The sequence below is a fragment of the Hakea prostrata genome, chromosome 11 (genome assembly GCF_041222555.1).
Source record: "Hakea prostrata isolate BN-2017 chromosome 11, UWA_Hpros_2, whole genome shotgun sequence".
Taxonomy (NCBI): domain Eukaryota; kingdom Viridiplantae; phylum Streptophyta; class Magnoliopsida; order Proteales; family Proteaceae; genus Hakea; species Hakea prostrata.
The window spans coordinates 23,370,841-23,442,929 of record NC_142610.1 but is presented as its reverse complement, the minus strand read 5'-3'; the positions used below and the strand labels follow the sequence as shown (position 1 = coordinate 23,442,929).

Sequence of the window (72,089 nt, the reverse complement as noted above, 5' to 3'; positions counted from 1 at the left end):
TAGGTAGGGCAGTCACCTTCCTTGGACCTTCTTTGTCTTTTAAATAGGCAACGTAACATTGTCGAGAGATCCTCTGGTCCGAGGAAACTTGACCAATTCCCATGTCAGTCAGGAATTTTATCTTCAGGTGTTTCGTCGAAACAATAGCATTAGGAAAACATCCAATACATAAGTCCAACTGGACAGATCCTTCCGCCACTGCAGATGATCCTGCAAAACCATATAAATGCGTGGATGAAGGCTCCATCAAGTCCTCATCCACCTTTAGCTTTTGATAAACTTCATAAGAAATTAGGTCAGCTGCAGATCAACCAAAACTCTATGTACTTCTCGGCATGCAATCTCTACTTTGATGACTATGGCATCATCATGAGGTAGACAAACGCCTCTTTCATCCTCCTCGCCAAAGGTGATAAAATCTTCACCGTTTGGCTTCTTCTGCTTCTGCGTCTCTCCGGTTCCGATAAATTTGGATTTTGTCTTTAAACTCCGGAGTGATTCGGCTCTCGGTCCTCCGAAAATTGTAAGGATCGGTGATCGAGTAGCATCAATCACCTCCTTGCCTTTCTTAGACTTCGGAGCCTCCTTTGATCGTTCTGAACTAACCGAACGATCCCTTTTAGGGGCAGCCCGCGTGGCTCACGTGGCTCACGTGGCTCCTCCCTTCTTCTGCTAACAAAATTGGACAAGTGTCCCTGAGATATTAATCTCTCAATATCTGCTTTTAGATGACGACAGTCATTTGTATAATGACCATAGTCCTTGTGGAATCGGCAATATTTTTCTCGATCCTGCTGCTCTCCAGGCTTCAAAGGAATTTTAGGTGGCCACTTCAAAATATTTCGCCTTTTGATGATATTTAGAATATCCGCCCGAGGAGCATTCAATGGAGTATACTCACTTTTATCGGGAGACCTTTGGCGCCAAACCTGAGATTTTCCAACCCTATCGCGAACATTCTTCTTCGGCTTCTGCTTTTGTTCAGGAGCCTTCTGTTCCTTAGTGGAGGCTTTATTGTCTCCTTGGCGCACATCTAAGATCTCCATGACTTCGGCCTGCTTCTGGCATCGCTGTACCAACTCAGCATAAGTTGCAGGCATATCCTGTAGTAATAGCTCCAGGAGTTTTCAGTTAGTGAGTCCAGTGAATAGAGCAGTTTTGGCTACTTGCTCATCCAAATTTTCTATCTCCATCGTTACTTTGTTGAATCTTTTCAGAAACTCTCTGATCGATTCGCTCTTTCCTTGTCTGATGGTAAACAAGGTTTCTTCCGTTTTCTTGACCTGTATTCCACTCTGGAATCGCCCTATGAATTTGCGCGCTAACTCATCAAAGTTTACGATCCTTCCAGATGGGAGGTTCGAAAACCACTTTTGTGCTGCTCCAGTTAAAGATGAACCAAAAACCCTGAATAGAATTTCATCAGAATTACCTGAAACTGCCATGGTCTGTTGGTAATAGCCAATATGGGCCGTTGGATCTCTGAAGCCATCGAATATAGAAAAGGTAGGCAAGCGAAAGTTGTGGGGAAACTGATATCCCGCAATTGGCTCAGCAAAGGGGGTCTTCCGAATAACTGAGTAAATATCCTCAGTTATCCTTCCTTTAGCCAACTGCCCTAATTTTTTATTAATGTTGGCCAATTCCTGACCAATCTGAGTCGGGTGATCTTCAGCAATATGATCACGACCTCAAAAAACACAATCTTCACGAGCTATTCGATCATCACGAACGGTTCGTCTGACAGTCGGTGAGTGAGTCCTCACCCCCGTATCCAACCTTGTATTTGAATCAGTTGTACTTTCCTGTGGTCTGTCGAACCGATCGTCCCGCCTAGGTTGAGCGTCAATTCTCCTAGGCCCTCGGTCACCTTCACTAAAGTTCTGACTGATATTCCGATCTTCAGCCAAACTTTGATCACGTGGCAATGCACGCCTCCCTGAATCTCGATGATCAGGTTCTTGTGGTAATACCACTCGTCTGGTGAGCACGCGGAGTGCTTGACTCACCTCCAAGAGTTGAATCTTTACTTGATTCAATTGATCTTGGAATGTATCTGGAGGATTATGTCCTCCCTGACCACCATCTACTTCAAGAGGATGTTGGCTTCCTTGGGGAATGTCTGGATTATTCACTCTAGGGATTTGAACATCGGAATCGCGTTGTGCAGCGGCTGCTGCGGCTGCTGCTGATCTAGTCACCATGGCTTTACAAGTCTTTCCCACAGACGGCGCCAAATGATGCGTCCAAAATCTGCTAAGCCCTTAGATCTCCTCGTGATGACCTGCAAAACGAAAGCGTCAGACGTGGCCCAACCGCTGGGGTCGGGAGTCCACCTCCAAAGGCTAAGTTAGTTGATGAACTTAATCACAAACGGCTCTGCTAGAAGCACAAAGCTAAGGAATGAAAAACTGGGAAAGGTGATCTAGATCGTAAGCCTCTGATAGTTTACGTCTACCAGTGTGTATGTGAATCTGAGTCCCTCACCTCGTAGGCCAGTGAGGTTTATATAGAGTGTACCTTCGAATCTCCTTCGTTGGATGTACTTGAGCCTTCTTCGGGTAGTCGTTGGATCTTAACAGTAGATCCGTTGAGCGATAGACTTCTACTAGTTTGGACTAGTAGAGGACTCCTGAGATAACCTTTAGGTTATCTGATGATTATCCCCGTGATAATGATAAGCAACAGCCGTCAATTTGTGCCTGCCATCATTAGGTTAATTAACCTAATCCATAAGTTGGATTAGGGCGTGCTTGTAGCTGAATTAGTTTTCTTCCTCAGCAAGCTATCTTCTGGATCCGGTTCGCTCGGGAGCAAGTCGATTCCCTCTGTCTCGACCAGGGTCGATGATCAAACCAAGTATGAACCCGGTTCGATCATATTTTCTCCATATCAGTATGAAAAAACATGGTCTGTTATTTGTTTTTTCATTTTTTTATATTCTTTTTGTTGAATATCTTGAATTGTTATGATTCTCTTTATTTATCATATAAGTGGAATTATCTAATTTTTATTTGTTACTTGTGCTAAATAAAAAGGTTATATTGAACAAAGAACACCGGAACTCTTTGTTTTCCGTGGTTAATACCTTACAGCGGCCTTATGTTCAACTGGAAGATCCTTAAATGCCATGGTCACCTCACTGCATTGATAACTATGGTTGGAAGTGTATTAGCTAACAATAAATATCAAACAATTAGCCCATAGGATTGAAGAGTAGGTCAGAGAATCTATCTTCTTATCTTACATAGGGATTAATGGAATTTTGACACATTAGTGATTTGCAAGAGTAAGATTATTTTTTTCCTGCAAAAGATGTGGCTTCTGGGGAGAATATCCTGGAACAATGGAACAACTGAAAACTATAACAGGTTGTACATGGAACACAAAAACAGTGTAAAGCTGTGTTGCAACAATCGTTAAGGGTGGTTGGTGAGATATTTTCTGAATGTTCTCTGCACCAAGAGAAGTCGCATCTGAGCAAGTAGCATATGATGATAGCAAGAGTGACAGCCCACCTCCAACCATGTATAGATGTGGTCTCATTTTTCCATATGGATTGTAATCTTTATATTAGTCCAAAGGGCTGTTCTGTATCCTGAATATTTTGCTTCATCCTGGAAACTAGTGAAAGCAAACAGAGCCTAGTGGAGCATTATTGTAGAAGTATCTGAATCTTTGTTTCAACTCATGCATTGAATCTACTGCAACAAAAAAATTTCAGGTTTTCAACTTGGACCTGTCCTACATTCCATCTCCAATGCTGGATTGACAATTGATACACAACCACTCTGATTGTTCAAGAATCAAATCAAAACCAAACCAGATTGGATTTCAATCTAATCCCAATACCCAACCTGCCTCATTAGTTTACATTTTTTGACCAATCTGACTTAACAGATCTGAAAGGTGATCCAAAATGCATCAACATAAGAATCCCATTGCATGACATATATTTTGTTAATTAATTGGTACAGCATGAGTTGCTCTATTTGGAAATTACCTGTGTTGTTTTGTTACTGTTGTATGTCTTGTCGTTGATAGGAGTGCAAAATTTGCAACCATGCTTGAGATCACTTATGAATGCAAAATTTGAAATGTTGCTGAGTATCCATTACAAGTAATGTGAAACTGTTGATCATGCTTATGGTGCAATATGATGAATGGTTGACGTGTGATAATTGTCCATGCATGATAGATGCTGAAGATATAATTTTTTTTGGCTTGCGTTGGCTTTGGAGTGGAATCTATTAAGAATGACAGGTGGCTCTCTGTAATAGATGCATGACGATCATGAAGTTTGTGGTTCTCTGTTTTGAGATGGAATATATGAATGTTGACGTTTTGGGAAGATAAAAATAGAAGCATCAAAGCTATTATTGTCCTCAGTGAGCACTACTGTGATTCAGGCTGACTAATATGCTTTACTGTTGTGCTTTCTTGGTTCTTTTGTATTAGCCTTTCATGTTATCTGGTTCTTCTCTATGCTGTATCTTTGAGCCCCAATTAGCTATCCAAAATGTGCCCTGGCTTACTAATTTCTTGATAGAATATGTTACCATGACCTGTATCTTGGAATCTGAAAGTGGGTGGTAATTTGTTGCCCCATGTTCATGCTATCCATATTGCTAACTTCTTCTTCTTCTTTTTTTTTTTTTTTTCTTTTTCTTTCTGGGGGGGGGGTGGTGGTTGAAGTGGTAGAATGCTGACCCGAAGTCAGCTCAGGTTCTAAGTGTAGAGAAATCTGGCGTTGGAAGGAATAGGCCTCCGTGATGAATGTTTTGTGTGTGCTTTTCTTTTGTTTTATTTTTAAAATTAACTTTAGCGTGGTGGAATGTTGAGCACCTGTAGCACAAACTGCATGCTGTCTTAGCCATTTTTGTACTTTGCAAGAACATGGTTCCTCCAAGCCTCCAGGCATTGGCATGGCCAACAAGCATTAATTTATTAATAATGGTGTGGATTAGAGGATAGATTTCTGCTCTGGGCAACAATGCACCCCCGCCCCCTTGGCTTCCAAGGCTATTAGCTGCCTTATTTGCCAAGGCCCCAGTCCCAAAACCTGATGAACTTGCTCTCTGTTGTCACTTAATTTCAATTATTTCTCATTTCTAGCCCTAGATGTTTATATAGTCACACTTTTACCCTTTATCTTTAATGTTTGGACCTTTACTACCCTATGATATGCCTATTTTCATGCTTAAATAGGACTATTATGTGGAAAATATGGCATGGGCTGCAACAAATGGCATTCATCTTGGCATTGAGGCAGCTTGGCACTGCCCTGGTTCACTTTGGCTCCATCATCCTTGCTATATATAATTTTGGCTCTTCTCAGCTGCGAAGGTGTAGATTTATTACCTGGGAAAATTTTAGGTCTTTAGCTTAATTGTTGTGATCAAGGTCATTGGAAGGTATTTGTAGGCAGGAGTAGACCAATCCAGAGGTTTATGCTGATGTTTGAATTAAGTCTTCCACTGTCTTCTCGTCCTTAGAACATCAGGTTGCAACTAAGGAGATAGATCCTGGTAGATGACAATACATACATGGTATTATTGTTTTTGTTCTGTTGAGCTCATATATTGGGTAGAAATTCCTTGTGTGAATCAGAAATTAGCAAGTTAATATGCTAATGAAATTATTTCTTGATTAAAAGGTATGCCTGATATTCTATTGACTATTGATCTGTGACAAGTACGGTAGCATTAGGCTTCTTTGGTTCTTCTCTTATATCCATTGCAGAAGTGAGAGAATAATGAAATTTCTCTAATTTTTCATGGTGCCATATACTAGGGGATTGAAAGATTACAACAGTACGTTTGTTTTGACCTCTTCTGATTGTTCAGACCCATGGTTGTGGCCTAGTGATGCTTTCCCAGGTCCCCTTAATACAGGAAGGTATAATTGACACCTAACCGTGCAAAGTGTGAAAATGTGCTACACCCAACCAGGAAGGGAGGAAAAACTAGGTCATGTGTGTTCATATATACTTGTACAGACCACAAGAAATTAAATTCTTATACCATGAGATGTTTATGTGTGTATATGTGTTTTCATCTGATACCCACAAAAAATAAAATGCTTCCATCCATATATGGTGCTTTTTGGTTTTTCTTTCTTTCTTTCTTTTATTCACTGTTAATGATATAATGGATTCTCGTTATGCCATTGATGTTGAGATATACAGTGGATGTAATATTGCCCCAAGCTATGCAATCTTGGATTGGATTCTGAAAGCAACTTTTGTGAGAGGCAATCTACTCTGATGACATTGCAAATTTTTGTTGGGGGATCATCTAATAAGGCAGCCTCAGCATGAACATAGATGGGGACCAAGGCAGAAATTATATAAAAAAGACAAGGCCATTATTCACAAGAACGGTGTCTGGGGATCTGATATGGACAGCCGGTACGAAGATTAGCTGCTGGATGTTGGTGGTATATTCTATTAGTTCCTGTTTTCAGTTATTAGCAATCTATTTTTAGATATGGAAGATAGGCTTAGCAAGCTTTTCCTCAGAAAGTTTCTATTTTTCAGACTTTCTATTTTGTAAAGCTTTGGCCAAACTACAAATATTAAATAGGCCACATCAGTTCTTGAATGAAGACTTGATTAATGGATTTCTATTGCTTCCCAGCAATTTTTTTTTCTAATAAAAGAATTGTTTCAACAGCTGAGATAGTTTACTGTTGTTCTCTCCTTTCCTTCTTATCCTTTTTGTTGTTGTTTCATATGTAAAAAGTAAAGTTAAATTAAAAGTCTCAGTTGCTCATGTTTTCCATCTTTGTGCTATAGTTCTTGGCTGCAATTGATCTCCTGCACTGGTTTCCTCCATTTCAAATTTGGGTTTTCCATTGTTAAGTACTTACTGCTCTTGTCCATTGTTTCCTCCCCAGCCCCAAAAACTGTTGTTATTATTGATTAGACTGCATTGTTGGTTCAATGTTGACTTCATAAAAACCCTGAGCAGTTACAGATGTTTCAAGTTTTAACAGCTTGATTGTTATGGCATGTTGCACATTTTAAGCCTTCAAATCATTTGGTGAAAGAGTACTGATTAAAATTCATCTGAAAGTCATCATCTATAAATAACATATTCCCCTGCACAACCACATCCAATTAAACATCTAATAAAATTTTTCTTGCAAGTTAATTCAAAGCCATGGACAAGGCTTCAATCAAGTTGGTCATTTTGCTCGTTTTCTCTCTTACTATTTCAGGTATGTTCTCATGTGTGTATAAAGCAGGTCGAATATTAGTGGATCTATTCATAGATATCTGTGATATGAAATAGCAACAAAGGAGTTTCTAGGGGCACCATTGTATGTAGCTATACGATTTGTTGTTTTATTTGTTGCAAATCACCATTTGAATCATCAAAATCTGCTTCCATGGTTTGAATTGTGGAAAAATGAATGTGTTTTATCTTTAATAAATAAAAAGAATTGTATCCATTTGTGTAAAAGGAAAAATTGGATTCAATCGTTAGAAAACATACTTAACCTAAGCAATAATGCCTTGTGTCTAGGACCTTTTTCAAGGGCTAGTTAGTTAGTTACCTTATTGCAAGGTGCCTTACACTATTTATATTGGTGCCAGATTAGTTGATACATGTTGTTGGCAAAGACATTGAATTGAAGGTAGTAAGTTAATGAAGATTCCCAACAAGTGCTAGTAAGGATAAACTTCTAAATCATTTGGTAAAAGAGTAATAACTAAATTTCATTTTCATGTGTTAAGGTTGAAATACATCACCTATAAATAGCATGCCGCCTTGCACAACCAGATTGGATTAAATATTTATTAAATTTTTTTCTTGCAAGTTAATTCAAGATTGTGGACAGGACTAATCAAGTTGGTCATTTTGCTCTTTTTCTTTCTTAATGTTTTGGGTCTGTTCTCATGTGTTCATGGAGCAAGTCGAGTACCAACAGATCTATTTTTAGATGTCTGAAGAGATAAAATAACAAAGAAACTATCACCAAGAATTTCTTACTCAGACTGCTTGCCATCTTGGGTTCTCCATTTTATTGCTATACGATTTTGTTTCCCCAAATCACCCTTTGAATCGTTTAAATCCACCACCGGGGTTTGAATTAGGGTCAAACAAATGTGCATTTGGCTTAAATAAGTAAAAAGAATTGTATCCATTTATAGTGGTTTTATCTTATTAAGGATCTTTCATAGTGGAAAATTTACATACACTATTTTGGTCAAGTACTAAGAATGTGATATTTAGGTTTATGTGAAAGGAAAAATGGATTAAATTATTGAAAAACATACTTATCAAGGCAATGATGCCTTGTGTCTAAGCTTTTTTTGGAGTGTTGGTCATCTTATTGTAAGGTGCCTTACACTATTTATAGTGGTGTCAAATATGGTATTGGCTGATCAATTATTTTTGTTGCACCAGGGTATTTGGTGACAACCATTAATTATTACTTATTTGTGCAAATCTACCAATAAATATAATATACTTTCTTGCACAATCACATCTAAAGTGAAATATATATTAAATATCTATTAAAATTTCTCTTGCAAATTAATTCAAAGTCATGGACAAGGGTTCAATCAAGTTGGTCATCTTGCCCTTCTTTTTTTTTTTTCTTATTGTTTCAAGTATGTTCTCACATATGCATGTAATAGGTCAAGTGCTATCAGATATATTCACAGATGTCCATGAACATAAAATAACAACAAATGAGCTATCACTAGGACATTGTTACTTGAACTACCATCCTAAGTATACTATTGTATATAACTTCTCATGGCTGTTAATAGTGTTATAGCAGTGTTTGTAGTTCTATTTTACCATTTCTTTATGGAGATTCGAGGTGATCATATGCAATTATAGAAGCCACCTGCACATTTCTCAAGATGGAAGTGGAGATTTTCTGCATATCATGGATGCAGTTAATGCTGCTCCTAATCATGCACCGCACCAATACATAATTTATATAAAGAGAGGGAGGTATTTTGACTACACTAAATCTAATCTTATGTTCATCAGTGATTGAATGGATGCTACGATCATATCAGGCAATCGTAGCAACGGTATCGGCTGGAGTACCTTTAAATCAGCTACTGTCAGTAAGTAAACTATCATATTTATCATATTTTTAATGAGTTTAGAATTTTTTTTTGATTAATATACTTGTTGTGTGTATATAAATAATTTTTTTTAATAATTATTAAGATAACTAGCCAATGAGTTTTTGATTAGTTTGCTTGGAATGTTACATCCACCTTAACAAACTCACTAGAACAGAAAAACAATAAGATTCTCATGTTTAAAACCTCTTCTATATGTATCTTTGCTTGTATTGTTGAAAGTTGACATGACCAGTTGCTTGTGCATGCTCCACGACTTATTCTTTTCATACAAGAGACTCCCATTAACACTAGTCCCAAGGGTTTAAAGTAGAGGCAAAATGCATTTGTGTTTTATCTTAAATAAATAACAAGGATTTTAACCATTTACAATGACTTTATCTTATTAAAGATCTTTCATATTAAAAAAATTTAACTACACTTAAATAAAAATGTTTCCACTGTTCGCTATTGCTGAAGACTCCTTTGAAGAAATATAATAAAATAATAATGGATTGGTGTGCTATTCTTTCCCTAAGTTGTATCAAAAGAATTTTGTAGAACTATGCATGTGATGGTAATTTAATAGATCTATAGATTCATTTTCTTGTGTTTGATGCTGCTTTTGGATCAGTTATTAAAGTCTATATTTGCATCAATATTTGTGACTTACTATAAATAAATTTTTTTTTTTTTTTATCAACAATGAGAGATTGCAAGTTTGCAGTTGATATAGTGAACATTCAAATTGTAGCCATTAAAATTGCAGGTTGCATCCAATCATCTCCAAGGATTTTAAGAGTACAAAGAAAATTTTTTCTTAAGAGGAAAACTATATCAATGTGAGAATAGTTTCAATTCTAAGCAAGATAAGCAAACCATTGGATTAGTATGTGCAACGTTCTTAAATGAATATTTGGGGCGTGGGGGTCATATAAGGATAATTGATTGTGGACAGAGAGAATGTAGCTTGTATTATTTTTGTAATCAACGTTATTTTTTTCTTTAACTTTTACTTCAATTTTACATGGGTATAGTTCTTCTATAAAGATGCACCATTTGTGTCTTTTAGACCTCCAATAAGAGAGTTCGGATCTGCGACGCACGGCGCTTCCTGACCACAAAAACCTGTGGGGCCCACGATGAAAAACACTTTTTGAAAAAAAAAAAAAAAAAAAAAAACTTTTTCACCAGTGGGACCCACTAGTTTTTGTAGTCAGGAAGCCATGGGGGAGCACTCTCCCGACGGGAGAGATGATCCGGATTCCCAATAAGATGGTTAAAGTGTGCAAGTGAATTCTTATATTGAATGTGAAAATATCTACAAATTTTATATTTGTTTCTTTAGTTTTATTTTATTTTTTAAATTCATTTCATGTCTAGATAAGGTAGGTTTTAACAATGTTGTAGCCATTGTGGTGAAAAAGGGGTGGCATTGGTATGATAATCGGTGGACCACAATTGTAGTTTGAGATTAAGGTATATAAATAGGCTCTCAACAAATTTTCTAGGAGACTACGTGGGAAATTTTGCCCACCCCTTTGTGCAAAAGACTTCGGCAACGAGTTTGCCTATATATATATATTGATGGATCATATCCAGTTATGATGGTTTCATCATATTAATGATCTTTCATAGTTGTAAAATTTAGAAGCATTTTACACATTTTATGCACAAATAAAAGCTCAATTCTTTCAAGATTTATGGTTGAATAGTGCACTATGTTGAATTTCATTCCCCCCCTTTTATCGTGGGTATAATATTGTTTATCACATATTTTTGTTTCTTGGCAAGTGAAACTTAGTGCAATGGAAAAAAATTTCTTCATTGTGATTTCAAGTTGTCATATTTTTAAGTTTTGAAAATAATTTTCCTAAGAAAATAAGGATTATGTTAAGTACAATAGGATCTCCCTAAAACAGTAGTAGGAGCCTTGTGTACCTAGTAGAACATTTTACCTCTTATTTTTTACTTGGAATTGATAACTTTATATTAAGGGTGGAGAGTATTATATATACTGCATGAAGCATCGAACTCGTGATCTCTTCACTAAAAGGTGTCGGTCATTATCAATTAAACAACCCTTTGTGTTGGGTTTGACCATCCTTAAGTTTAGCACATAAGGTGGCATTTATTAGGTGAAGAGCTCACTTTCTTGTATAATGGTAGGGAGAAGTAAATTCTCATGTGAAGAAACTAACTGACAAAAAAAGAAAAGAAAAAAAGGCTTGTTGAGTACTTTTCTAGGAGAGATAAAAGTATTTTGAAAGTGATTTTCCACCTATACCTTTTGAAGAGTGAATATCGAGTAGAAGTCATTTTGGAGAAACGTTTTGACTTTTCTTTAATGTTTATCTTTTGAAGTCATTTTCTTGCAGTCTTTCATGCTCTTGTTATCTACAGTTTGGAGGAAATATCTAAGTTTTTGGTATTTTATTTTGAGTTCAAGAGGTGAGAAATAACCATTTTTGTTGTGTTCTTGTTGGTTTCTCCAAGTGTTGTGTTCTCACTTTGATGATTGGGTTATCTTTAAGATTTGATAGAAAGATTAAGAATAAGTGTTGTTTATATAAACCTATTATTTACCATCTAGTGGAACATTTATCTGGAGCTAGGCCCCATGGTTTTTACCTTAATTTTGAATGGTTTTCCACATAAAAAAAATATGGTATTCATGTGGTTGTTTGTCTGATTGTTTGTTTGTGTTTTAGTTGTTTCCATATTGCAAGTCATTCATATATTGTCTTTGATTCATACATAAACGGAAAATATTTGATTCCCAAAACATGGTATCAGAGTTAGGTTGTGTGTATTCATGTGTGAATTAAAAATGGATTCCGGTATCCTCTAAGATGATAAGTGATGAACACATTTATGTGTGAAATCTTAGGGCATAAACATAGTTTTTACTCTATTATCACCTATTTTGAGAATATTGGAAAGAGAAAGAAGACATTCAATAAGATATCCATGATCATCGGAGTTTATTATACTTACCCAAAGTGGTGAACCATAAAACTTCAAGGAAGCAATAATACATGAGAAAAGGAACCAATGGAAGAAAGCTATACAAGAAGAGCTTAAATCCTTGCATAAGAATAAAATTTTTGAGTTTTTGTGCTACCTAAGAGTAAAAAAGAGTTGAAAAACAAGTGGGTATACAAGCTAAAAATGAAGAAGACAAGAAGAAAGTGAGTTACAAGGCAAAACTAGTTGTAAAAGGATTTGAGCAAAAAAAGGGAATTGATTTTGATGACATTTTCTCTCCCATTGTGAAGATGACTTCAATTTGAACTATCCTTGATCTAGCTGCAAGTCAAGACTTAAACAAATTGAGTAGTTAGATGTAAAACAGTTTTCCTACATGGTGATTTAAAGGAATAAATCGACATAGAATAACCAGAAGATTTTGTTGTGAAAGGGAATGAACATGTGATTTGTAAGTTAAAGAAGAGTTTGTATCGGCTGAAGCAAGCGCCTCGACAATGGTACGAGAAGTTTGACACTTTTATGATACGTCATGATTTCACAAGAACCAATTCAAATCATTGTGTTTACTTTAAAAAAAATTAGATTCTTCATTTATTATTCTCTTTTTATATAAACCCCTTTGATCTATATAATAGAATAGATAGTCAATTCTGACGCGTGGATATATGTTCATTGTAGGGAAATATATTACTTTAATTGACAGGTTGAAGAAAAATTTGAATAAAGCCTTTAATTTGAAAAACCTTGGACCTACAAGACAGATTTTGGGCATGACAATTAAGTATGATAGAAATAATAAGCTATGGCTATCATAAGAAAAATATATTTAGAAACTACTTGAAAAGTTCAACATGAAGAATGCCAAGCCTATGAGTGTAGACCATTGGCAAATCATTTCAAATTGAGTATCAAATTGTCTCCGACAAATGACAAAGAGAAGAAAAAGATGGAGAAGATCCCCTATGCATCTACCGTAGGGAATTTGATGTATGCTATAGTTTGTATGAGACTCGATATAATACATGCATGTGGAGTTGTTAGCAGATACCTTGCAAATCCAGTTAAGAAAAATTGGGAAACTGTTAAATGGATTTGTAGGAATCTAAGAAGAACGTCTAAAGTGTGTCTATCTTTTGGAGGTTTATCGTCCATGGTAGAAGGCTATACAAATTCAAATATAGTAGGTGATTTGGATAAGAGGAAGTCCATTTTGAACTACTTATTCACTTTTGCAAGGGGGGCTATCTCATGGCAGTTAAAACTACAAAATTGTGTTGCATTTTCAACTACAGAAACTGAATATATTGTTGCAACTAAAGCTTGTAAAGAAATGTCTTGGTTAAAACATTTTCTTATGGAGTTGGGTTTGGAGCAGAAGGAGTATGTGGTGAAGTGTGGCAATCAAAGTGCCATTGATCTGAGCAAGAATGCTATGTTCCACTCTAGGATGAAGCATATAAATGTAAGATATCATTGGATAAGAGATGTTCTTGAGAATTGTTGACGATAAACAAGATTCATACTAATAGGAATTTATCAGATATAATGATGAAGTCAGTGCCAAAGGAGAAACAATGAGCTTTGTAGATCCTTGGTAGGAATGCACAGCTTATGAGTTTTCAACATGGGAGAGCCTCTTCATGTGAATGGAGGGGGAGTTTGTTGGGTTTTATCCATCTTGGGTCCAACCACATGAGATGACATTTATTGAGTGGAAGAACCTATTTTCCTGTAAAGTGGAAGGGAGAAGTAAATTCTCATGTAAATAAACCAACTAACAAAAAGAAAAAGAGGATTGTTGAGTACTTTTCTAGGAGAAAGAAAAGTATTTTTGCAAACGACTTTTCCTATACCTTTTGGAGAGAGAATATCGAGTAGAAGACATTTTGGAGAAACATTTTGACTTTTGGAGAAGAAGAGCAAAAAAAATATTTCAGCAAACATTCTCTTCTTTATTACTTATTTTTTTGGGTCATTTTCTTGCAATCTCTTATGCTCTTGTTATCTACAGCTTAGAGGTAATTCTAAGTTTTTTAGTATTTTATTTTGAGTTTTTAAGATGTGAAAAAGAACTATTTTTTTTGTATTCTTGTTAGTTTCTCCAAGTGTTTTGTTCTCTCTTTGATGGTTGTGTTACCCTTAAGATTTGGTAGAAAACTAGTGTTGCTTGTAAACTCATTATTTACCATATAATAACATTTGTCTAGATTAGGTCCTGTTGTTTTTACCTTCATTTTGAAGGGTTTTCCACGTAAAAAATTTCTAGTGTTCATATGGTTGTTTGTTTGATTGATTGTCTTTGTTTTATTTATTTATTTTTTGTATTTATTTTTTATGTCTTGCTTGTCTTGCGGAAGAATTCGATTCCACATTTCGGTACCTTTGACCTTATTTTAATACTCTTCTCATCTCTTATGTTTGGAATTAAATCACCTTCATTTTATTGTGTTTTTTCAATTGCCTTTGTTTTCTTTATCCTTTGATGTTTTATAATGTAAAATTAAGTTCATTTTGAGTCAAATGGATCTATCATGGAAGTGATGCTGTTTAGAAGGCATTTTTTGGGTGCAGGATCTCCACGCAATTTGCCCCCTACACTTATTTAGTACCCTTGATAGAAAGGTCCATTGTTCCATTTCTCTTGCGGGTCCATAAAGAAGGTTGACCCAAAAACAACTGGTCATTCAATTGAAGGATGGATTTGAGTGCAATGGAAAATATAAAAAAACCCCTAATTTGGCAACATTTTTTTTTTTTTTCTTTTTATTTTCTTGCCAATGTTTGAGGATATAAAATAAAAAACTTGACATAGAGCTGAATCATAAGCTCCAAAAAATGGATGGAAAATGATCACATTTATGTTTGGGACACAGTATTTCTTGACATTATATTTTCTACACAAAAATAAATAATGGGAAATCTATCCTGCTTTGAATTCCCCCCAAACAATATTAAAACGTTGTATGCACCAAGAACACACTCATGGGATTCACAGTGACACTTCACTTCTCGTTCTCGTCTGTTTACTTCTCTCAAGCAACTTCCTGACTTGGAACTCTCCAACTGTTACAGATGATGATGATTCTAAGCCAATCACTGAGCAGCAAGATGTCTTATTTGACATTTCCTTTCATATCCCATTATGGAACTATAATCTGCACGTATCACCCTGCTTGATTGAAGTCCAGGCACAGGGTTTTGGTTCTATTGTTCAAAAGTGAGAAATAAATGAGATATTATGATTGTGCAATGGATCAAGACTAGTCAAGAGCAGCTTTGTTTCTTCTTCCAGTTATTGGCTTTGGCAAGCCATCAAATATAGGCCTGGCAATAGTGGCAGCTGAGAAAGCCTGCAAGTCTGACTTCAAATTCCACTTCGAAGTTGGCCAGATGGAAGAGGAGTTGCTGTTATTGTTGTTGTCCTGGTCCTGCAAACTGGGAGTGCTTGATGATTTATGCACTCCAGACATCCCATCAGCTACAACAGAGTCCCCCAGACCCACAGGAACTGGGTACAACCAACCTGCTTCAGCGTCAGCTGCAAGATTTGTTCGACTACCAGATTTTGGCCTCAGAGCTATACCCCTTCCAGCTGTTGTCGAGAAACTGCTGCCACCACTAGTATCCTTCTTCAACAACATTTCTGGGGTGCAAGAAGCAGAGTCATTTTCGGATTTCTGCCGCCTGCGGACAGATTTATCATTTGACCTCTCCTCATCAAGATCCCCAGCTTCCGTAGCAGGCAGATCCAGCACTTCACCATTCTGGGACAAGAAACCATTAATACTCCTGGACTTCCGATTGAAGCCAGAAGACAAGTCAAGAAATGGTGAGGACTTGGGCAATTCATCTTCCAAGTAATGAGCACTGTCTTTGTAAACTGTCATCTCTGTTTCTGCTACCCCATTGTTACTAGACTGCTTAAGCCCATAGTACCCCTGCAAAGAGTTCATGGCTGGAGAAACCTTCTGTTGAGATGATTTCAACCTTAGTGACTGAAGCGATTCCAACACATCAGAATGCCTGCGAGATGGACTTTGTCCACTAATCTTCTCACTGCAGAGATAGGTACACAAAATGCCACAATAAAGCCTTTGAAATACGCTAATTCCTAGCATTCCAAAAGCAAGATTACAAGAAATAGCACCTTTAAACACTGTTTTGCAGTTAACAGAAGACTCTGCTAAAAGATGTCGCATTTGGGATTATGTTAGCTCAATATCTGTTCTACCTTAAGATTGAACATCATCCCAAGGTATTAAACATTAAACTCGACATGATCTCATATTAAAAAATAAGGATCTTTCCGAAACAAGACTTGAGAATGTGCAGTTCAAACATCGGTGGAAATGATTATTTTGCTTTGAACATTATACTCCTAATATAAAGACCGAATAACCAATTTAGAACCCAATAAAGGTGTGATCAGATCAACCAACGAAAGGAAGATCAGAGTTCAATAAATAAGACTCAGTTTCCACCATGTTGAACCTCAGACGAACTGCCGTGTTAGATACACACTGCGTTTATTTAGGGTAACTTAATTTACCCCCCCCCCCCCCAAAAAAAAAAAAAGTTCTTGCTATTATTAATAGGAAAACCTTTTTGTGTCCAACTTAATTACATCAGATTTTGTGCACATCCACCATCAAATACAAAGTTTTAATTAGGATAGAATATTACAGGCCCAGATCCAGTTCACCAGCCAGTGCACCAGATGGCGCATCAGATGTGTTTCTGACCTTTACCATACAAAATGCATAGATGCACTGTTCAATCCACCACGTGGATGCATCGGCCTGTGTGTTGGACTCAGAAAAATCCTTTAGGGCCAAAGCAGTAGGGAAAGATATTCCATGTCAATGCCCCATTAGTTTTACTCTACCATCACATGTTAATAAACAAGCTACAGTTAGTTTTCATGAACTTCAATTCCCGAGCATATGGATCTAAGAATTGACTTCATAAGCTCTCATGGTTCTTCATAAGTTTCTTGCAGCATCTATACTGTAAGTATTGTTAGCTTTGAAAGAACAACAACCAACTTGATTCTTACATAATCAAATTTGCATGGTCAAAATCCCTAACTTAGATTATAGCATCAAAATGATCATTTAGATCCTCCTATGTTTCATGCTTGTGAAAAGGATTAAACAATAGCACAAGAACTCCATCAAAGCAATAGTAATTAAGCAAAAGTTAAATCTTGGTTCAAGTTCTCCTACTTATCTCCTTATGAAATACTTCTGTGAACAAAGAGCAATTACATGGACACCTAATAATTTTCCTTAAAATGGAAATTTGAAGAAAGAAAGTAAAATATCCCCCAAGATATACATGAATTATTACTGAATAACAAAAAGTTATGAACTTCATTAAAGGTGAAGCCATAATGATCAATAAAATTAAGACATGACAAATAACGTTAATAAATACCACCGTAATATGATAAGCATACACATGTTTCAGACAGAAAACAAGAATTCACAAAAGAGACTAAGGGCCTATTTGGTTACGCGAATCCAGAGATTTCAAATCTCTGAATTCACAAATGGGAGATTTTTACCTGTTTGGTTGTGTGAATCTCTAGATTTATGAAATCTAGAGATTCACATTTTTACACTAAAAACATGAATCTGTAGATTTATGGGTATGAGATGAAATCCAAAGATTTCACCCATACTATCAAAGTGCTAAAGATTTGAACCATAATTCAATAAATATTTTTTTGGGATAAATCTAGAAATTTCATTCCAAAAATTCAAACTAACCAAACAGTTAATTTTACGAACCATGACTCTAGAGATTTGAAGTCTGTACATTTGAAATCTCTAAATTTTTTAAATCTACAAACTCAAGTAACCAAACAGGCCCTAAAAGCATTGACATGCCCACAAGTTACAAGTGGGAAACTCACTATGTTTTTATGGTCAGTATAATTGCTGATGTAAATCAACTGCATGACTGTCAACATTCTTTAATCCATCTTATGATTTTGTTAGTCTTTTTTTTTTTTTTTTTTGGATGAATGTAATATGACTTTGTTAGTCTTGAAAAGCCAATAGAAAGGATTATCAATTAAGGTCCTCTAAACACTCAGATTGTTGCTTATGTTCTCTCACTAACTGAACCAGTTTTACCTGTCAAAAAATAAATAAATAAAGCTAAAAGACGACCATCTTCTTTTATTTAACTCTAAACTGTGTTTCCAAAATCTCCAGAACCAAAAGCTTTCAAGATTAGATACTTCAACTTCTCAAAAGTGATGACACCATTAAATATCCCAAAAGCCCCTTTTCTACAATGTGCTTGATACAATTTTTTATTAGGAGATACAGACTCATTTTTAGTGCATACTGAGTTTCTAGATCGATATTTTCCATTATTTTCTTTAAGTTAGTTATGCTAAAGCCTCTTGTTTAGAAAGCAAGGACAAACGTTGGCTTTCAGAATTGTGAACGGCCCTTTTCCTCACAACTTTCACACTCTTGTTAGCAGAAAAAAAGTGAACGGTTGAAGAACATAACATTCACCAGGATTTGTAGTTTGAGATAGGAAGGAGAAGCTTACTCTCTTCTGAAATTAGTATGAAAATATTCAATGCATTTGCCAAGTCAGAAACTTTTCCCATATCCACAAGAGAAAGAAGAAAAAAAAAGCATGAAAGTTGGATAAGAAAGCTCACAGGGAAGCCTTAATGGTTAAGGTTTTCAGGTAGACATTCATGAAGAAATCATTAATATGAATAGGTTAGAGAACAAGAGTAACGAGTTTTTTGCAAGAAAAAAGTAAGAGCAGGGTAGTACCCTGGGGTAGCTGATCCATTTGCTACAATCGGAGATGGTGGATGCCTTCCTGGTAATGGTATTTGCAAGGACTTGAGAGCAAACATTTGAAGATCCGTAACCAAGTTATTCATCCTTTTAATGTCTGCCACCTAGAACATCACAAGCCAATTATATCAAGGGGGAAAGAGAATGAAAGAACAAAATAAACCATCAAAATATCTTAGAAGGCCTGACTTAAAATGTTTTCAGCCTCAATTACTGCAAAAAAGAATGCATGGTTTTGTATAAAGATAAACCTTAACAATGACTTAATCAAAAGCAACAAAGACCTGTGCTGCCTCATAACCAGAACATATACTTGTTGGATGAAACGTAAACCGAAGCTAATGATGCTCTTCCCCAGACTAGCTTTTCCCGTTGGCTTTATCAACAATACTTGTTGCTAGTAACTTATCAAATATCTAGAAACTACTTAATCAGTGACATGCCTTGTTATGTGGATTCAAATGAATGCCTTTCTGAAAACTGAAGGGAAAAGAAGAAAAAAAATCTTCTTGCATAACTATCTGAAATTATAGAACTGCATTCAACTGGGAATGACAAACATCAACATTAAAACCAGACATGAGCTACACGAACTTGAAATCGTTAAAGAAATTTCTCAAAAAAGTATTATGAATTTCTAGATGCCCATTCTGTTTGAGTAATTACTCTGGCTTAAATCAAAAGCTTAGATGAGTCACAAGGACAAGAACCCAGAAAACAAAACGGCTTAAAAATCAGAGAACACCAATTGGGTTATTAATAATTATACCTCGACACCATACTTAATCGCCACGCCTGCAAGAGTATCCAACTTCGACACAGGATGTTCGATATAATTATGGCCACCGATGGAAGTCGACGGCGTTGACGGAGAAGGAGAAGAAGCAGATGCAGAGAACAGAAGCAAATTAGTGGACATTGGCGACTGATCGTTTTCTCTGGTTTCACGAACTTGATCTATCCCAAACAGGTGATTGCCATTTCCATATCCATGAACTTTCTCGAGCTGCATCTCAAAACAACTCCTCTAATCAAATACCCCAAACAAAAATTAGTGGGGAACACCCTAATTCTGCCAGCCCAAAACAACTCTGGTCAAAATCCTCATTAATAATCCTTGAAAACCAACGAATATCAAAAGGGTATTAAAATTCTCCCTCTTTTCGCATAGATCCGGCAATGCCACACCAAAATCCCAGAAGAACTTCACGGAAAAACCCACCGTGATTAGCGCAGGAAAAGCAGCAGCATTTGCGTGAATTTCATGACAAGAGATTAAATGAATAAGAAAAAAATACAAAACCCAGATTGCATTAGAGATGGAAGTGAAGGTTTCTTCAGATCTCTACCTCCTGGTATCGGATTTGATTTTATTTTGTTGTAATAATGGTGGAATTCTAGTCTGAAAAATGGTTCTTCTGTTCAAACATCTATCTATGGCCACGAAAAGAAAATTCTTTAGAAAACAAAAACACAAAAGAGATTATAAAAATTTTAATATTTTTAGTTTACGCGTTTTATGGGCTACCGTGTCGTTTGTTAAATGACTGCCAATCCCATCCGCGTTGCTGTTAAGTAAACAAAAGCAAGCAAAAATAAATAATTCAATCAAATTTAAAATTCTCTGAAAGAAAAAAAAAATCATCTTCTCGTCTGGTGAAGATGATTTTTTTATTTAATTTTTAGAAATATTTTTTAGGATCAAAATTCTTGTTGAGGTTCCTTGGATGTGAAAGAGTAAAGAAAACACATATTATTCTCACAGAGATATCATTTTTGCAAACATAACTCAATAAAATCACAAAAATATCTACAGAATATGTAATTATATTTTAAATATAATAATTTCACTCATTCAATTCTTGTTGTCACGTACCCATCAGATACACCCGTATAGGATTATAAGAAATTCATTCATTTTTGTTTTTTAATCTAATCTCAAAAAGCTTTCGATACAGGTGTATAGGTGTATGGGGACTGTCATGTTTGTCACATTTGTCACTTTAATAGAACTTTGCATCCAACAAAGAACTTAAAATTTAGCTGTTTAAAAATATAATATCATATATATATAAAGAAATTTACCAAAATTAAAATGAATAAATACACTTTTTTTTTTTTTGGTCATTTCTAGTCACCGACAATTTCCAGCTGTATGTATTGAGACATTGTTTCGCAACTTCTATGCTTTTGTCATTTGTATTGTCTAGTCTTTCAAGGATAAAAATATAATAAAAAAAATAATCATATGATGCATTAAAATGACTTCTAATGAAAAGAATCCAAATAATAGCAAGTGGTCACAAGCTTATTTTGTCACTATTCCTCACTGCCGACACTGTCTTCTACTACTTAGAAATCTCTTACAATTATTTATATTGTTTGACTTTGAGTTACAAAAAAATAAAAAATAAGCATGTGGTTCAAATCAATTTCCCTTGGTTTGAGTTTTTTATTTTTATTTTGGTCAAAAGTAAATCCATGTTGTTTGGAAAAATTAACTCTAGAGGCACAAAGAGATACAATGAAATTTAGTGGAGCATTCCACTATATATGAGAGATATTTAGCTGTTTGGAACACTTAGTAAGAAAATCTATAAAAATATTTACGGTCCGAAGAATTTAACTGAAAAGAAAACTCAAAACATGATATGTATGTAAAGATGATTTCAACTAATTTGTTACTCCTGATCTAAGCTTTGGAATTGCCTATTAAGGTGAATACAACCGGTTTGCAGCCCTAAACAGATACATTTTGGTAAGATTAAGGAAAATAGCCATAATGGCAATAACAAAAGAGTCTTTAATGGCTTCTAGCTCTAAAGAAGCGGCAGATATACTAAGGCAGCTATTGGCTTTCATTCCTGTAATTTTGAACATAGAAGAGAATCATCTCCTGATCCATTTATCTACTGTTATTTTATCTTTAAGAAGGATTTACCTCGTCAGTGTTTAGAGGTATACCTCCGTCTCAAATGTTTGATGGAAATGCATTAAAAGAAGGTTATCCTCTATCCCTGAAAGTAAAGGATCTCGATTCTTGTTTGTTCTTGTAGTGTATTATAATGTCTTTTCATAAACAAGTTTGATTATAAATAATTTCTATCAATTCACTCGTAAATCTACTTCTCCAGGATGAAAGCCTCTTGACTGGGCATTGGTATACATTGGTTTAAGAAATTTTATTAGTTTCAATTAGGCTTTTTCTTGATCATTTAATATTATCTTCTTATAACATTGTTCTTCTATAATTTTTCTCCCATTCTCTCAAATGATTTCGAGAAAAGCTGTTGAAAGATTGATTCTACACTGCATTGTGGTATTATTTTAGTAAATAAATTATTTTTATTAGGATTTGTAGTTGGTGGAGATTCTTGAGGTTTCACTAATCATTAAAAGAAATTTAATTAATGGTTTTCTAATCTTAGATTAGTCAAATTAATAATGCTTAAAGTTCTTTAAGATTATATGAATTCCCAACTGTTAGTTGTTGACCATTAGTCATAGTAAAGTATATTGCTTATCTGGCGACATATTATTTATTTTATTTTCATAGTTTTCTTTTAATTATTTAATGGAACTTTCCATTGACTACTCAAGACCTTTCTTATTTTAATATAAAATAAAGACATTATAATTTCTTTACCATCAATTATCGAGCTTTTGTGAGTGTCAAAGAATCAGTAAACCGTATTTTGGACTTTTCACATATCAAGAAGAATAATAATAATCTTACATCTGTGAAGGAAAGAAGGTAAAAAAAATATTATTTTTTAGAAAGAAAATTGTTTGAGTTATAGAGCATTTTGCCGAATCTTTGTTTGTTGTCTACGCATCTCTTAGAAGGTGACATGTGAATCTTTTAGGATTTAACCGAGGATCACATCATCTGTTGTGCATAAGTCTCTGCAGTGTACAGCAGTGCACATATAATAACAAATAATTAGCTGAGAAAACAAAGTAAATACAAGACTGTTAAGGATTTTTAAAATTTAAAATAAAACTTTTAATCTTAGCCAATCATTTGGTACAAAAATGCACTACTTTACACAGCAGAAAATTGTGCACAACAGATGATTTTTTTCCTGATTAACAGATATTTGGTCTCAAAAAATGATTGATGGATCATTTAAAATCTAAAAATTGTGATTAATTATAAAGGATAGAAATGATCTCTGTGTCACCTTTTGAGTTTTCAGAGCCACAAAGGAGATACCCATGCCACAGTAAACAAATATTTCTATTTTACTATAATTTTTTTTTTTAGTAAACCATTTTACTATTGTTCAAAAAGAGAGGAGAGGTCGAGAGGTACAATGACTAGCAAATTCTCTTGTAATCCTATCCTGATGATACTAACGCAATTGTTTTCATTTGCTCTCAAATGCGTGTGAGGTCGTGCTCTCCTCATATAGAATGACAAGTAGCTTATAAATTGTAGACCTGAAGTTCTCATGCTTACATGTAAAACTGTAGGTTGTATAACTCTAGCTAAGTAGCAAAATTGAAATTTTAGATTAATTTACCATTGAAGTATTTATCAAAAAAAAAAAAATTTGATTTACCCTTGAAGTTTGAATATTTATGCATTTAATCCCTACCCTTCAATATTAATTTCAAAAAGTTAGAATTAGAATATATTATATATTGATTATCCTAGTATTATTTCTCTCCTTCATCAAATAAAAAAAAAAGGAGTGGAATTAAATCAAGAGGAAGGTGGTTCATGAAGACATGGAATGGAATTTAATCACTTTATTTCACATACAAGTGACAGTACCTTCAGAACCAAGATATCTTCACCTCAAAATCCATAATAAAAAAACATGCTAATTTAAAAAATTATTTCAAAGCACGTAAAATTTGGCTTATATCATTAGGAAACCTATTGACTTTGAAGTAATTAATGGTGTTAATGGTTTGGGTTAATTCCCAACAATGGCTTTTAATTTTGTTTTCTTTTCTTGTAACCAAGTGGCTAGCTTTTAATCACTATATACAAAATCATACAGTATATTAATTACTTCTTATGCAAACAAAGAAGATTGTCCAGCGAATCAATTCACAAACAAGAATAAACCCACTCTACTTATACTGATTAATTTGTAATCTATATATGTTTCTTTAAAAGAGAAATCTTCATTAAGTAAAATCAAGTTGATGAGACAAAGATATGACAATCAAATAACTTGTTATTTAATATTTAGAAAACCAAATCTATACAATGATGGATTCGTTGGATTCAATATGAGACAATAAGTATGTTGAAAAAATATTTGAAGAAAAAAAAGGTGGTTTATAAATTCTTTTATTTAGTAATAGATTTTTTTTCAGTTGATGTTTTCCTGATTTTTTGTTTGTAATCCATCATAAATTTTCTTTTGTGGTAGTTTGTTGAAAACCCGAGAAGCTCATTGCACATGCTTCAACCTTGGAAAGACTTCGTTGACATGCTGTTCACTAGCTTGTGATCCTTGAGTCCGGATCGTCTCCATTGATGGCTGTTGACTACGAATTACAGGGGAACCTACAAGGTTAGATCGTTGGAGTTTATTTTTTAAAAATAATTTTATCTTTTAAAATATTTGTGTTGTAACACTGTCAAGGGAACACAGAGAGTGCTTCATGTCAGGGAGATGATCCACACTCGCGATCCCCAATGTGGCTTTCCTCACTTAGGTAAATTAAAAAGATGAATGCAAATAGCAAGGTGTTGTGCTAAGTGAAGTGAGACTAGCTGCGCCTTAAGTGAGAGTCCGGATCAGTGACCTCGACGGGGGGCACAAAGTGCTCATCCCACGCTTCCTGACCATAAAAAACAGTGGGGCCCACGATGAAAAATACTTTTTGGAAAAAATTAAAAAAAAAAACTTTTTCACCAGTGGGACCCACTGGTTTTTGTAGTCAGTAAGCCATGGGAGAGCACAGAGTGCTCCCCCGACGGGGAGAAGATCCGGATTCCTTAAGTGAAGGGATTCACATCCTTTGGGGCCCAAAGTTCAGCTGCCACCTGGCAGCACTCAAATACGAGTGCCACGTGTATTCTCTGTTTTACAACCTTAGATTATTAGAATATATAAATCGGCAAACTAATGGCTACCAAACCATGGTGTCTCATTCTCTTAACTTTCTTCTCTCTTTGCTCTGCAACTCAGTTTTTCTCCCAATTGATAACGAGTTGTGAAGATCCAAGATAACAAAGTTCTCAAACTGAAAAAGGAAACCAGTTGTCTAATTGGTTATGGCTTCTACCCTCGTCTCTTCCGGTTCAAGAACTCCACCGAAGGAACATCCTTCTTCTTCTCCAATTCATATACTTCTATATGATTAAGACTTCACAAACCAGATCTTAATTTCCATAGTGGGAAAATGTTTGTGATTATGATTTTGCAACTGTAAGTCGTCTTCTCAACATTAGCCTTCTCCTACTTCAAAACCCACTCTATCACTCATCTCTTGCTCCATAGATCTCTCCCAAATCCTCCATGGTTCTATGTATGTTGGATTCTCTTCTTCGACGAGTCTGCTTGCGATCTCTGATTACTGTTCAGATGGAACTTCAAGGTGCATGAATAGCTCAACTCTTAGACGAAGAAGAAGACAGAAGGGACAGATGGTTTGGTTTAATAGTTTGGTTAAATCTGAAATATAACGATAAAGTTTTTTTTTTTTTTTTTTTTTACAAAACAACACAATACAACTACCTTGGTACATTACACGTTAAATTCTTCCAGTCGCATGAGGTTGCCTCATCTAGTGCTGTACAAGCGAGCAAAGTCGCCGACTTTAAGATTTCATGATCCTCATTGGTAATAATCAAAACTCCTTCTATTTTAGATGCAAGAACCAGTAGATTTTCAATTCCTTCTAAAGGCCATCTAATCTTTGGATTAGGTATGGTTTCCTTGATCTGACCCCAATTTGTTATGATTTCGTCCGGCTGCAATTGTTGATTTTGAGCAATTCTCATTCCTGAAGCTAACCCTCTAGCCATAGTAGCAACATAGGATTTTCCTTTCTCTTTGCAGATCCAGCAGTAGACAATATTCCCTTGTTGCGTTAGGCCCCAACAAAATCCTATTTCCTTTGTCTCGTGATTCACAGCTCCTGCACAGAATAATGTAGTGAGGTCGTTGGCCACTGATTCATCGTTCTTCAATCCGTTCCGATTCACTGCGGTTTTGAAATACCTCCATTGGTGTTCTCTATACAAGCATCTTTTTCCGCCATTGAAATCTGGAGAAACTAAAAAAATACTTTGGTCTCCCCCAATGTTTCATGTGACACGTTTGTATATGATCTTTAAAAGACCTAAATAAAGCCTCCAATCTCAACATCTGCAAAAGAGAATGCATGGATTTGTGGAAAGGGTAACCCTTAACCACTGTGCTAACCAAAGCAACAAAGAGTTGTGCTACCTCACACCAAAAATATACTTTATTGAATAAAACCTAAACTGAAGCAAGATGTTCTTCCCTAGACTCCCTTTTCCATGGTCTTATCAACAATACTGTTGCACAGTATCTTCTCAAATATCTAAAACTACTTAATAGGGGTCTCAAATTAATGTCTTTCTGAAATAAAATTCTTCTTGTGTGACTGTTTGAATTCACTCATTAATGGTGTGAAGGGTATGAGGGTATTCATAAGCTTTCGATTTTGGAGGGTGTGCACTAAATTTCATTTCAAAATCAAAGTACATGTAAAATAATCAAATTTTAAAAATTTTAACTGATGTGCCTTATGTTGGCAATAGGCAAATATTGTATGTCAACTACCTCCAACCCGTCTGCATTACTGTTAAGACTTAAAGTAAACTTCTAGGCAAAATTAATATATATAAATAAGTAACTAGAAGTAAAAATTTCTTGAAAAAAAATCACATTCTTGTCTTTTGAGGAATATTATACTAATTGTATTGAAAATTTTTTTGGGGCAAAGGAATTGTTAAGGTTCTTCGTAGAAGGAGTGTATCTTCAACATGTGTGTGAAGACTAAAGAAAGCGCACATTAGTATTATAGAAATAGTATTTTCACAGTTTTTGGTGACAAATTCTTCCCGTTATCGTAGAAGTATTCGATATGAAAACCGTGACAGTATAAAAACGCAAAAGCGTCTACAGAGTAGGCATATGTACTAAAAATGTAATGAAATCACCCTTTTTATGTGTTAGCATTAGGGTCATGTTTCTTCTACTTATAGTCGATTTAGTTACTTCTCCCCTTTTATTTTTTCAAGTAAATTAAAAACTTAAGACAATGATACTATTATGTCATCAATCTTCCTATCCCTAATAAACCATGCAAAGCAAACTATGCAAAGCAAACTCTACTTTAGTAGAAACTTACGTCTAACAAGAACTTCTAAATTCGCTAATTTATCTAAAAAAATAATAATAATTTCATTCAAATTATAGCATCACATATATTAAAGAAAATTTTAAAAAAATTTGGTAGAAGACAAAAGAAAATAAAGGCAAGCGAACACAACTTTGTTTTCTCACCATTGCCGACACTTCACACTGATCGTCTTCCAAACACAACCTTAACAGTTTGTCGGTTCGAGCAACACCTGGTTCGAAATGGCTCACCATGGTAGTGATTACTTGCCTTGCTTGCTTTGATACAGCTGTGCTATGGATCAGCAGCTAACGGAGCTGGCGTTATCTTTGACGGATGCTTCTTAAGGTTGGTTGGTTTATCCCGTTACCTTTGATGGAAGTTTCACCCGTTAGTTTTGGTCTATTTTTGAGTTTGTTTTCAGGTACGAAAGCAACCACTTTTCATACGTTGTACATGGATAACCAAAATTCACTCACGAATTCTCATTCGCATCGGTTACACCCGAATCCATCCGATTATTAATAAAATGTAAATATAGTATATCTTTTTTCTACTGATTATTTTTCCGTCTGATAAAATTATCAGATTAAATTATTTATTTGAATTTATTTTCTTACTTTTATAATTTTTTTACTTCATATGGTTGGCCTTTTAAAAAAAAAAGTTATTATATTCTTAAATTTCAAGGGTAATCCTCACAAATAAAATGGTAAAGATGTAATAAGTAGTTGAAATTTATATTAAATATGTATTCATGTACTTTTAAAAGAATCTACCTAAGAAATTAACTATTTGATTATCATCCAATCCAAATGAATATGTCCAAAAACCGACAAGAAATTATCTAAATCCATCAGAATATAATAGGATGCGGATATGATATTACCACTATCCGATCCGAATTCAATCTATTTACATCCTTACTTCAACAACACAAGGGAATATAGCCATATGCGAGAACAAAATCGTAGCTGATGAGAATGATTTTGCATTCACAACCACAAAACTGTTAACCAGTCTCGTAACTGCAACTCCATGAATTCAAGGCTACTTTGCGTAGTGAAAGAGAAGACAACTAGTTATAATAATGCTTCAGTTCGTGTATGTTGTGGCACAGTGTGCTCATACGGTAAGGGGGAGCAAGTGTAGATATTGCCTATCTATAGCGTATCAGTATAGAGTAAAATATTCCAGTAACTGATTGGAGAGCCATTAATATTTGATGCTTTTTAAGATACTCTTCCACATCATTCTTCAGTGACAACCACGTACACAACAAATATAAAACCCTATTTGAAAACATGTGTCCGAATGTATTGCTTGATGTTTCAGGGTGCAACCATAAGTGCTTTTCTAGTGACCTTAATGGTAATAGTATCCAATATGTTGCCCTTAGGTGCTAGTTTTTGTTCATCACCATGTAATATACGGTATATTGTCCCTTTCATGTGGAAATCTAATATGATATTGAGTATGATATTTAAAATAGGTAGTAAAGAAACCCACACCAGCTGTGAAATCCTTGATTAAATTAACCAATACCAACTAAGTAACCTTCGCTCAAAATGGATCTTGCATAATATGTCTTGAGCAATCTCTTTGGATGCGATGACCTATCTAACATATGTCATCTCTCATCTATTTGTAAACTCACTCAAAGATAAGATAAGACATAAAATAGGTTATCTTAATAATAAATTTAAATTTTAGTTTAATAAGTTCAGACCAATTGTTTATAATTAAATTTAATTAAAACCCAAAAGATTCTAAGTAATAAAGGAGGGTAATGTCATTTTTCAATAAAAAAAGAATTGTTAGGGATTCAACTAGCTAAGAGATGAAGTATATCATTTTCATTATAAGAGTCTGTTGGTCTAGTATAATGTCTACCTTGAGATAAAGCAATGAAGAGTACTCCAAATATTCGGTGATCAAAATACATGTATAAAATTAGTACTTTAAAAGACTTTTTTATGACAAATTAATTCATGTATGATATAAGTGTACTTACAACTCCCACGGTTTCCTCCAATCTCTCAACATTGTAGAATTAATATTCATAAAACTAAATGAAATCTCTAGTTAATTTCTTGGCTCTCATATACTAAACTCATATAGGAATGAAGATTGAATTTCATGAAGATTGGATGAACACCCAACAATTATTTTTCCAAAGAAGAAGGAATATTGGTTAATTTATATGCATACTTATTTTGTGATTGTTATTATGGATAGCAATGTAGACAAAACTTATTAATTCATTTAATTTTAAAGAATTTTAGTTTGAAATTCACTCTCTTAGTTTAGGGACACTCAATACCAACAATAGTAGAAGGAAATCAATTATGTGGGAACTGAGGTTTGCCCAGGTTAACGCACATCTTAGTTACACATTCCCAAGGGACCTTAGCCCTAAAGGAATTCAAACTTTTGACCTTACACATGATTTTAAATGTTACAACGAACCATGTCCGTCCTCTTCAAGATCTACAACATTGAAATTGAACACGTCAATTGATAATGATAACCTTAAATAACATTTGAAACATGGATTATTTCTATACTACACATGATTTGTCTTTGAAACCTACCCTCAATTCCAATGGTCTTTCCTCAAGAGTCCAGAAAAGGAGATCAAAAGTATAGCAGTTAAATAGAGTGTATTAAAATATTAGATAATCTACAAATGCAGGATGCATCTTTGAATCCATGTTTGCTAGTAAGAGTTAGTGTCATTTTTTTTTGGTCAATAGTGTCAATTTCAATGCTAATGGATGTACATACCTCTTAAGAATATAAGAAATTCTTCATCTAACATCCTACATGATTTTCATTAAGAGAAATGTCTAAGCAGACAGAATGAAATCTCATTACAGGAAAAGTAAGAAATTTCCCAATAATGGAGAAAAAACTAGAGAAATACCTTGCTCTCCTCCAATGTTTTCATGTTGTACATCCTTGTATAATGTTAAAAAGCCTAAATTAAAACCTTCAACCTTTAACCAATGTGCTGATCAAAATCAAGAATTGTGCTGCCTCACGCCCAGAAAATATACTTGTTGCATGGAATTTAAACTGAGAGCTTAAGATGTTCTTCCAATACTACCTTTTCAATGGTCTTATCAACAATACTTGTTGCTAGTATCTTTTCAAATATCTTAAAGTACTCAATGAGGGGTTTCAAATGAATGACTTTTCAAAATAAAATTCTTCTTGTATGTCTCTCTGAGTACGACAACTAATGGTGCGAAAGGGATATTCGTTAACTTTTGGTTTTGGACGGATGCAATGGGTTTTATTTTGAAACGGAAGAGACACATGTAAAAAACTCAAATCTTAATAATTTTAGTTGACACGTCTAACGTTGTTTCGGGTTTACATCCTTTACAATTCTCTGTAATTCCTATCTAGGATTCTGACACATGACAATTAATTATCCAAGAGTCATGATTAGAACCCAACTAAGAATTGAACCTAATAAATTTCATTGTTAATAACACATGTTGTGTGTAAACCAGTTTCAACCCGTTGGGATTGCCATTATATATATAAAAAGAGAGATTCATATTCTTGTCTTTGAGGATGATTTTATTTAAAATCCTTTTGGGGACAAAATAGTTGCCGAGGTTCATCTAGGGTAGAGGGAGTATATTTTCAATGAACATGCGAAGATTAAAGAAAACACATTAATATCGCAGGAGTAATATTTTCACTGTTTTTAGTGGGGAACATTTCTTTTTTATCGGAAAAATGTTCCATCTGAGAACCGTGACCATGTAAAAGTAGAAAAACATCTGTGGAGAAGGCATGTGAACTTCAATGTGATAATTAAAAAAGAGAGCTAACGGAGCTGATGTTATCTTTGACAGATGCTTCTTAAGGTAGGTTGGTTTAAGCCGTTATCTCCCGTTATTTCTTGTCTATATTTTTTTAGTTTGTTTCAGTTCAGGTATGAGAGAAACTACTTCTTCGACCAAACAACAGCATCATGTGGGAACAAAACTGTAGTTGATGAGAACGGTTTTGAAGTCATAACCACAAAGCTGTAAACCAATCTTGCAAGTTGCAACTACAATTCCTGGAATCAAGACTACTTTGCAGCACTGAAGGAGAAGACAACTAGTTCTAGTAATGTTTTAGGGATTGCTTCTCTGTAGCGCAGCAGAATATGGAGATTCGTATTCCAGCAGCTGATGGGAGAGTCCTTGATGCCAGAAGCTAATTAAGATACTCTTGAGATGCTTTCCATCGAATCTGTCCATTCGACCAGAGTGTAGGACTCCTGCCCTATCTGACAAGCAGACTTATCTATGAGTACAAATTCCACTATTTCATATGACTGTGAGAGGATATTTTGTTACTATCTCTATTAGTAGAATGACGTGAAACCCACACTCATGTGAGTATAAGTGAATGCAAGTTGGCAAAATCTAGATTGGAGACAACCACACAACAAATATCACACCTTACTTGAAAATAGCTAAGTAGGTGGGTATTGATTGATGGTTGGGGGATATCGGATCACAACCACAATGTGGTCATGGCCATCCTTCCACTTAGTTTATCATGCAAACCCTAACAATCACCTATAACAATAAACTATTTCTTTGGTCTCTAGCTGCTGCTCCTACTCCAAAATAAAGAAATATTTTAATTTTTACTTTCTAATCATAAAGGAGTTAGCTAAGCAAAGAAGAAGAATGGATCGGCCTGCAATTGAAGAGTTGTTGATGGAATTGAATTATAATTCAAGTAATGATCGAAACAATTGGCATTCAGCCATTCTCTCTTTTTTTTTTTTTTTTTTTTTTCCTTTCAATAAAAGAAACAAGTACACAATTTCTAAGACATTTTTTTTTTCATTAAAAAGAAATGACGAAAGACTTTTAGTAGCATTCAGGGAAATATGTCGCGGTTTGGTGCTAGTTTTGCTTTATTGCAATATAATACATAGTATGTTGTTGTTCAGTGTGAAAATCTATTCATCCTCATTCTGCAAATAGAGATAGTAAAGGAATTAATAGTAACTGTGAAATTCTTCATTACATGAACTAATACAGATTAGGGAATTGTCGGCAAAAATGGGTTTCGTATTAATCCTCAGATCACCACTTGGATTAGATGACTAATCTCACAACTTCTGTCTCTCTCATCTATTTGTAAGCCATGGAAACATAATACAAAACATGAACTAGGTTATTAAAATAAGAATTTTTTTGGGGAAATTAATTCATGTATGCTATGGATTTATTTACAACTTCATTGGTTTCCTCTAATCTCTCAAGATCATTCAATTAATATCCATAGAACTTAATGAAATATCTAGTTAATTTCCTGGTTCTTATATACTAAAGCTCATTTCCATCAAATGAAGATTGAATTTCATGTAAATTGGATGAATATGGATCAATTATTTTTCAACAAAAAAAAAATCATTAATTCATATGCATAGTTATTTTGTGACTGTTATCATACACACAACACCAACAACAATAAGCCTTGTCCCAACTAAATGGGGTCGGCTACATGGATTCTTGCCCTCCAATCAGTTATGTTCGAGGCCATGCTAGATACAAGGCCTAAGCTATACATATCCTTTCTCACCACTTCTCCTAAGGTTATCTTAAGTCTACCCCTAGCTCTTCTAGTTCCTTCAATATGGATTATATCACTTTTCCGTCCAGGAGCATTTATAGGTCTCCGGCGTGGCGGCCACCTACGACTTTCTCTAAGCTTATCACTTATGGGACCAACTCCCAGACCAACTTATATTATCATACACACAATGGGAACAAATTTATTAATTCATTTTTTTTTTTTTTAAACAATTTTAGCTTGAAATTTACATTCTTAGTTTAGGGGCACCCAATACCAACAATGGCAAAAGGAGATCAATTATGTGAACTAAGTTAATTTCAATGTAGCTTGCTATAATTTCAATTCCCCCCCCCTTTGAGATGAGGTTTACTCGTAATACATTATGCATACGTTGATTATATCCCCAAGGGGTAGCTTTTACATTTAATTTAAATGTAAGGCAAGGTCCTAACCCTAGTACCAGGGAGATTCTAACTCTTGACCTCATACATGATTTCAAATGTTATGAAAGTCCATGTTTTCTTCAAGATTTGCAACATCAAATTAAACATGTCAATTGATCAAGATGAATTGTAAAATTGAATAACATTCAAAAATGGATTGTTCCTATCCTACACATGAATTTGCTTTTAAAACCTGAACTCAATTCAATGGTCTTTACCCTTTTTTTCTAAGAATTATGATAGGTTAACTTATCTGGTATGGTCCCTATCTCAATATACAATGTCTCATCTCTTTGAATACATTTCTTTCCTACAAAACAACTTGCATGGGAGCATTCCATGGGGCCTCACTCTTCCGAATCTCAAAGCATTGACAATCGGAAAAAAACCTACTCACAGTTACATTGCGAGTTCTATCTCCCAATATTTCAATACTTGAAGTCCTTGATCTGCTAACAATTTTCTTGGATCAGTTTCTAACAATTTTGGTAATCTCCAATATCCTTTGAGTTTTCACCATCGTTGGAAATCAATGTGGAAACAAGGAAGTTGATGGTTTAGATTTTGTTAATTGTTTGGTCAACTGTATTAATCTAGAAATTCTGCAACTAGATGATAATCGTTTTAAGGGTACGCTTCTCAACTTCAAATCCTATCTCTCAACACAACTTTCATGGCTTAGTTTAGGAGGAAATCAAATTTCTGGATCCATTCCTACCACAATTGAGAATCTCATTAACTTGACTACTTTGGGCATTGAGGTTAGCTTTTTGGAAGGTAATATTCTATCTACTATTGGGAAACCTTTGAAGCTTCAAAGGTTACACTTGAACCAAAATAGACTTTCAGGACAAATACCTTCTTCTATAGGCAATCTCACTCTTTTGTATGAACTCCATTTAAAAGCAAATAGCTTGAATAGAAGCATTCCTTTTAGCATTGGAAAGTGTCAACAGTTGCAAGTAGAGGCGGAGAGACTAAGTGGCCAACTGGGGCCATGGCCCCCTCAATGTTTTTTAAAAAAGTTTTTGTCTTTTTTTCTTTATTTTCCCCTTAATTTTCTCTTCCCCACACTCCCCAAAAAAATAAAGAAATCCCTAAGGGCCTGTTTGGTTACATGAGTCTGGAGATTTCAAATATCTAGAGATTTCAAATCTAGAGATTTCAAGTCTATGGAGTTATAATTTATAAAATTAGATGTTTGGTTGTGGAATGAAATTTGTGGATTCATCCTAAAAAATTATTTGATCGACGTGATTTTTGTGAATGTACAAATGTATAGCTTTTTTGAAATCTCTGGATTTCACCCCTTACCTATAAATCTCCAGATTCTTGTTTTTAGTGTAAAAATGTAAATCTCTAGATTTCATGAATCTAGAGATTTTTACAACCAAACGGGTAAAATTCTCAGATTCATGAATCCAAAGATTTGAAATCTCTAGATTCATGTAACCAAACAGGCCCTAAAATTTCGAATCCTTTAATAATGATTTCAATATTGAGTTTTATTAGTTGGACATTTAGAATTTTAGCCATTGGTTTTATTAGTCTTAATCATAGCTATTGAATTTCTTCTTCTTAATTTATGAAAATTGACTATTTTCCCCATATTTAGTTAATAAATTTCAATTTTTTTTTTCTTACAATTTCTCCCCCCTTTTTTTTTCTTTCATGATTTTTTAAAGTTTTAAATGATAAGAATCTAATCGTACAGTTTTAGCCCATGTGCTTTATTTCAATATATTTTTAATACTATAATTGTGTTATCTATATTTTAATTTTCCTATTTTTTACTTATATTTTTATTGTGGCCTTTTCTAAATATAATAAAATAATTCAAATGATTGCTTTCGTTTGCCAGTGGAGATACATATCCAATAAATCAATTTGAGTCTTCTTCAAAGATTAAACATCACAATTTATGTGGCTTGTGGATTGGAATACCTTCATTACAACTCTTATGTGTCAATTGTGTTGGGAAAAATACTTAAAGACGGTTCACCCTTTTCCTGCCTGTGTAAAAGATCGACAAAGAAAAAAGTACAAAAAAGCTGGTATTTATGAATAGTGTCCGTGTGAATAGTGACTATGTGGGCCCACTTGAATAGTACTTGTGAGGGACCCACGTAAAAGATAACAAAATAAATAATCACAAAAGAAATACAGACACAACAATATACATAGATCGGCTTTGCCTACATCCACAAGCATAACGAGACTTTTCACTATGAGAAAGTAGAAATACAACACATTGCTTGGATTTATAGCCAAACCCAACCCTGTATCCAAAACTGGATACCCCTGTACACCATCTCTCAACTCATACTTTCAACCCTTGAAGAGTTTCAAACCCACTACTCCAACACATAAAGCACCTCACTCAAAGCCCCAGAACTCCACACTTATTGAGTTCTCTCGTGAGTTCTCTTGCTCACTTACTTCTAGCTCAGACAAACCTCCCATCTATTAATAGATGAGGAGGTGAACAATTAAGAGATAAACAAAACCTCTCATATTAATTGCATGAAGCATTTGTCTTCATGCAATTAATAACATCTTGACATTTACATCATTGCATTTATAAGGAGAAAAGAAGAGAATAAAACTCTCTCCTTTGGCCTCCCTTAACACATGGTTTTTCGCTTTGTCAACAAAGAGGGCTGAAGAAAGAGATGCAATTGGTGTGTCCTATTGTGAGGAGGACCCACAACAAATTGTTCATTGTGACCTGAAGTCAAGCAATATTTTTCTACTTAGACGCTGATATGATTGCACATGTTAGTGATTTTGGTTTAGTTAGGCTACTTACATTTCATCTGAGACTCAAAGTTGTACCATTGGAATAAAAGGAATTATAGGCCATGCTGCTCTAGGTAACATATTAGCTACACAATTTTATTCAAAGCTATATATTAATCAAGATTCGGAAATTTTATTCCATATAATGTTTATGTCTAATCTATGAAGAATCCGTTCTATGGTATTGAATATGACTGAAATCTTGATTTGGAAAAGGGATTCAGATTTAAACATCATGTTTACTAGCTTAATGTTTGAATTTTACTATCATTGAATTTTTCAAATTTTGTCTTTGTAATTGATTTGAGCATCAAACACTTTCCATTTTAACTTGGTTGATTATGGTTTTAGACTCACTTCCATTGAATAATGTGTTCACAATTTCAGTTTCTCAAATTGGGATTTCATGTATTAGGCAAATCCCATTAAACTAACAACAAGATATCTATAAATTTCAGAATATGAAATGGATGGAAGGGCAACTACACAAGCGGATGTACACAGCCATGGGATCCTTCTATTAGAGATATTCACAGGAAGAAAAAAAACCAACATATGAGAGGTTTACCAATGACTTAAATCTCCATAAATTTGCAGCAACATCATTATGAGCACCCCTTATTCAAATTCTAGATCCAAGAGTTCTACCCAAGGAAGAACAAAGCAAAGAAGGAATTGAAGAGGTTGCTATCAACAGGATTGAAGTTCCTAGGCAAAGTACATGTCAATTATGAGATTACATAACATCAATAATTGAAGTTGCAATCTAGTGCTCCATGGTATCTCCCAGAGACCGTATGAACATGAATGATGTTGTGAGGCAATTACAATTGATCAAAGGAAAAAAAAAAAAAAAAAATTTGAGGTAATTGTCATTGTGTTCATTGTTTGTCTTCCCACTTAATTCTCATGATTGAATAACCTTTGGGTCATAGATATCCTTTAAATTTTGTAATTTTAAAAATACCATTCTAGATTCCAGTTCATTGGTTGCATTAACATAGAAATCTCTCTTTTGAATATCTTTGGGTAGAATATTGTCCTCTTTTCCTTTCTTTGTTTTTTGGACAGGAACTTATTTCCTCCCAGAGTACTTCAGACAATAGAATCATAAATTGTATGTAAACCAAATAAAATCACATTTTATTTCTTTTAATAGCCTTATACAAACTTAAATATGAAATATATCAAACCTCAATCATTCTTGATCCTTTACAAAGCCATTATATTCACATTACACCCTTCAAAACACTAAGAAAAAAGGGGAAAGAAAGAGAAAAATATATCTATAAGTTAAACAATCAATCACTACTAATTCTTTCTCGCACACAAATGAATTGCTTTGATAACTACTTCCCAAGCTCATCAAGATTAATCACGCTTGCTTAAATTCACTTTCAACCCATACTTCATGTACATGGTCAGTGCCAATTTTGGAACCACAAGGTGATCCTCCACCACCTTAACCCGATAATGGTAGATGATCGATGCAGCAACATATTTCATTTGATAGTAAGCAAAATCTTTCCCTAAGCACAGCCTTGGACCGCCATTGAAGGCTGTAAATTTGTATGCTGACTCACTCATAAATCGTCCATCTCTTAGCCATCTTTCTGGCTTGAATTCTCTGCAATCCTTTCCCCATATACCTTCCATTCGGCCCATCGCATACATTGCATAAATCACCTTCTCTCCTTTCTTTAAAATAGTCCCATCAGGGAAGACTTCGTCTTCAATAACCTAACAAAAACAATAATAAAAATTAATCAAGATACTAATCATAATTCTTATGTACTTATTTGTGAGTTTCTTATTGGTGTCTAAATAAAAATAGTAATTTGAAATACACATGAGGCAAAAGGTCGACCTGCCAAAAAAAATCAATTAAAAACCCAAATAATACAAGCATGGGGATATTCTTTTGGCCTTGTTGACATGAGATCATTCTTTTTTGGCCCTACCAACACTAGATAAGGTTTTTGAATTCTTTTTAAGAGTAAACTGGAAGGAAAAAACATGTCATGTCATGTTTTGTGGGTTCTTATATGATGGAGTAGGTTAACAAACTTAGAAGATTTCATCATCAATTTAAAAGCATTCAGATTAAGCGTTCACATACAAAATCTTCAGCCCTAGAAAGGTCTTACACCTTAGAGGCGGATTATACACCCTATAGAAGGTGGAGATCGATTCCCACCTGTACCCAGATGGTTAAGAATTTCTTAACTTTCAAATAACTGCAGTATCAATGGCTTCTACACAAGCAGAGTTTGAAGGATGTTTTTCCAACGCAACTCTACTCTGACTATTTTTTATCTTAAATATAACGCATAATATGTTGAAAGAGAATAGGGTTTGAAAAGATGATACCTCCTTATGATCCACCGGCACAGAAGGGTATAACCTAAGGGCTTCAGATAGAGCAGCTTGCAAGTAATCCATCTTCTTCACTTCCTCCGGCTTGAACACAATAGACTCCCTATCTCCAACTTCACTAGAATCCTTCCTCTCTTCAATTATCCTGCGAATCTCGGCGAGAATTCTCTCTTCCACCGCGGGATTCTTGCCAATAAGCCAGAAAAACCAGCTCAATGCAACAGAAGAAGTATCCCGGCCGGCAAGAATGAAATTTACACATATATCACGCAAGAATTTGTCCGAGAACGGCTTCCCTTCCTCGTCTTTCGAACCTATAAACACTGTTAGAAGGTCCGACCGCTGCTTCTTTTCACCGGAATATAAAGAAAGCTCCTTCTTTCTAGCTCGAATGACACCATCAGCGAACTCATCAACTTCTTTTATGCAATTTTTCAGCTTCTTCTCACTGCCCAGATTGAAAAACCTCAAGGTTTTCCATATAGTCATTGGGGTGACAAACCTTAACGTAGTCATCTCAGTTGCATCCTCAAAAGCTTGAGCAAATGGAATCTCCGGCAAGCCTGGCTGGAGACAACCTGGGTCGACGCCGAAGGCAATCATGCAGATATTATCGAAGGTGAGCCTCAAGAGAACATCTTGTAAGTCTATAGGGATAGACTGTTTGATTGAGTCCTCAAGAACATGCAAGAGACGAGAATGAACGAGTTGAAACAGTGAATCGGTCGTCAACTTACGAAACTCGGACGAGTGAAACTCGATACTCGCCGTCTTCCGTTGCCTTCTCCAAACCTCGTCGTCGGAATTAAAGATTCCGTCACCGAGCAAATCTCTCATGGATTCCCTGAAGTATCCACCTTTGGGAAATTTGGCGAATTTGCTCTTGAGAAGGTGTTCTAAGTTACGAGGGTCACTAGTGACAACACAGTGAAGGGTGGTGAACCATGGACCCATGAACCTAAATGTGCCGTTTGTACGGTTGAGAACGCTGGAGATCCATTCATACAAGTCACCACGAACGGCAAAGATCAAGGAAGGCAACATGCCAACGAAGGGCCAAATGGGTAGGCCATGTTGCTTTCTTTGCCTGAGTGAATGTATGGAAATGAATACAAGAAGCGACACAAAGAGCTCTATTGCTTGAATCTCTGGCAAGAAGAAGACTTGCCTGTAATAACTCTCGCCGCCGAAGGTGGCGCCAGAGGGAGAGATGGTAGTTTGGTTGATCATGTTGTGAGTTGTAGCAGGGAGGAGCAGAGATGGTGGTGGTGCTGGTAGTGTGAAGGTTTATTTGATATAAGGGTGGGGTGACACTTGGTGTTTCTTGGCGTGGTTGAGTTTCTTGATTTGGTAAGCTGAAATGAAGAGAGAAAATTAGACAAAAGGGGATATGTTTAGGTTGTTTTCTTGGATCAGAATTTAAGGTGTTCTCTTACCTATCTGATGGTTGCTTATATAGAAACCTTAGAGGGTTGAATTAAGTTTGAAATTTGATGTGCGAGAGAGTTTGAGTGTAGAAACAGAGTTCTTATCAGGTAAGGCTTTTAGAATTCCGAGATTGAAGAATTGAAAAGTGGTTGTGATTGTTAACCTAAGTGCAACGGTCTATAGGTGTTGAGAGGACCGTTTTGAATTTCATTTAAAACATTTAAATATGGTGTTGTTGGTGATTAAGAATTTAAACACGCTGGTTAAGGAAAAAACATGGGCGGATGGAATTTTTGAACCTTGTGTGGTTGATAGTGAAATGTGGTATAAATTTGTTGGGAAACAACTTCTTTTTTGGGTGAGAAAATGTTGGGAAACAAGTTGATTCCCCGTACAAATGGTGGTGTTTGGATAACTGACACGGAATCTTAGGACTTGGCTTTTAGTTTTATTCTAGGTAGGTTGTGTGTGGATTTTGAATGGTGGGACCCCTGGATGCTTTGAGCCTTTGATACCCTCTACCGCGTGTGGGTCCATATGTGATGAAAGGTATATAGTCCAACGGAAGAAGGGCTACTATTCCCTAGGGAATAATCCTACCCTCACATGAGTTTGGATGAGTTCGGATCATCTACCAATCGGAGGAGTAGCGTGTGCTCCCTCGCTCAGTCTTCCCCACAAATTTGGGTGGGGTTCATATGAGGTTCACTAGAAGTCCCACAAGTAAAACTTTATTATTCAGATATGGGTCTTGCTCAAATCTGTGGTATATGCCTTCCCAACTAGAGATAATCCAGACTTAGTATGGATCATTGAAGCTTCTAAACGATATAGCATGAGTGGGACCCATATCTGAATGTTGAATTGATCAGAGGTCAGACTTGCAGTAGGTCCACATCCCTGTTGTGTCTTTAAAAAGCATCAGGAAAGTACATCGTTCTCCCCTAACGGAAAGGTGATCTGGACTAGCTCCCTTGACACACACACCCTCCGGCCTCTAGTGTCCATTTCAAGTAAGGGTTTGCCTTGTTAGTGTTTAAGATTAAATTACACGTTAATTTGTATGTGATTTCAACCCCTTGGTAATAAGATTGACTAGATTGATCAGTATATATCAAAGAATATCATCATAAGTCCCCTAACGTTTTTTCTTCGACGTATGATAGACGAAACTTGATTGCTATCTGGGAAGTAAGAATAGTTGTTAATAAGCAAAGAGAATGATTGTCAATTCAAAGGAAAATTAAATGATTCCATTCCAATGGTTGTCAGTTACTAAACTAATAGCCAAGGTTATCATCATGGCTTTCTAGAAACTTTATGGTAAAAATTAGTTATGAAAAATAGAGAATAATTAGATAAGAGTTGAAATCTTTTTGCTATTGTATATTTAAATTACATAAGTAAAAGTAAAGAATAATTTGACATCATTTACCTTTGGAACTTCTACCTTTTGTTAGTTATGAGCTAAATCTATCGCATGCTTACGTGAAGGTCATAAGTATATGGTTTCATATAAGAGCCAAAAAATATATATATGAACAATCAGAAAGAGGTGACATTTGTAGTTGGAATTTTGATAACTAAACTGTGTAAACATGGCAAGTTGGCTTGATTGAGAAAGTTTTGTGACAGAGAAAGAACCACCAATATAAGAGATTTGACACATAATTGATAATGGGTCACCTAAGCTGACCATAGTTTATATTTCTACGTATAAGTGGTCATGGTATTATAGTTATCCTTTAATTGAATACTTTTTTATGGTTCAACTAGTAGGTGAAGCCAAAAAAAAAACCCACCCTTAATCTTTGGATTTTTAGGGTATTTGGACCCTTTTACTTGATGGGTTATGTGTCCATTAATTATTCTAATTTAATGTGTTTAGATGATTTTTCGTCTAAATAAGATTCTATGATAGTTCAGTTATAAGCAAGAAGTCGTTAATATTGTGTGATTTTGGCTTCAAACAGTTGATATCTCCTATAAATCATTGTGTTAGATGTACAATATTTGTTTATAAATAAAAGAGATATTAAAAAAAATCTAGTTTTGATGTTATTTTGAGAAATATCTTATGATTAAACAATAATATAAATTGGTCGTTATTTTTGTAAATAGTTTACAAAGAAATGCTTTACAGCAAGAACGATTTCAAATCTTACTAATTTACTAATTAGTAGATAAAACAAAAATAGTACACGTATTCTAATTATCTATGCAATAGCAGTAGTACAATATCCCCTAGGGTAGGGGATAATCCTACCCTAACATGAGTTTGGATGAGTTCGGACCATCTTCCTATCAAGGGAGAGGTATGTGCTCCCCCACTCGTCTTCCCCACAAATTTGGGCGGAGTTCACATGATGTCCACAGAAGTCCCACAATTTAAATTTTTTGGGGTCTCGCCCAAATTTGTGGTATGTGCTTCTCCAACTAGGAGGTAATCCAAACTCAATATGGATCACTGAAGCTTCTCAACGATACAACAAGAGTGAGACCCACATCTGAATACTGGCAAATGGATCAGAGGTAGGACCCGCAATGAGTCTCATCCTTGTTGTGGTTAAGAAGCATCCAGGAAGTACATTGTTTTCCCCTGACAGAGAGGTGATCTGGGCTCCCCAGACATACCTCCCCCCCCCCCTCCCCCTCCCCCTCCCCTCCTTTACTATACATTTGAAGAAAGGATTTGTGTTGTTAATGTTTAAGATCAAATTATTGCCCTAATTTGTATGTGATTTTAACCTCTTAATATTAAGATTGACGAGATTAACCAATACAGATCAGCAAAGAATATCATTATAAGTCCCTTAACTTTTTTTTCTTGAAATATGATAGACAAACCTTAATTGCTATTTGGGAAGTAAGAATAATTGTTAATAAGCAAAAAGAATGATTGTGAATTCAAAGGAAAATTAAATGATTCCATTCCAATGGTTGTCAGTTACTAAACTAATAGCCAAGGTTATCATCATGGCTTTCTAGAAACTTGATGATAGAAATTAGTTATGAAAAATAGAGAATAATTAGATAAGAGTTCAAATTTTTTTGAACTAGTGTATATTTAAATTAAATAGGTAAAAGTAAGGAATAATTTGACATCGTTTACCTTTGAAACTTCTAACTTTTGTTAGTTATGAGCCAAATCTACCGCATGCTTACGTGAAGGTTATGGGTATGGTTTCATACAAGAGCCAAAAAAATATGAACAAATCAGAAAGAGGTGACGCTTGTAGTTGGGATTTTGATAACTAAAATGTGTAAACGTGAAAACTTGGATTAATTGAGAAGGTTTTGTGATAGAGAAAGAACCACCAATACAATAGATTTGACACATAATTGATAATGGGTCACCTAAGCTGACCATAGTTTCTATTTCTACGTATAACTGGTCATGGTCTTATAGTTATCCTATAATGGAATACTTTTATATGGTTCAACTAGTTGGTGAAGCAGCCAAAAAAAAAAAAGAAGAAGAAGCCACCCTTAATTTTTGTATTTTTTTGGGGTTTTTTAGGGTATTTAGGACCACTTTTACTTGATGGGTTGTGGTTCATATTATTGGATTTAGATGTCCATCAATAATTCTAATTTAATGTGTTTATGTGATTTTTCGTTTAAATAAGATTCTATGATAGTTCAATTTGTGAAATCTCACAAAATCCTAACCTCAAAATCCATATTGTAAGTACGAAAATCTAGAGTGTAGAAAGAAGGCAATTGTGGACCGTCCAAGTTGAGACCATTGGATTGGACACCGAACCAATGGAAGTAGATGGAGATAATACTAAGTTGGGAGTTCTGTCACAATTTGGAACATTGATGGACTTGGTAGATGGATCAAGAAATACAGTGATGACAAGTGTAGAAAATCCTGGAAGATCAGGTAAGAAAACTCTTTTATAACATAGAAAATGACCCAAGGAAGAAATAGGGCATTTAGGGCCTTGAATTCACTCCTAGAACAAAAGCATCAAGGTAGGGTTGTTTGCCCTGATCACCCCAAGCAACCCACTCAACTTCGGGGGAAAATAATATTTTTGGAAAAGTGATTTTTGAAACCCTATTTAATGATTTTTCGTTCTAAAATGTGTCATTATATTCTAAGACCGTCAGAGAATGTAAAAGCTCCTCAAGAGAACCCTCCCCTAGGTGAAAGAAAGTGTGGAGAGCATCCATCAAGGTCTCCAAACGCCGTTTTGCTTTCTAAAATATTAGTATTCATCTTCGTCGTTATAGTTCTCTTCTTTGATTGATTCCTCTTACTGTCAAGACCTAGTTGAAGGTTTCTACTTACTGTAACAACATAATTCTTCTATTCTCTTTACTTTAGAGTGAATCCCCATTCACTCGGCTCATCTGTGAATCTTGCGGTTAGAATTCGGAGAAGACCTAGGTTTTCATTCTTTTTGCTTTGTTTGATCTCTAAACTATGATATATCATTGTTCTAATATGGTTGCAAAATTTTCTAAATAATTTCGAAGTAGTTTAGAAACCAATTAAACGAGAAGTTTTCTATTGATTTGAGCCAAATCCGTCCATACACAGAAGGCTGGTTGATTGCCTTGGTTTCCCTGGGCAACCCACCCAAGCTCTGACAGTTTTCATGGCCGGGTTGATTGTCTTGGTTGCCCTAGGCTACCCACCTGACCAACCCACCCAAGCTCTGACAATTTCATGGCCGGGTTGATTGTCTTGGTTGCCCTAGGCAACTCACCCGACCAACCCACCCAAGCTCTGACAGTTTACATGGCCAGGTTGATTGTCTAGGTTGCCCTAGGCAACCCAGCTAACCAACCCACCCAAGCTCTGACAGTTTTCATGAGCGGTTTGTTTGTTTCTCTTTTTAACACCATACATCTAGGGTTATTTTTAACTTTAAACCTACATGTTAATAGGACTTTTTGAGAAGCTTGAACATACTCTTTGACCTAATTTACAAGGTTACGAATCGATAGCAAAGTGAGGATATTCACTTGTACATAACCATTGTTACATTCTTGATTGCTATGCAACTTGCTTATATGATTACATATTGTTGTTTTAGGATTTAGGAATAATTATTATGACTCTAAAATTTCAGAATTAAATGATTAATGATGTTATTGATTTATGATCAACATGTAACTGTATGGACTTAGAATGACTTGTGATGAATATATGGACTTAAGATGACTTGTGACTTGAGAATGCAATTGAATCCATCTTGTAATGTGAATGTAGGTGAAGCTTTGAGCCTTTGATACTCCCCACTGGGTTTGGGGCCCATTTGTATGTTATGAAATGTATAAAGTCCAACGGAAGGAGATTACCATAGGGCCTAGGATCCTAGAGGATAATCCTAAGTTGATATGAGTCCGGATCACCTCCTTGGTAGAGGAAAACAATGTGATCTTTTGGCGCTTCTCAACTATACAATAGGGGTATGACCTACCTCTGAATACCGATAAAATTGATTAGATGAGGGACCTCCAATAGATTCCACTTCTATTCTATGGTTGAGAAGCATTAAAGGATCACATTGTTCTCCCCTAACGGGAAGGTGATCCGAACAACCCTGACATCCACCCCCCCCCCCCCTTCTTCTATTATACATTTCAAGAGAGTGTTCACCTTGTAAGTGTTAGATCAAATTATGTGGTTTCAATCTTGATACTAACCAATATAGACCAAATAATATCATTATAAATCCCTTAACTTTCTTCTTGACGTATTATAGACAAAACTTGATTGCTAATTGGACAGTAAAAATACATGTTGATAACCAAAGAGAGTATTTATCAATTCAAAGGAGGACTGAATGATTCAATAGCCAAGTTTACATCTTTCACTCATCATTCATGGCCGACTAAAATTAATTTGATAAAAGTTAGTTATCAAAAATAGAGAGTAGATAGATTAAGAGTTCAAATCTTCTTAGACTACTTTATATTTAATCTATATACACGAAACGGTTTCTAGAAAATGCCGGCCAAGTGCACATAAACTAACACAGATGTACCTCAAACCTGTTAAAAAAAAAATGAGAAAATAACCTGACATCAGTTACCCTTGAAAACTTCTAACTCTTGTTAATTAGTTATGAGCCAAATCTACCATATGCTTACGTGAAAGTCATAGGCACATATATAATTTTATACAAGCCAAAATGTATGAACAAATACGAAAGAGATGACCCTGGTAGTTGTAGTTAGGTTTTGATAACCAAAATCTGTAAACATAGCAACTTGGATATATAGATAGAGAAGGTTTTGTGATGGGAAAGAATCACCACTACAAGAGACTTGACACATAAATTGATGATCGGTCACGCTGACCATAATTTCTATTTCTACGTATATGTAGTCAATGGTCTTATAGTTATCCTATAATGAAATAATTTAATAAAGGTCAACTAGTTGGTGAAGCAATAAACCCACCCTTAGTCTTTTTATCTTTTTGGATTCTTAGGGACTTAGGGTTATTTGGACCACTTCTACTATTGGATTTACGTGTTCATCAAGTATTCTAATTCAATGTGTTTAGGTAAATTTCTTTTGTTCATAAGAAGTCATTAATATTATGTAATGTTGTCCACTAATGATAGATATCTTCTATATGTTATTATGTTAGATGTACAATGTTTGTTCACAAATGAAAGATACATTAATTGCCTGTTTGGTTACATTAATCTAGAGATTTGAAATCTCTGGATTCATGAATGCAAGATTTATACCCATTTGGTTGTGAAAATCTTTAGAATATATGAAATCTAGAAAGTCATCTTTTTTACACTAAAAATGTGAATCTGTAGATTTATGGGTATGGGGTAAAATCCAGAGATTTCATTTCTACGATAAAAATACTAAATATTTACGCATTCACATAAATCATAGATGAATCTATAGATTTCATTCCACATATTCGGTTAACCAAACAGTTATTTTTATAAATTATGACTCCATAGATTTGAAATCTCTAAATATTTGAAATTTTCAGACTCATATAACCAAACATGCCCTAAGTGAATTAACTTTATTAATTACCCATTAATTATACAATTAAATGAAGCATGAAGTAGGCCTTTCTATTTTAAATGTGGTGTATCCAAGTTGCCTCAGCTCCTGCTTTGAATGAAGACTGGTTTACCCAAAAAAATTTGCATGTATTTGACAAATTTCCCATTCATCTGGAAGCTTCAAGGACTTCATGTTCATACATGAAGGTTCATGATATTTCTATTTTTAACATTTGATAGCAATGGATATCCACCAACTACCATAATCTATTGTAAACTTAAAAGAACTTTTTAAAGAGTTCTCATATGACATTAAACTTTGAGAATAGGACAAAGTTATACCATATATTTAAATTTATATGTATAAGTCATTACATATGTAATCAAACCGCATGTAACTACGTAAGTTTATTTGGATGAACTTTACAAAGAAAATGAAAACATTTAATTATGTGTTTTATTAATTTTTATTATTTATAGTTAGATACTAACACATACAAATGCTTCTTTTTATATATATATATATATAAAAAAGTCTTCATTAAGTAACTATTCAAATGTTTTGGAGATCCTGATTCTTTCATCGAGATAATAAAGGAATTTAGGGCTTTAGTGGGCAAATCAAGCTTTTCTCAAATGATAATCTAGAGGAGCCTTCAGAGTTCAAATGCATGTGACCATTATCTGAGATAATTCGAATAAATTTTGAACTTCAAATTTATGGTTAGTATAATGATTAAATAGTTCAAAACGGAAAGAATAAAGGAATTTAGGGGTTTAGTGGGCAATCATGGTTTTCCATAAATAACTGTTTGCTTGAAAGGTACAAGAATACATAGTAGAAAAATAATTGTAATACCTAACGTGTTTAACGTTGGCAAATTAATAGTTAACTAATTTTGACCTTTATGAGAAAGTTAAATTCTTTATGTGTAATAATTTTGTGGACAACTTTTGTAAATGAAAAAATATGATTATTTTGTCTAATTAAATATTTGTCTTAAATGAAAGTAAATGGACAATTTCGACATTATAAGAAAATTAATTAATTTGTAGCTCTCAGTCCTCCTATCATTAGTCAATTCCAACATTTGCAATTAAAGACTTGAGACTAATTTGGGAAGTTCATGGTAGAATATTAGTTGGGCAAGAAAAATTATCATAAAATTCGAGATTTTGTAATTATCTTAAAAAATATAACCTATTTGAGTATAACTCTTCTAAAATATCTTAGTGAATAATTTTTTTATTTTTTTTATTTTTTATAAATTTAACCATCTAGGAATTTTTTTCCCCATATATAAAGCTATGGGATGGACCACTAATATGTACTAGTCTTCAATCAATCTAACTAATATAGTGTACAGATACGGATTCTTCAGATCAATGTTGAGTACGGACTCTACAGATCAATGATGAGTCTTAATCTACCTCACCTCTTAGTGGGGGTCGTGGTTCAACACCGAGTGATATGTAATCCACACTTATATGAGTGTGAGTACCAAAATATGAGAGGGTCTTGCACATCTACAATGGCTAAGAACATCACCTCTCAGTGGAAGAGAAAGAGCGAAGGATCCAAACCAGACTTTCAGAGAATCCGACACAAATCATTCTGCAAGATGAACTTATCATCGGAAGCTTCCTGCAAAGCATCAAGCTCTCTCTACCCTACTTACCCAAGTGTCATCAGTCATCACCATGGAAGTATCCACTACAACCAATGCAGTTGCAGTGGCAAAACAGAGGAGGTGCCTCCACCTTCTGCTTCTCCTTCAACACAGAAGCAGAAGAACAGCTCCTCATTTGATTCCCAAAAGGGGTCAAGTTCTCATCGGCATTTTAAAGCGCATCTTCCCCTGTTTTGGTAACCCAGAGAACCCGTGGCCACTCTTCCTTTGTTTCTCCATCCAGTTGAAAATTTTGCTTACCATGAAGAAATTCTCGCTATTTTCAAATACCCAACTCGTGATTTCCCTCAAATCACCTTTTAGTTGAGTTTATCAGTTCTTACCCTTAGAATGGATTGCAATCGGAAACTACAAAGCTCAGCTTATTGCTGGACACTGAGAAGGGATGAAGAAGACAGAGAATAGGGGAGGTTGAAGGAGGGAGGATGCTAACAGGGGTTCCGAATTTGAAGATCCATAAATTAATGTTATCGAAATGATTTATGTCGGATTATTTGAAATTCTGGTTCAGAATGATTGTGAAGGTGGTGGCGGAACGACGACGATGTGGAGCGGAGGAGTAGAGAGGGTCTGGGAATTGGGTCGGGTAGAGTAGGTATTGATTTTTCAAATCTCAAAACTTTTAAACCTTTAAATAAAGAATAAATTCCTTTACAACTTGATTAATTTGATTAATTTTCATTTAGTGGGCAAATCTAAGCTATTGGTAGCAGCTGCTGCAAATAAAAATTCGGGACTTGGACTACCTTGGTGACATAGGTAGACCTTTGTAAGTGTAGGTTCAATGCTTATGTGAACGTAGCTTGTGGGCATGGAGGATCTCCACTAATACCATGGCAGAGGATTTTGCTTCAGTGTTGCGCAAGATTGTCAAGCAAAACATTCTCAGCCGCTGGATCAAAATCTAAACCGAAATTTTGGATTTGACGATTCAAAAATTCACTTCACAATCCTGGGCTAATGGTAGGATAGTCAAGCGGTTAACAACCCAACCTCTCGTGGGGAGGTCTCGAAAATTCGCACCTATCTGGTAGCACCTATATGGCAGCACATATATTATTAATATTTTTTCCACCATAATAACCTCGCGAGCGCAAAAAAAAAAAAAAAAAAAAAAAAAATGAAGCAATTTCCCATGGCGGGGATGGGTTGGTAGTTGGGATTAATTAAATGGAAGCAGGAATTTGGGAAGTTGGCTTCCCGAAGCTATTCGAGAGGGGTTACAGGAAGCAAACTCCCAGATACAAGCACGAATTAAACCTGTAATCTACCTGGCTGGTAAGGATTTCGATCACTGCTTACGTCGTTTCTTTCAATTGGATTTTGCTGTGACTCTGCTCCTTTTTGGTCTTAATTCTCTTCTCTCCTCCTTGAAAATTTTGTATTCCTTTTCTTTTGGTTTGCAACCCTAATTCTTTCTATCAGGTACTGTTCATCATTGTCTGCGTTATACTTGTTTGATCTTATACATTATTGACCGCGAATTTGAGTTGTTCCCACTTTTATGAGAACCTTAGGATGATACTTCCCTGCGAATTTATAGGGCTTCTCGAAGAAATCATTCCATTCTTTTGTTTTTCTTCTTTTTTCGCTTTTGTCTCCCAGTTTTTTAGAATGTCAATTGATTGATGTATTCTTCTTCTTCTTTCAAAATATGAACTAGCTGTTCAGCTTGAGAGGCGCTTCTTTGGTATTTTAGCGTTACGATTAGATATAATTCGTGAACTTGAAAAGTCCCCCCTGTTTTTTTGCATTGGAGTTGTGGGGAGACGTTGGGTTATAATCGTTGGTGTTTTTTACCCACTCTGGTTGTTGCGGTTTTCTGTTGTTACAGTACTCTGTTAGTTTATCTTTTGCCATTTCATCATTTTGCTGAATGCTCTGGTTGGGGTGGCTTTTGATTGTCTGCTGATGAATAAATGAGGCCTATTTTTCCTCGAATTGTGGCTTTGTTTGTTAATAATTCTGTACTGGAGACTTAAATGGTGGTTGTAGTGATGAGCAAATGGTATGTCTCGGTTTACATCCTTAGTCCTGAATTATTGTTGTGATGAAAAAACTTGAAAGAGGCGAAGAATTCCATCTGTTTTACCCTAACAAAAGTAAAGGTTTCAGCTATAAACAATCTGAACCAAGTATAGAGCTAATACAATGAATTGCATGGGTTGATTTTGTTATAAATTGTTGTTCATTGCATCTTCTTTGATTTCTTGAGTTTTAACAAATATGAACAGAAGCCCTCTGGTATAGTTTTGAATTTATATTTCAGTTATCTTGGGGAGTGTAAACATGTAGGCTATAGAGGGGTTTTATCCTTCTTCAGGTTCTGGGAAGGCATCTCAGAAGAGTTGTGACATGTCACAGCAGGAGTTTCTTTTCCTGATGAACATATTTTCTGGTTGGGTTGATTCCTTCCCAACCCAAAGTGGCAGCTCTTCTCCGTCCCTTTCTTTTATAGATCTATGTTCTTATCTTTGGTAGACCCAGGCTCCTATATACACCATTATAGTCAGATTGAAGACTCTAAGCCAATTGTGTTTTTCCTTGAATGATGACTAGACTTTTCTAGAGCTTAGTGTGAAAGGAAGCCATTAATGTCTTGTTTGCAAATGGAATATTATGCTAGAGGAAATTGTAGATTGTGTTTTAATTGAGTTATATGTGCCTGAATGCTTCCATGTGCATGTAACTGAGTTAAAAAGGTTATACCCAGTGTGTAACTGGTTAATTTTGTTATTTTTTGTGACATATGGAACTAAAATCCTATTATTGTGATTCTTTAGATTTTGCTATCTCTTTTACCCCATTCATGACATTGTGCAGCTGTGCATTATGTTATGGTATGTGGATATGTGATTTCTACTATGGTGTGTGTTGTTTTAGAATGACAAGTGGGCGGGATCACAGTAGGTCGTGCTGAGACTTCAATTAGATTGTTGTGGATATCATGGCAGAACTAGTAAACTAGGGAACTTGGTAGCTAACAACTTCAGCGAGAAAGTAAACCGGCTTATTTGTCTTCTGGGCCAAGTTTTAACCGAATGAAGTATTAGTATTCTTGTAAAACAAATGCTCACAAGTACTGTTAGATTGTAATCTAGTGAAAAAAAATGTGCTGAATTGGAATTATGGAGACAAACCTAAGAATCAGAAACTTTAACAATAAGTAGTAGTACAACGAAAAACGAAACATATGGCATTCAACCTAAGTAATAATAGGGTTGAAGTTAGGTGGTGAAAATGATAGGGAGTTAATTCAATGTTAAAATTTTAGGTACATGGGTTCAATCATAAATAAAGGAGAACTTGGAGAGGATGTTGCACCCAAAGTCCAAATGGGATGAATGAAGAGGTGGGTTACATTCAGAGTGTTGTGTGATCTATATTTTCCTTAATTCAAAGGGAGTTAAGTAGGATTGCTATAGGACCAAAAATGATGTATGGAGTTGAATGTAGGGCACTGAAGAAATGAAATATGGATAAACATAGTGTAGCTGAAAAAGAAGGTTGGGATGGATGTTTTGAGCCCACTTTGACACAAAGAAAGAACTTTTCTCTTGAAATGGCAGAGAAACACCATCTTCCAATGGGGCATTCTTGTCTTTTTGACATAAAAAAATAACCTCCTATTTTGAAACCCTAGAAATTCAAAGTTTATCCCCTTTTTTTTCATTCATTCTTTTTTTTGTTACAGACATTTTTTTTTGTGTGTAATGGCGTACCTGATTTCAGCACCCAGAAAACAGTGAAAATGTATAGAAACAGGAAAAACTGTTTCTTACCTAAAAAACAGGGAAACGGAACAGACGTTACCATACGACCCCTAAGAATCATGGTAAGGTTTCTTTGGGATGTGGGTTGTGGGATTAACAATTTAGTGCAACTTTCAGAAGAAACTGTTCTCTAAAATGAATGTTGGAGTTCTTTGTGTCAGACCACTAAAATGTTTAGATTTTGGATCCCAAAAACTAGGTTGTATTCTGATCAGTAAGGATCAAGGGTTTCAGGTGATGCATCAACTAAAAAAAATCATAGAGACTTTCAAAAGTATAACTGTTTTCCTTTTGTAATTCTTTGACACTTGGACTTTTATTTTGGGCAATGCTTATTTGCGGTATATTAAAAAGAAGATACAATCCCTTAATTGTCTATTTCTCTTAACAGCTTTTTCTGGTCTGTGACAGGAGACATGGAGTTCTTTAAGTTTTTAAGTGAGGAGTCATCATTGAATGAGCAATGCTTTGATTTTCCTGACATTCAGAGATGCCCATTCCTGCGGAACATTAATGAACCCACAAGTTTTTCCTTCTCCCAGTCGAGTTTCCCCTTTCCTGTGAGCATCCTTCCATGCTAATTTGGCCTTATATTCTTATACTATATGGTTTCACTTATGTGTATGAAAAGTCAGCGTTGCAACATTGAAGGCTGTAACCAATAACACCGTCTATCCATTTGCTTTTCTTTAGAGAAGGGGAGCCAAAGGTCCAATTTTTGAAGATGGTCCAAACTTTGATATGGCATTTAGGCTTTTTCATGGACAAGGTGGTGTTGTTCCACTCTCAGGAAGGTCATATTCTCATTCCAAGAATCTGGAGATGGAGCCTGAGCTTGCACCACAGTTTAATCCATTAGCGGCCAAAGCAGCCACTATCAGTCTTTCAGCATTTGGACCTGGAGGGCCATTCAGCTTTGATTCCTTTTCTGAGAAATGGAAGAACCAGAAGAAGAAATCCAAATCATCCGACAAGAAGAAACCTTCTTCAGAAGCTCAGGTATATTAACTTTTTCCATATAATGGTACAAAGTATTATGTGATTCACTATTGAGACAATCAGCGACTTCTGTTGTTTCTTCTGATGAAGTTTGGACATTCAGGGTAGTGACTCAAAGCATGAAGCACTGGGCAATGAATGGCTTGAGAATGGAAACTGCCCAATTGCCAAATCTTACAGAGCTGTGAGCGGGATTCTACCACTTGTTGCAAAAGCTCTTCAACCTCCACCAGGCATGAAATACAAGTGCCCACCAGCAGTGGTTGCTGCTCGAGCTGCCTTGGCACGTACAGCCCTTGCAAAGAACCTGAGGCCCCAGGCTTTACCAATGAAAATACTTGTGATTGGTATGTTGGGGATGGCAGCTAATGTGCCCCTTGGTATATGGAGGGAGCACACCCGTAAATTCTCACCCTCATGGTTTGTGGCAGTGCATGCGGCTGTGCCATTCATAGGCATGCTTCGGAAGTCCGTACTAATGCCCAAAACAGCCATGGCGTTTACTATTGCTGCCTCAATCCTAGGTCAGGTTATAGGTTCCAGAGCTGAACGTATCCGCCTAAGAAAAATAGCTGAGCAGAGAGAGTCGGTAGCACCCACAGAAGCCATAGAAGGTGCCATTTGTGAACCCAAGCCAGGTGGGGTTGTTGCCATTACTGCTGGACATTGTGGTGGTGAGAGTATTAAATGGGACCCTCTTTTACTTAAGCCAGCAGGTACTTCCCCAGCTGATGTTTGTTTTTGAATTTGATCCCCCTGCCATCCTTGATTGAGTGCATTCATTTGGAAAAGTAGACTTCCAACATATAGGAAGGTATTGTACTATTCAGGAAGAAGACTAAAAGAAAGAAGAAAAGTTAAGAGAATAAGATTGAATGGCATTGTTCTTGCAGGTAATGATATCTGGTTATCATTTCCCCTGTTTTATATCTTGTACTACGTTTGAATTTGACTTCAATGTTATGTTGTATTTTTCTCAACCAATTCAACTAGCCTACAGGTTTGAGAGTCTGATCAGCTATGTTAATGACTTGGTAATGAGCAAATGAGTTCAGTTTGTCAGGTTGTATCTGAATTCACTCTTCTGAGGTTGTATGATAGTATATGCTTGGACTCTATTTAGCTCATCTGACCTTTTCAATAGGCAATGGCAACTGAATCTTGGCTTCGTTTCCTTTTCCCCTGCCACTCATAAAATCTACGGAAATATCATTTCAATTTAGCTAAGTATAACTGCCAATGAGATTTAAATTTTTAAATAAAAGAACCAATGAAGAGGAAATCACATGCACAATTTGCAATTTCATCGCAGACGAAACGAACCCAAAGTTAGGTTGTGAAGCTGAAATGGAAGAAGAAGAAACAATGATTCCTTGCACTGATATTTAAATAATTTCTTTAGAAATCACAAATAACTTTTTCAGAAATAGGTAGAATCTAAGCCCAACGTTTTTCTGAGCTTCTTCTTCTTCTAAAATTATGGTAGAAAGAGATGGGTTGAATCTCGTTCACGCCCATGTTCTTCAGACCTTCTTCTGAAATTTTGGTAGAATAGACAATGGGTCGAATCTCGTTCGCACCCAGCGTTTTGTTTTGGCATTTCAAAATTGTTTGAAAAATGTGTTGGTTCATCCGGTCCACTTTTTCAAAAATGGTTTGTTCACTTAACCAAGCGGTTTGTTGACTAAACAGCTGCAAAATCCATCAATGGCTAGGATCTTTTCAAAATAATTCAACGGCTGGCTGAATCGTCCTACACATTAAATGCACAAGACTGAAGCAAAATCGGGATGGATCGGAGAGGTGTTGCATCAGCTGGGGTTGGGGAGTGGTGTTCTCTTCATCAAGTGATTATGCAAATAAGGAAAATAAGAAAATGTTGGAATCCACATTATTTTTAATAGTTTCTTTCTCTCTCCCATTTTTACTCTTATTTCCCTCTCAAAAGTTTCAACTCTGATTCCCTTAAAGGATTGAACTACTATTTTTTATTCTATCTCTTGATATTTCAAAATATATATTTTTTAAATAATAAAAGTTTGTTTTTTATATGTAGGGAATAGGGATACTACACATGCCATTGGCAATTTTATTTTTCAATTCCCTCTTTATAGATGAGCAATTCCATCACAAGCTGAAATTTTTGAATTTTGGATCTCATTTATAGATGGTCATCTATCGACCATTGGATTGGCATCAAATCCACTTGGCGGTTAGGCAAGTTGTTGGGACCACAAAAGTCGCCGAAGCTCATATAATTTAAAGCAAATTGCAATGGCACCCCAAAATAGAGGTCTTAAAGCACTAACATCCCACTTTACGTTGAAAAAGCATTGAAGCCCAAAAATTAGATTTTCAATGGATATATTTGTCAAATTTATCACTGAAAACAGCTAAGCCACTGTTTATTTTCAAAAATATCCCTATAATAAATAGTGTCTGAAAAGTTTTCAATGACAAATTGGACAAATATATCCGACAAAAATCCAAATTTTGACCTCTGTGCTTTTTAAACATAAAGTGTGGTGTTAGTGCTTTAAGGCCTCCATTTTGGGGTACCAGTGCAATTTGCTCTATAATTTAAGACCATATCCATAACTCAATTGCTCAACTCCAGATACTACCGAAAGAGGAAAAATCTGTTTGACTCCAGATCATTCTATAATTGACAATAAGCTCCACTTTATGTAATTCCTTCTGGTATAAAAATTAAAATGTGTTGTTACCATAGTAAGAAAATTGTAATCTACAAAATCATTTTTTTTTTTTAATGAATTTACAAAATCACTTGAGTAGTATTCACAAAAGTTTCCTTCTGAGGTTTGAAAATTTTACTACTTCTTCATTATTTTCCCGGAAACCAAACGTGGCCTATGATAAGACCCAGAGAATCAAGTCTGTTTGTCATGGTTTTCGTATCATCTAAAATCATGGGAATAACCATTCTTTTTATGATTCATGCAAATCGCAAGAACACTTAACCCAGGAAGTGTGAATAGCAAAGACTCAAACAAATTCGGAGCTTTTCAACTTAAGATGCTGGTTTTGGTAGGAGGAATGCAAGACACATTGCAGCAAACTTCATCCAACGGTTCTTCATTTCAGATTTGAAAAAGAAAAGAAAGAAAAAAAACACAAGAAACTTGCTACAGAATTTAATAATTGCAGTTAGGTAAGTATAACAGATGTCATAATACACCCACACAACACAGAGAAACAGAGAGAGAGAAGCATGTGGGGTGGAGAGCTGAAGAACATCTTCAAGGTCTGGATTTTAGTTCTTGCATCTTTAAGCTATTGTCACTTGATGGGAAGAAGGATCCCAGAGGGAAAGTTGAGATTGATTTCTTTCATCCCTGTCTTTTGTCTCTTTCTTCTCCTCCCTCTCAACTTCTCCTCCATCCAACTTAGAGGCTTCACAGCTCTCTTCCTTGCATGGCTTGCAAACTTCAAGCTCCTCCTCTTTGCCTTTGGCAAAGGTCCTCTGTCACACTATCCATCGATGAAGCTTCTACATTTTGTTTCCATCGCAAGTTTTCCCATAAAAATCAAATCATCTGTAAAAATCAGAGCATCTCCAACTGATAGCAGTGGTGCTAATGCTATTGAGAACAAGAACAACCACCCATTTATCTTTCCAACTAAACTAATTCCCAACACACCTATGTTTTATGCCATTAAAGCAATGCTTATAGCTGTTTTGGCTCGTTTTTATGATTCCAGCGAACACAGCCATCCACTTATAAGGAGGATAGTTATTACTATCCAAATATACTTGGGCATGGAATTTACTCTTACCACTGTGGCATACCTTACAAAACTGAAACTAGGCCTCGAGCTCGAACCACAGTTCAGAGAACCTTATCTATCGACCTCTCTGCAGGACTTCTGGAGTCGACGATGGAATCTCATGGTCTCCAAAATTCTTCATCCTACCATCTATGAGCCTTCACGACATCTTATCGCGCACTTCCTGGGTAATGATTCACAAATGCCTAGCGTGTTAGCTATAATCAGTACATTCTTTGTGTCTGGTGTGATGCATGAGCTCTTGTTGTTTTATATGGGTTGTTGGGAATCCACAGGGAAGACCATGTTTTACTTTGCTCTCCATGGAGTCTGTTTGGCAGCTGAGGTTTCTGCAAAGAAGGCATTGGCCGGTCGGTGGCAGTTGCATCCTGCAGTTTCCTGGTATCTGGCCGGTTGTTTCACTTTTGGTACCATTTGCTGGTTGCTATTACCAGATCTGCTGCAGTGTCAGATGGATATCAAGGTGAATGAAGAATTCAAAGCTTTTGAACAGTTCTTAAAGGATGTAGGTGGCTATGTTGCACACTATGCAACACAGAGATGAGCGTTCTTACATTTACAAACTTTTCGCAGTACTTTTCACTTTTAAGCCTTAAATCTGAGTTTGGGTAGTCTACAACTCTTGTTTGGTGAAAAATTCCATCCCTTAGGTTGTCATTCAGGAATGAAAAACATATAGTTTTTTTTTTGAATTCCTAAAGCATTTACCTACAGAATAAGCAGCAAGTCATTATTGAAAGAAATCATCTACCAACTAGGCAAGCGAATTGATAGGATATGCAAGGATGAGACTAAAATTAATCTTCAACTTTGGGAATGAAATTTGGGCATATCTGGCCTAACTCCAGGATTTTCTTTTTGAAGAAAAATTTTAGGAAAAACTCAGATCACTGACATGGCATGAGCCCTTTTCAGGTCCAAACATAGGCCTCTGGCACCGTTTATTAGAAGGGCAACTTCTTGGCATTACCATAGCTTTTCAACCACCTATATGCTGTGACAACTATGATTCTGATCAATATAAATGAACCCATATAGAACCAGGTGGGTGAAACTTGGAAGGATCAAGGTTGGACTTCCCTGTAACTGTTAGAGCAATTGAAACAAGTTCAGATAATGCAATCTGGAGCAAAGTCAATCATTTCAATCAAACATGAAACCCAGGATTCCACCCAAAAAAAAAAAAGATTCTCTAGAATTGAACAATATACACTAGAAGTTTGCACCACCAATCTTTGCATCAGATTGTCATTCAAGTAAAGATTGTCTTGAAGCACATTTATATAACCAACTTAAATAGAGAAGTCTCCATGGAGTCATCCAACAAAAAGAGGAATTTGGCGGTAGTAGGTGGAAAGACCAACGGGAAAACCATCCCCTCTCCATATATACAAAAAATTAGAACAATACAGGATTTTACCTTAGCCTCGTGGAACTTCGAGTTGTTCTCCTAAGATCACAAATGGACTTAGAAGCTTGAGCTTGAGAACCACCAACTTCAACTGTCTCTACTTCAGGCTTGCAGATCCTAGATCTCTTTCTCGTGGTGGTTCCCGACAAAGTTGGCTGGCTTTGGGTGGTTCCAGTAGTCACTCTCTCCACTTCTTCATCTTCTACTACTTCCACTTTTGAAACTGGAAGACGCCATTCAGTACCACAACCAGGACAAACCCTTTCAACCTGCATCTCATTGATCCAGAAAATTTAAGGTCATAAACCACAAAAGTTCTCTGACAAAGCATACAAATAGAATAAGATACGCACCCTTCTTTGAGAAAATTTCTTCTTTAAACAGTAACTATGAATTCGGACGGTACAATTCTCCTTTTGACACAACTCAGCCTGTAATTTAGCGTAAATGAAAATATTAGATATAATAGCAGTTGTAGGAGGACACATACCAGAAGAAAATGAAAACAGACATCTGTAGACAAATTGACTGGAGAATAGAAATTCCAACTTTCTGTGGATGTAAAAGTTAATTCTTTACAGATTACTCAAACAATAAAATATCCTCTGGCAGCAAAACCAGATGAAAGGTTATTTTCAGAGTTCCAAATGCTAGTTTTTAAGATAACTTCCAAATACATATATTATGAATCTAGGCTGTCTTAACAGGCCAGGACCGGGGTCAATATGGCCTCTAACATAACAGCAGCCACAGGTTTTTACCATTTATATACAAAGATGGGGTCTATATTAGGGTCATCCATAACAGGGGCAATTACATTGATTTGTGAAATCAAATTACTTTATAAGGCGAAAATCACTTAATGATGAAACGTTTACAAAGAATGCAACCAAAACCCATTCATTCACCCAAAAAGAAAAAACAAACACCGATTTACTTGAGGGAAAATTTCTTTGATCTGTAGTATTTACGAGATTTACTTGACAAGGTTGTTTTAATAAAGTTATACCTTGATGGGTTTTAATTTTGAAAATATTTACTTACTACCTATTTTAATGCTTTTCGTTCTGTGCTTAATAAAAATTTTTACTTAACTAACCAAAATATTCTTTAAGAGTGACTTTGTTCATAAAATTTAGTTACTGTTCCTCATTTTTTCAACTTCTTTAAAAAAATAATTTACTCTACAATTTAATTATCAATCATAAGCTTTTTAAAAAATTTCTTTTAAAATCATTTTGGATTTTCACAATGCCTTTCTTTTTACTAAACCAATTTCACAATATCTTTGTTATCCATTGTATCTTAATTATTATAGCAATAAATAAATGAAAATTTGCAATAATTACCCCCTTTCTTAAGAGTAAATTATTAAGAAAAATCTAAATTTTACAACTATATTTTTCTAAATTAATTTGAATTTTGGCAATGATTTTTGCTACCCATATTATTTTATGTTTTTCCTTTAAGGAGTAAATTATCAAAAAAAAAATTTAAATAAAGCATAAGGACTAAAATTGTAGGAGTAAATTCATAAAAATTGTTTGAAAAACATGAGTAATGGTTACTCAATTTTAGGGAGTAACTCACTGACAAAAAACTTTAATCGGATATTTTAGACAGTTAAGGTCAAAAAATTTAGAGCAAATTACACGGCACTCACTATATTTGGGGTGAAACTAGTGACCACCCATTATTGTCTCATAATTACATGGCACCCACATACATAATTACAAGTTACCCACAGTTAAATTTTTGATAAAATGGTTATGAAATTATCCAACTGCCCTTACTTTTATTTAAATCAATTTAAAATTTGTATTTCAAATTACCTAAATGCCCTCTGGGAGGGGAAAATACTCAAATACCCTTAGGTGGGTGAAGGTATACTCCCTTCACCCATCTTCTTCCTTCGTCCAAGCGAGCAGGAGCTCTACAATTCATGTGGGAGATCAAATATGTGTTCCAAAGCTATACTGGAATCAGTCCTCCACTGAGCCATTGGCGCCAGCCCTTAAGCCACCACTGGCCAGTGCCGAAAAAAGCTCTACCGGCCAACCAACAGTTTACCAAGTTGCTTCTCGCTGATGCTGACAAGAAGAAGAGGAACGAAGAAGTGTGAGAAGAAGAGGAACGAAGAGATAGAGACGGAAGTGGATAACTCCTCCGACTCTGAAACTCTGTCTAGGTTTTCGACGTCCAGAAATCAGTCTTGCAGAATCCAGAAAACTGTGCAATTTCAAGGAATTTCATGAATAAAGGAGAGAGTATAAACACAAGAAGCAAACAAAGCCATCTGTTGGAAACTTCCCTGTTATTTTCAAGTCCATTTCCCTTTTTGTTTTGTTCAAATGTTTCTCTAAATCTATCGTCTCTAAAATGCAAGCACTAAGAACATACCATTTGAAATTATTGTTCCCTTACAATCCAAAGCTCTAGTGAGTTTTAGGGAATGGCAAATTTTGAGGATGACTACCGCTGGTAACCCATTATTTTTGGTATTCTGAGAACCCAACAAAGGAGCTTCAGTATCTTGCCAACCCTTTCCTGCTTTTAAGAGTTATCATGGATCCTAGTTCCGAAATCCTTGAAATTAGTTCTGAAGAAGATGGTTGGTGGGATGACCGCAATTTCAATAATCTTGATTGGATCTCTCAACTATTTAATCCTAGTGGATCTCTCAACGACATCGAAATCACAAAACAATTGATCAAAACAAGAATCACTCAGAAACATCGCAAACAAAAAACTCTTTGTCGCCACAGGGATTCACCTCTTCCGACAGTCAAACATGTTGGATAGACTTGGGAGGGCTCTGACACTCCATTCCTTGAGATTCCGACATCGTTAAGCTCAACGGAAACGACGAGAAGGTCTCTCCATGGCCATTACCGCAATTTCCTTTAATCGAAACTTCAGAAGAGAGAATTTTTTCAATCCAAGCTATCTGCGTTGAAAATAAGTGGTCCTATACGAGATACAAGGTGTCGGCAATATATTGCCATGTTGATGGTAGGCGACATGAAACGATGAGCGACATCGACTTTTCCAAAAATCGCCCATATATTGCCAAAAAATTGGCGATATATCGTGAAAAGTCGATTTTTCGGCAATATATCGCCAAATTCATGAGCGGGACCCCGTGTTCGCTAGCAACAAAATGTGAAGCATGAGTCATACTCAACATAATTGTATAATGAATTGTAGACTTTAATACTTTTCTTCACTAGTTGTGTACTTATGTTCTCTTTGCATGTTTAGATTAGTTTATATGAATTTTCCAGACTTCTAATTTTGCCCGCATATAGTCGAACATGTGCCAATCAGGAACTTTAGATCAAGTAATGTCTTAGGCTAAAATAACGCTCCTAGTGTGTTTATTGGCCTCAAATTAGGCTACACAACAAAATTCAAGCCAGAACGACCCTAAATACCCGAAACTAGGGGTCGAATTTTCGTCAACACCCTGCTAAAAGTCGCCGACATGAATGTCGTCATGTCGCTGATGTCTACAGCCAGCGACACATGACATGTCAAACCTTGGTCCTATGCGATTTTCTGGAACATTAGTCGCCAGAATCTGACGTAAGTCTGTAGCATTTGGTACAGCTTTTGTAGCTTTGGCAAGGGAAATTCCGGTGAGTGAACTCCAAGAGGCGAAAAGCTGGCAGTGGAGGCAGTTGTCTCTAGCAAGGAGAGGGGGTCCGGTAGTGTCCGGCGATGTTCAGCAGTTTCCGGTGAGGGATATGGATGGGTGAAGGGAGAATATCTTCACCCACTTAAGGGTATTTGGGTAATTTCCTTGCCCAGAAGGCATTTAGGTAATTTGAAATAAAAATTTTAATTATTTAAATAAAAATAAGGGCAATTGGGTAATTTTATAACCATTTTAACAGCAAATTTAACTGTCGGTAACTTATAATTATGCATTATGCATGTGGGTGCCATGTACTTTATGAGACACTAGTGGGTGGTTACTAGTTTCACCCCAAATATAGTGGGTGCCGTATAATTTGCTCAAATTTTTATTATGCGGGAGCCAAAAGCATTAAAATAGGTAATAAATAAATATTTCAAAATTAAAACCATCAAGGTAAAACTTTTTTTAGACAACCTTATCAAGCATATCTTATCAAGTAATTTTTTTTTAAATATAGTAGATCAAGGAAATTTTCCCATTACTTAATTGGAAAGACTAGGCATTGGAAAGCATGTAAGTACCGTTATAACATAGTGGTGAAATACACATTTTCACTTACCAAAAAGAAAAGAAAAAAAAAAAAAGGAAGAAAGAAATAGACATTTTCAGCCAGATCAATCATCAGAAAAATAAATTCTGGGCCATAAATTTAGAATACCAATTTAGAGCAATGTTCACTACCATTTAATGGGAAAAAGCTCATCAAAATTATCTAGTATTATTAATCAATATGTCAAATCTTAAATCTGATGAAGACCATACCTTCACTCCAGCCTCATTGCATACATCACATGATGGAACATCATTGCTGCAGAACCAGCTTCGAAGATCTAGAAAGGATCTGACACCAAGACCAATATTTCCTGCTGGCAGAGAGCAAAGCCACTGATCCTCCACAAGGTCACCAAGAGTTTTCTCCTTTTGAGACATTGTGAAATTCTTGAATGCAGGAGGAACTTGACTTGCATTGCCTTGTGACTGTGATGTCATTCCAGTCTGAAAATGAAAGAAAACCAAGAGGATTGTTGGACCAAAGAGATGATCCAGTTGGACAAAAAATTAAGAAGTGATGCATTGGCAAATAGGTAATATCATCCATGTGGCTACAATGACATATTCGTCTATTTAAGGTGGTTCCACAACATTCTATAGTTACAACAATAGTTCACCCCTTCCCCACTAAAATTCTATAATCACCACCCGTTCCATTTATGTTTCTTCTCCAAGAGTGTGTTTGATTTTTTTTTATTTGTGGGTGGAGGGGGGTGGGGGGTGTTGGGGGGATTAAATGTGTAGGACCCATTTGACGCAGGGTGATAAAAAAAAAAAAGAGATTAAAGGCATGGGGAGGAAAAAATTCACTTGCCACCTCAACAGACAAACCTTAATTAAGGAAGCTTGTCTCTTCATTTCCCACGCTAGTTAACCAAACAAACTCACCTTTTAATATTTGTGGGAAGAGGTACACTAATGCCACACCTTTTAACCTTTTTCTCGCTTCTCCATCAAACAAACAAACACTAATTAAATCTCTATGATAAAATGCATGCTGAAATGAAGCAGATCCCAGAAGAGTCCAAAGTTCAGTGGGTAAAACAGTGTCTGAAGTTTAAAGAGAGTAGCAGATCTGATCACACTAAACACGGATTACTTAACCAAAGACATACAAGATGAGGTCCTATGGTGTATGATCTTTGCAGATGATATTGCATTGATGGATGAGAGCAAATAAATAAATAAATAAATAAATAAAGCAGGGATTAATGCCAACGTAGAGCCATATAGAACTACCTTGAAATCAAAAGGTTGGAAGATAAGTAGAACTAAGGCCGAATATATGATGTGCAACTTTATCCACTCCCCAAAGGATAATGAAGTGATGATAACCAATGAGAGTAGATCCCACATAGTGAGCACTTATGATATCTTGGATCCATCTTAAACAAGGCATGCAATGTAGATGATAATATTACCCAGCGTGAAGAGGTGCAACTGGAGTTTTGTGTGATTGGCATACTTTTTAAAGCTTCAAGGAAGTACTATAAGACAGTCACTAGAACAGCTATGATGTGCGGACATGTGAAGAAGAGCTATATAAATAAACTGGGTGCTGTACAGATGAAGACGCTGTGATGTGATAGTTCGAAATCTAGGAAGGATAAAGTAAGGAATGAACTTATTAGAGTGAGTTGGGAGTAGCTTTGATGCTGACGAACTAAGATAGAGGCACTTGAGAAAGTTGAAGTTTTCAACTACCACGAAAAATGCAATCTTTCTGTAATTGAACTGTGAGGATTGACCTTCTATTCTTCCAGATTTCTTTTAGAACTATATTCCTTGGAACCAATTGGATTGGGGGCCCTGGGGGTAGGGGTGGGGGTGGGTATTGGATTATTTGTGAACAATAACTTAAGTAGATGATACAACAAATATAAACATTTACCTAAATGATACTTGGCATAAATAAGGACCAAGGCATTTAATATCACTAGGCAACAAGTGCCTGGAGCACCCAAAATCCGCCTGGAGGAAATTTTTCTGAACAAGTATGCTACTTAGAAGAAGAATAGGTAACAAAGTGAATGGGATATGCATAGATATGAAGGGGATAAAATAAGAGTACCAAAAGAAAAGAAAAAGATGAAAGAGATAATGCCAAGGACGGGAGAGAAGAAAGTGGTCTAGACCAAAACGTCTCAGTCTCCCAGGATCTCAAGAAAAATATTCATGCACTCTTAAAAGCACCATATCTCGACCCAGTTGATGGATTCAACCCTATTTTCATAATTACTAGAATTTAACGTAAAAATCTATAATAGGTTCATTAACCCCGTCAGGACTTGAAGAAACCTACTTGGAAAGTAGGATAAGCAACTTGCGAACACTTACTTATACCAAAAAGCATTCCAAGTAAATCCTTCATTTACTTAAGATATTATCATAAATTAACAAAAAAGATCCTTATTTGGATCCAATAAAAATAGTTAAAAATCAAATTCTAAAAGGAACTAAAAGTCAACATCTTAGTTCAAGAACAAACTGGATTTTTAACAGTAGGTGCATTTTTTTCAAATTTCTCAAATTTCTAATACTTGGTGGGTTTATCAAATCTAAAGTTTCAAAACTCTTACAAATGATAAAATAGTACTGAAAAACCAAAAGTGCAAATTATTTTCATTCACAGTGATTTTACACAACACTCGCGTACACCAAATTAAGTTTGGGATTAAAATTCCTAATTTTGACACGGCTTCCAAGTCCTTTTCCTATTCAGTTTTATTTGTAACTCTTTATATAAATACCCTCAACAAAGGGAGAGAAAAGGCATGATTAAATTATTATACCTCTGTAATATTACTATACCTCTGTAATTACTCTTGTGAATTCATGCCCTCACTTCCATAGAGACAATCTAAAGGAGAGGACGATCACAACTGGTGGCTCAAATCCAGCTTTTGTGCTAGATGTTTCAAGTCCTATCTCCAACTGTTGACTGTGGAATCAGTCTTCCAGCTCTCTTATAAGCCTGCTGCATAGTAGAAGAGTAAAACCCATCCACAGTTCTCTTTCACCATTAATTTTATTCTGACTCAGATACCATCCCACCACCACTCCATCTTTTGCTTCTATCAGACTGGGGTATGTCGTCCATATTTTAGCATCATTTTACCACAAGCATAGTCCATCCTTCCCCCACATTCGACCCATCTTATTGCCATTGAAGCTACCTCCATTAACAACCTCTGTTAGAACACAAAAACCTGAAACACATATAACATCACATTCCCTCATCCAAAAACCTGAAACACATATAACATCACATTCCCTCATCCAAAACCACACCTCCTTTCTTCATCACCACCTCCCCAATAGTCCCTCTGAGTTGCAGCCCCAAACTCCACCTTAAACCAATCAGCCCCCCCCCCTCCTATGACATCCCTTAACTAACTCACCCCTAAAAAGCAGGACTCCCCCAAACATCCTCACACTTTGAACAGTCATTCCATATACTTCATTTGTTACACCCTTAAAGCTAAATATCCGTTGGATTAGTACAGCACACACCAAAACAGTGCCCCACCCCCCACCCCCACCCCCACCCCCCCCCCCCCCCCTCCAAAAAAAAAAGAAGCCCCTGGTTCAAAATTTGCAAGTTGGCCATCTTTTTGCAACAGTGTTCAATAGATTTGGCCCTCGGGGTCTCAAATCCAAGGATATATCAGAAAGAAGAAAGAGATTAAAAGAATAGAGAGGAACGGGAGAAAAGGGCTGTGCAATAGAATGCTTGCTCTACTGTGCCAGCCAACACATCCATCTATATCAAGTCAAAACAGGACTACGAAAAGATATAACTATTACCAAAATAAGCCCAATGTCTAATAGGAAATTTAGTTAGACTAGTAAACTAATACTTGAAAACAAAAGAATAAAGGAAACTACGATAGGACAATCCAATGTCGTGTTACATCATATCTCTAACAGTGAAACTGAAAACTAATGTATTCGATCTCACGTAGTGAAAGGCCTATGTATCCTTACTATGACTAGGACTTGTTTAATCCTTAGAAATGGCATCCCAGCACATGAGACTCCTTCTAAGAGGGAAAAATGTAAGCAGCCTTACCTCCTGCTTCACAGGCAAAGGTGTTTCCCTGTTTTAAATGCACAACCAACCAGATCTCGGTTTTTTTAGGGATTGAAATCCCTGGCAAGACTGAGATGTCAAACCATGATACCCATCTAACCCAAAAACAAGGATTATTCACTTTTCAATGTGAGAATATATATAGCCCATACTTGTTTCAACATATTTTCAAAGCACATTAAACTGATAAAGCTTTTTCTATGAAATGGATTTAAAATCAGTTAAGATTGCAAAACCTGAATGTCCAAACGGATATTTAGAGCATCAATGTTTGATATGTAACCATAAGCATTTGCATCTTGCACGATTGCTTCTATCTGAAATTAATAAGTATTGAAACATTGTTAAATAGGATATCAAAATATTTTAGTGTAAGCATATGGAATAGAAGAATACAAGCAGCACATGTTAAAATACATTGAGCAGAAGACTGAATCACTGAAATTGGTTATTTATCACAAAACAACTTTTTCTAAAGAATCTTCATTAAAGGCATGAAAATATTAGATATCATAATAATCTAATCTGCCACAATACCATTACTGAATGACAAGCACCCTATTTAACATAGATGAGTAAACAGATAGAGAACTGCCTTTTCCATCTTTTCAAAATTAGTGAAACCATAATGGTCAAGGCATTGCCTAGGATCCACGCTTTTCCTAGGTCCAAGGCGATAGCACATTGTTGACACTTCACCAGTTTATGTTGATTTATATTAATTACTTTTTCTTTTCTGATGAATATGCTTATATAGTTATGTTATATCAAATACCTTCTTTATTATATGTTGATTTCATCATATTAAATTATTAGTAGCATAATTAAATCATATTGCATTGGTATAGCTTGCATTGCATACGAACGTTATATTATAATTATAAGATTAGCAATGCCATCCGTTTTTTTGGGTGAATAAAAGTATATTAGCAGTGGACTGCTCTTTTATTATAATAAGAACTAGCCATCCTATTAACTTTTTTGGGTAGTTCTGGTGTGAACACAAGGACCCCACTGGCCGAAAGCTCAAGTGGAACCCCCAAGATGGCTCCAAGAAGCCACCTTAAGCTGGCCAAACCTTTTTAGGAGGGTATTTTAGGCATTTAAGCCCTTAATTTATTTCTGAAATTAATTTTAGGGTTTTCCAGAATATTTGTTGAGTCCAGTTTGTTAAGTTGAGTCAGGTTTGGTTTCAAATAAGAGTCCAGTTTGATTTAAAGTTAGTTGCTTTAGTCTTAATCTATCTAATTAGCATATGCTTAAAAGGATAACTTAAAGTGTGTTAGAGAGATTCCAATCTAAGGGCTCGTAGAAATTTTTTATTCTTCTTTTAAGTGTTTGATAAGAGTCTAGTCCAATATGTAATGGAATCCTATCAATAAGGAGATCCTAGTTGAAATCAAAGTCTATTATTTTAGGCTATAAATACCCTCTTCATGTAATGTATTTTCAGCTTGGACTGATTAATGAATTGAGCATTTTGCCAAGAGGTGGCAGGGATCCTAAAAAGGGAGACCCTGCAGTTGTTTATTGAGCTTCTAGTTTTCAAGCATTAAGCCTTCAATCAATTTCCAGCAAGCATTCATCTTCCTCAGCAGCTAATACCATCACAGCAGCCTTCAAACAGCCAAGCATTCAATCTCCAAGCAAACAAACAAGTGCAGCATCCCACCCCTACCTTCCCCCCCCCCCAGTCCACAGCCTTCTATCCCCCGCCCCTGACTTGCACACCCTTCTCCTAGACCCTGCCTTGCTGCTGCCTCAAACCTTTCCCATAGTCCACACAATGACACAATGACACAACCTCCCCAGCCCCGTCCCCCTCTACCCTAGCACCAGCAGGTCTCCCACCCTTCCCTTCTTCCCCATGGCAGCATATCCTAGTCTCATCAGGAAATCCCAAGTCCCAGCCCTTAAACCCACCCTTCTCCCAGCATTAGAATCACAGGAACCTTTAGGCATCATCCCAACTCTTAGTTTCTTCAAACCAGCCCTATTTTCTGGATTTTAGAAATTCCTGCACTTCATCTTCTTCAAGTGAATTTGCAGAATTTTGAGAAATTACAGAAAAAAACCCTAGAATACCTATACCTCAGCCCCTACTTCTCTGAGACAGTTTCTGAGCTGCAGAATAGTAACATCATCAGTTGAACTGTAGGACAGCAAACCCATTCCCAAGTCCCAATCTAACCCTAACTGAATCAGTCCTAACCCTAATTCTGAGTTTTGAGTTCAAAATTCAAATCTGAACTTCAATCTTCAAAAGAGTTCAGATCTGAAATTCATCTTCAGCAGGCTAAGAAACCCTAAAAACCCTTCTTTCTTTGTTGGAATTTCCTGGGCAGCCACAAATGTAAGGAAATTACAGTTTCACCCTTAACCCTAAATACATGGTTACATCAAGTTCTATAGAAGACCTTTAGAGTAGGACACTCTATTATGACATGACTTGATTTTACTATTAGAAAAAGCTTTAATGACGTCGTAGTGGAAGAGAATATAGAATTGTATCACTTAAATAGTTAGTTGTATAGAGAAAACAGGTTCAACCCACAATACAAAGTTGGAATGTTAAAATTCAATACATCCTGGCTGTGCCCTGCGCCTATTCACCGATATACCACGCCTCATCCTTCAAAATGCTTCTTCCACAATTCATTAATATACTATCAAAAGGCAAAAGTATGTCCCAAAAGTAAATACTGATGCATCAACCTGTGCAATGTCAACGGTGTGGTGGTCCCAACAATGCTATATCTACAGATGGGACTGAAAGCCAATGAATCAAATTGAAGGCAAAAAAAATCAATCATCTATCCTCCAATTATTTGGAGTGCCACCTATCAATAATCCAATAAGCTTGCACTTGCTCAGCAGTCATGAATCTTTTGAATGATATATTTTACCATTTGGACAGTTAAGTTTGAGATGAAGTAAACAGGGGCCTTGATCCTACCAGTCTATGAAATTTATCCCCATGTAACCTCTCATGAGACAGATCAGAGTGGTTATATTGGTATTTTCTTTCGATGTGCCAGTCCAGAAAACCAAATCCAGACAAGTAATTACATACGTAAAAATTCAGCAGGTACTGTTACGTAAATTTTTATCAAATTTCCAAGCGTTAGGTTAAGCAACATTAATGAAAAAAATATAACAAGAATTTTGAAAATAACTTAAGCATAAATGATTTAAGCAGTGCAGAGTATTACAATTCCCTTATAGAAAGCAATCTGCGGAACTGAATATCTTGTTCCGAGCTTGGATTGGTCATCAGCTACATTATTCACAACCCCATAATAAACATTGTCGTCATACTGGTTTCGGCAGCCCCGCAACACAAACTGCACATAAGATAGTTCCTTGTTTATTTTCAAAAGATAATCATTGAACAACTGCTTGTGGCTACCTGCAAGAAAATAAACCAAATAATCCTGATCAAACCACAGAATTATAACTTCAAATCTCAACAATCAGAATCAAATAGACCGACTCTTTTTTTTTCTTTTTTCTTTAATCAAACAATGTCAAGCAATAATATAAAATTGAGTGCAAGTTTTACTCTACGTCCATCCTTTCACCCAAAAATCAAAAGAAATGAAACTGAACTAGAGAAAAAGAAAACCTGGATTTTTTCCTGTGACACCCATGAAAACTTTATGGAAATCATCTTCTTTAAGAGGACCGCGAGAGAGGAGTGCTTGAACTAGGGCGTGGTGTTTCCAGTTCAACTCAGGCATCTCTGATGGCTCCCTGAAACCCTAACAAGAGATAAATATGGACCATGGAAAGGAAACAAAACCCTTGATTGTCGAAAAACAGGAGATACTCGAGATATACGCTCTTGCAGCGCCTTCGCCGAACCCAATCAAACAGCAAAAGCAAGCGAAAGTGAGCTTCTATGAGTAAAGATGTTTTCCCGCCCAAAATAATCAGGAAGAACGCTTGGGCTGTTGGTAGGGTGCAACCGTGCAAGTTTGGCCGCGGTGGTGAGATGTCTAATAAAAAGTTTGAAACAATAAAAAATTAAAAAATTAAAAAAATTTAAGGAGAAACTCAATAAATAAAAGTTAAAACAAATAAGTGGCTTTTGACGTTGGCTACAAATTTTCAAGTCGGGATCATCTCCCCGTCCGGGGAGCACAACACAGAGTGCTCCCGACAGCTTTGCAACCACACAATGTAGTGAGGCCCACAGGTGAAAAAACACATTCGGGAAGCACTCTGTGTTGTGCTCCCCCGACGGGGAGATGATCTTGATTCCAAATTTTCTACCCAAAAACAGACATTTCATACAAAATCGATTGTATATTAATTACTTTATGTGCAAAGAAAGACATGAAACCATTAGCTCTAATTATTGTCAATTGAGAGTTAGGCATGTTGGCATACACTGGGCAGTCCCAAGGATTTAAATTTTTTTTCCCATGTCTATAGATTTAAATATATTAATAGAAAAACATGCTAGGCTGATCTTAGTTTGGTATGAGAATTAGAAATTTTCTAGAATTGAGATTTGTAAAAAAGTAATAATAATAAGACTAGCAACGTAAATAATAATAATAATAATTTGATTACTGAAGAGTAGAATTGTAAAATAAATAATACATAATAAATTATGGGAAGGGGCAGCTGAATAGACGGGTGAATATGTTAGCTAAACAGTTCTAAATATCAATCGCCAGATCTATTAACTAAATCTAAATCGTTCAATAAAATTCTTATTTTTCCTCCTATTATTTATGGGTTACTTAAGTTAACTTTCTATCACCAATTAAATTTTCAAAAAAGAAAAGAAAAAAATAATGCTCGATTTACGAGTTAGTTGGCAGGTAGAGTAACGTCTTTTTCTTTTTTCTCTGCTACTCCTTCTCTATTTCTTCCTTGTTTCTTCACTGAAAATTCTTTCATCAAAAAACCAAAAACAAAACAAAAAAAAAAAGAGAAGAAGAATAAAAATAAGAGAACAGAGAAATATCTAGATAATTCTCTTGAAAAGAATAAGATGCACAACCATGGAGAGAGAATTTAAGACACAGATAATTGAGAATCCAGGCAAGAAAGTTTTTTTTTAAGAAATTAACAAAACCTCAATTGTTTAACTTTTAAGGCAAGAAAAAATTGTCTCAAAACTTCCACGGTTTAACTCTTGACAAA

At 35.6% G+C, this 72,089-nt stretch overlaps 4 protein-coding genes and 1 pseudogene across 5 annotated transcripts; 2 read left to right on the top strand and 3 right to left on the bottom strand.

The window, feature by feature from the left end:
- Nucleotides 1-14,893: 14,893 nt before the first annotated feature.
- On the bottom strand, nucleotides 14,894-20,439 carry LOC149001030 (uncharacterized). Its single transcript, XM_089140539.1, has 3 exons — nucleotides 19,685-20,439; nucleotides 18,889-19,019; nucleotides 14,894-16,138 (listed from the first exon to the last, which is right to left on the bottom strand). Exons 1-3 carry the CDS (start codon nucleotides 19,925-19,927, stop codon nucleotides 15,343-15,345), a joined length of 1,170 nt encoding a protein of 389 aa, XP_088996665.1. The 5' UTR covers nucleotides 19,928-20,439; the 3' UTR covers nucleotides 14,894-15,342.
- Nucleotides 20,440-37,259: 16,820 nt separating this feature from the next.
- Nucleotides 37,260-39,999, bottom strand: LOC149001029 (cytochrome P450 86B1-like). Its single transcript, XM_089140159.1, has 2 exons — nucleotides 38,469-39,999; nucleotides 37,260-37,838 (listed from the first exon to the last, which is right to left on the bottom strand). Exons 1-2 carry the CDS (start codon nucleotides 39,702-39,704, stop codon nucleotides 37,470-37,472), a joined length of 1,605 nt encoding a protein of 534 aa, XP_088996285.1. The 5' UTR covers nucleotides 39,705-39,999; the 3' UTR covers nucleotides 37,260-37,469.
- Nucleotides 40,000-49,717: 9,718 nt separating this feature from the next.
- On the top strand, nucleotides 49,718-54,648 carry LOC149001028 (uncharacterized). Of its 2 annotated transcripts, none has more exons than XM_089140691.1 (4): nucleotides 49,718-49,872; nucleotides 52,759-52,927; nucleotides 53,061-53,366; nucleotides 53,470-54,648. In XM_089140691.1, the coding sequence occupies exons 2-4, from the start codon at nucleotides 52,784-52,786 to the stop codon at nucleotides 54,109-54,111; spliced, it is 1,092 nt and encodes a 363-aa protein (XP_088996817.1). In that variant the 5' UTR covers nucleotides 49,718-49,872; nucleotides 52,759-52,783; the 3' UTR covers nucleotides 54,112-54,648. The 2 variants fall into 2 exon arrangements, with proteins under 2 accessions (XP_088996817.1, XP_088996816.1); XM_089140690.1 differs by having other exon boundaries at nucleotides 49,719-49,872; nucleotides 52,779-52,927; nucleotides 53,470-54,647.
- Nucleotides 54,649-56,598: 1,950 nt separating this feature from the next.
- LOC149001027 (acyl-CoA--sterol O-acyltransferase 1 pseudogene) lies at nucleotides 56,599-57,824 on the top strand (annotated as a pseudogene).
- Nucleotides 57,825-58,112: 288 nt separating this feature from the next.
- On the bottom strand, nucleotides 58,113-70,902 carry EMB1379 (embryo defective 1379). Its single transcript, XM_089139876.1, has 6 exons — nucleotides 70,558-70,902; nucleotides 70,145-70,341; nucleotides 67,169-67,249; nucleotides 63,050-63,283; nucleotides 58,941-59,018; nucleotides 58,113-58,856 (listed from the first exon to the last, which is right to left on the bottom strand). Exons 1-6 carry the CDS (start codon nucleotides 70,670-70,672, stop codon nucleotides 58,593-58,595), a joined length of 969 nt encoding a protein of 322 aa, XP_088996002.1. The 5' UTR covers nucleotides 70,673-70,902; the 3' UTR covers nucleotides 58,113-58,592.
- Between the last annotated feature and the right edge of the window lie 1,187 nt (nucleotides 70,903-72,089).

Bases quoted from the DNA above. Each gene is read 5' to 3' on its own strand.
- LOC149001030 (XM_089140539.1), bottom strand. From the start codon at position 19,927: ATGCAGCTCGAGAAAGTTCATGGATATGGAAATGGCAATCACCTGTTT. The intron at 19,020-19,684 runs GTATAATTATTA...GTGATGTTCTAG, and splicing joins CGATTAAGTATGGTGTCGAG to GTGGCAGACATTAAAAGGAT. The intron at 16,139-18,888 runs GTACTACCCTGC...CTATCTCTGCAG, and splicing joins AATGGATCAGCTACCCCAGG to TGAGAAGATTAGTGGACAAA.
- LOC149001029 (XM_089140159.1), bottom strand. From the start codon at position 39,704: ATGATCAACCAAACTACCATCTCTCCCTCTGGCGCCACCTTCGGCGGC. The intron at 37,839-38,468 runs GTATCATCTTTT...TGTTTTTGTTAG, and splicing joins TGCCGGTGGATCATAAGGAG to GTTATTGAAGACGAAGTCTT.
- LOC149001028 (XM_089140691.1), top strand. From the start codon at position 52,784: ATGGAGTTCTTTAAGTTTTTAAGTGAGGAGTCATCATTGAATGAGCAA. The intron at 52,928-53,060 runs GTGAGCATCCTT...GCTTTTCTTTAG, and splicing joins AGTCGAGTTTCCCCTTTCCT to AGAAGGGGAGCCAAAGGTCC. The intron at 53,367-53,469 runs GTATATTAACTT...TTGGACATTCAG, and splicing joins AACCTTCTTCAGAAGCTCAG to GGTAGTGACTCAAAGCATGA.
- EMB1379 (XM_089139876.1), bottom strand. From the start codon at position 70,672: ATGCCTGAGTTGAACTGGAAACACCACGCCCTAGTTCAAGCACTCCTC. The intron at 70,342-70,557 runs GTTTTCTTTTTC...ATTTTCTTGCAG, and splicing joins TGTCACAGGAAAAAATCCAG to GTAGCCACAAGCAGTTGTTC. The intron at 59,019-63,049 runs GTATGGTCTTCA...GCTAAATTACAG, and splicing joins GCAATGAGGCTGGAGTGAAG to GCTGAGTTGTGTCAAAAGGA.